Here is a 72089-nt window from a genome sequence, read left to right as displayed (position 1 = left end):
TCATCATTGCCCCCATCAGTGGTGTAACCTCTCATCTGTGACACTCCAGAAGTCACCATCAGACACCTTCTTGCACCAGCATCTTCTCTCACCATGAAAGCCCGACCATGAGTGGGCTTCCTCACTTCCTCGTCCTCCGAATCGGTAGACCAAACTTCAACACCACCAAACTCATCTTCAAGAATATTTCCCCGTACAATGAGAGCATTCATAGTATTGTTAGATTCAGCTTTCTTCTTTTTGATTTCCTCCAGTCTTCATAGGAGGCTCGCTTCCTCGTCCTCATTGTCGTTCTTCTCAGTCATCTTTCTCAGCACACAATCTTTGGCAAAGTGATTTTTGCCTCCACGGTAGTGACAATTGAAACCTGATTCACAACCATGTTTCACCTCCTTCTTTGGTTCTTCATTCTAAGAAACACTCTTCTGTTCCTCCTTCACTTTCTCTAAACTGTAACTTCCTTGCCAGTTTTGGTTCTTAGAAGTAGGAAACTTTCTTCTAATGAACTTCTTTGGGTTTGAGACCATCAAAGCATAATCTTCACTGGTTAGATCGAATTCAGAAATATCAAAATCTTCTTCTTCTTCGACTACATTCTTTCCTTTGGAAATCAGGGCCAAAGAACCCATACTAGAAACCACATTCATTTCTTTAGTCACTGCACTCTCATGTGACTTTAGTATCCCCACTAGCTTCACCAAAGAATAAGCCTTGCATTGTTCATGGGCCTTTACAGTAGACACCACAACCATCCATTAGGTCTAAGGCCATTCATGAATGTGACCTTTTGCTCAATGACTTTCCTTTCAATGCCATGCTTTATCATTTTACTAAGAAGATGATTAAACTGATCAAAGTCTTGAATAAGTTTCTCTTTAGGCTTCTGCTTGAAGTCTCCAAATTATGAAAGCAGTAGAGTTTGGATCGAATGCTCAAGATCCTCGTCGGTAGAATACAACTCTTTCAATCGATCCCATATCTCTTTCGCTGTTGTGCACGAACTAACCAACTGAAACGTGTTTGATTGCAATGCGAACCGAATCATCCTTAGAGCTTTGATGTTGCACTGAAATTTTTCCTTCTCATATTGAGGTATTTCTTTCACATCAGTTAGGAGCTGATTGTACTCCTTTTGTGTTTTGACAATCCTTGATGTGTTTGAGTGAGTGAATGGACCTACAGTGATCGCTTCCCATATTAAATATCCATTGTCTTCTGAACCAATCACGTAGTCTTCAAAGTGATGCGTCCAGACTTCATAATCGTGAGTGTCTAGGATATGAATCCTAGTTGTCGATCCTATATTGTTGGAAATGTTGATCGGGTTTGATTTAGAATCTTCCATTGACATGATGATTTTTGTTTGAAAACTGGCTCAAAATCAGACTTGTAAATAACGTGTCACACCCCCCAACCAGACGGCGGAAACGTCCGGGGCCTTGAGCGTGACTTCATCTTGAAATATCATTACAGTGAACATTATTGAAACATAACATCATCAACATCACACATGTAATATAACAACATTCATTGTTTACATCGAGTATTATATTTGAATATTACATGCCAAAATAGTAAGAGTGTGATGAAACAAAATATAACACAATATCCATTAGTTTTTTTCGTTCATCCTGCTTCAACGGTTTCCTGAGAATACAAGTTATTTTGAAAACGTCAACATATATAATGTTGGTGAGTTCGTAAGCATGTTTGTGAAAATGATTTGTATAACTTTGAAACCACCAGAAAATCCGATATTTTCTGCAAACTGTTTAGTATGTTTGTGTCAGATCTTGTATTAATGCATGTATGTTTTTGTTTATTTGACTAAAAGGGTAAAGAGAGTGTAGAGAGAATGTAAAGAGCATGTAAAGAGAATGTTCACAGACAACCCGATGTTGTATGTAAAAGAGAAAGCAACCATACCAACCCTCGAGGTTGAGTATAAATACGAGAATGTTTCCGAGTAATCCAAATGAAAAGAGAAGGGTCTTCCGTAAACTTCATAACGTTAATTCCTCTAAGTGAGTCGTCATAACCATACTAAATAATGACAATTTCGCCTGTCTTGGCATTGTTGGACGCCAGTTTTGATTTTTGATTTTTGATTATAAGGTTTTCATCACCCTAGAATGAGTTAGTCTAACTGTAGCGAACAGCTCAGGTGTGGGGTGTCATCCCTGTATAGATCTATACACAAATCCCCGTTCTCCCTCCAAGAGACTCTGACTATAACTACATGCTACGATCGTACACTTAATAGGTGTCAACCGACAAAACTCACTAGATCCTTAATCGAATTTACGGGAAGAAAGGTATAATCTCATTCCAGGCCCAATGAACCATGTATGTGAACCACTAAGGCATCGCTAAACATGTAAATCATTTAAAGGCCCAAATTGGAATGAAATTCTATAACATGGGCCCGATATATATATATATATATATATATATATATATATATATATATATATATATATATATATATATATATATGAAAAGACAACTAAGGCCCATTTCACATGTAAGGTATTCACAGTCCCAAATAGTATCCAAGGTTCGTCGTACATGTTAATGGGTCAATGAGGCCAATAAACATATAAATAGTATACAGGACCTATCACACATAAAAATGGGCCATTAAGGCCCAATAACTTAGAAAATGATCAAATGAATTCGTTTGTTGGTTTATCGTTGGTTTTGGTTCAAGTATTCACTAAATTCGCATAAAAGCCCACTTTTTGTAAAAATGACGTTCTTGGCCCAATAAGCCAAAAATTTACAATTAAGGTCCAATTTTATTTAGAATAACACTTTAGTCTCCATTTTGTTCAAAACCTGAGTTGATAACTAGTTTGTGGTAAAAATAACATTTTAAACCCATTTTTGTCAAAAATATCATTTTTGGCTTGATTTTTGTGAAAACACACATTTTCTGGTTTTGGGATTTTCCGACCTAGTTGTTGGAAAATTCGTAGAAAAATCATCGTCAGTCAAAATTTGGATCCGTAAACACTGGAAGTTTGGAAAACGTGTCTGCTTTGTTCACAAATTTTCTCAAAATTTTTAATGGCCTCAAACTAGTGTGAAATTGCTCACCATTACAGGTTGGTCCAAAAGTATATCAAATTTGATAGGCAGTTTTGTAAGATTCACCAAAAATTGTAGAAAATCGTATGAAAACGTGAGACTAGTCATTTTAAAGGTACAAATCTAAATTTTATCCATGTAAAACAGTATTGAAAAATATTTCCATTAAGAGGGTCAAAACAGTCCGAGATTGGACTAAAACTTTCCTTTCAAAAGCTGATTTTTGAGTATAAGTTATAGATCTTTGAGCACAACGCTCATTTTTATTATTTTAAGTGTATAATTCCCATATCTACAAGGTTACATGTATCATATGTGATAAAACATACTTTTCTCAAGGTTCTTATGAAGATCCTAGTGATACACTTCAAGTTTCTTAACATATTTTTAGATTAGTGAAGTAATCAACACATAATCACCAAATGATTCAAGAAAACACACATAATCATGCATCTATACATAGATCTACACATAAGAGTTGTATTCTCCCCCCAAAAACAAGTAAAAATAGAAAACAAGGGGGTATGAACTGACCTTGCTTGTTTATTTCGGTTTTAGTGAAGAAAAGAGGAAGTTTTCAACTAAAACTTACCAAATGCGGTGAACTTTATTGAAGAACCTCTTGAAATCTTGCTCCAACTCATGAAATTTTAGAGAGGAAAGGATGGTTTTTGAGTGAAGTATTGAGAGTGTTTGGAAGTGAGATATTTTTGTGTGTTTATGGAGCTTCTTGGCCGAGATTAATAAAAGAAGAGAGAGAGTTTTGTGAGGTGATGTTGCATGGAAATCCACCATGCAACAATGATGTGTCAAGGTAGGATAATTCATCTCTTTTTTTCTTTTTTTCTTTTTTTGTATAAATGTGAGTTTGGCCGAGATTTGGGCTAGAGTAATAAGAATGAAATGATTTGGACCCAACCTTGGCCTTATTCAAAATTTTGTGAAGCTCCGGGCATTTTTCGGGCCAGTGGGCCCCTAAGAAGGTTCACGGCCCACTAGGGCAAATGGAACCATTTATGGCCCAACAAGACCTATTCGAGATAAAAATGGATTATTTTAGGCCTACATGGCCCAAAATGCTAAAGTTTTATGATTGTGGTCCATTTGGAATCCAATTAGGGTTCCTAGTACCAAAATAGTCAAATTAAAAATTTATTGGTCCATTAGGCCCAATAAGGGGATCCTACTCCATAACAAACTTGAACCGAGATTTTTATGGTTTACAATCGATATGAGATGTATTGTATTAGGTTTTGACTTTAAATCAAGAGTTTTGAATTCAAATGAATGGTTTTGATTAAGCATAGAGTATGATTTTTCTCTTAGTGTACTTGCCTTACAATAGATGATGTTTACATGAGAATAGAATTTCCTAGCTAAAATGCTAGTTGTGACATCATCCCCCCGTTAGAGGGAATTTCGTCCCGAAATTCTTTCAAAAGATAGGATCATGAATGAGAGAATAGGTGAGGGTACTCCTGCTTCGTCTGGTCTTCGCGTTCCCATGTGAATTCCATTCCGTGCGTAGCATTTCATCGAACCTTCTCAATTGGAATGCAACTATGTTTTGCAAGCTTTACTTTTCTATTCAATACTTCGACTACTTCTTCGACGAACAGAAGATTCTCGTTTATTTCGATCTCTTCTAAAGGAATGATAAGAGTTTCATCAGATAAGTACTTCATCAAGTTCAAGGCGTGGAACACGGGGTGTACCTTGCTGAGCTTAGCAGGTAGCTGCAGCCTATAAGCCATCGGACCAATCCGGGCAAGAATCTTGAACGGTTTAATGTATCGCGAGTTCAGTTTTCTCGTTTCCTAAAGCGAATCATTCCTTTCTAGAGAAAGATTTTTTGATAGCACCCAGCCTCTGATTTGGAATTCCAGAGGTTTTCGTCATTTGTCAGCATAACTCTTCTGTCTGTCTCGTGATGCTTGAAGTCGAGTTCTGATTTGGATTATCTTCTCTTTCATTTCGCGAATGGTTTTCTGGTCCCGTGAGAGTACTGACGAGTGATCTGCATTTACGACCATAAAGACCCTCAAAAGGAGCAACCTTGATGCTCATGCGATAGCCGTTATGGTATGAGAATTCAATCAAAGGCAACTGGGTATCCTATGACTTTTTGGATTCAAACTCCCAGACTTGGAGCATGACTTCGAGTAGTTGAACGGTCCGTTCGCTTTGGCTGTTGGGTTGAGGGTGGTAAGCAATGCTCATGACTAGCTATATTCCTATAGCCTTCCGAAGTAACTGTCAAAATCTTGGAGTAATTTCATTATCTCGATCCACACAGTGCTTCTTTCGCGATATTCTCAGGCTTTGATGTCTCCAAAGTCGGTCGTTAGTGTTGACAGTGTTTTGTTCTTGCTTGGTAAGCAGATGAGTATGTTATCGATTTACTGAAAAGGCTGACAAGGAATGGTTGGGAAAACTCGGTTCGAAGGGTCCATGAATACTGTGGGGGCATTCGTTAGACCGAAGGGTATCACAACGAATTTGAAATGGTCGCGACGAGTTCAGAAAGCAGTTTTTGGAATGTTTTCTTCTCGGACTTGAAGTTGATGATAACCGGTTCTTAGATCTATTTTAGAGAAGTAAATAGCTCCTTGGAGTTGGTCAAATAGGTCGCCAGTCCGAGGAAGTGGGTATCTTTTTTTGATAGTGAGCTTATTCAATTTCCTAAAATCGATGCGCATTCTGAAGGATTCGTCTTCTTGAAGAACAAGACCGGAGCTCCCCGCGGTGAGAAGCTTGGTCTGATGAATCCTTTGCTCAACAAATTTTCTTAATTGACTGGATAACTCCTGAGTTTCTGCGGAAGCCAACCTGTAGGGCGAATTGGAAATTTATGTGGCTCCTGGTATGAGGTCGATTCGGAATCCAACCTGTCTTTTTGGGGGTATTCCCGGAGGGTCTTTAGGAATTACATCCGAAAATTCGCATGCCACTGGGATGTCTTTAATGTTTATTTCTTCTTTGGCTTTGTCAACAACATGAGCGAGGAACGCATAATTCTTCTAGCACAGGCACTTCTGTGCATTGATGTACGAGATAAGACGAAGATTGGCGCCAGGTTTATCATCATAGATTATTAGGGTTTCGTGCCTTGCGAGGTGAAGGCAAAAGGCCGTCTTGCGACACATAGTATCAGCACGGTGGGGGCTTAACCCAACCATGCCAATTATCACATCAAAACTCCTAATATTTACTGGAATTAAATCTATTTGAAATGAATGGTTGTTTAGTGTTATGGTGTACCCTACATAAATATCTTTGGTTGATTCGGTTTTTCCCATTAGCCATCCCCACCGTGAAGGCTTTTTTTAGCTTCTGGGGTTGTTGTTTTAGTAAGTGCTCAAATTTGTTACTAACGAAGCTTCGCTCAGCTTCACTATTGAATTGGATGTAAGCGAAAGAGTTGTTAAGTGGGAACATACTAGTAACAACTGTCGGGTCTTGGACTGCTTCGCCTTGACCCAAGGTCAGGACCATTTCTGATCCTTCGGCTCCTTGATTGTTATCATTGGGGCAATTACACCTGACGTGACCGGTTCCTCCACACCCATAGCAGGTGTGACTAGTCTCATCATTGGTGTGGTTGTTGCGATTGTTGTTGTTTTCGTTTGGCTGACGATTCTGTCATGGATAAGTTCTACAGTATTTGGTGGTGTGATTCTTTCGGTTGCATTTCATACAATGCAGCTCCCGCCAGGCTCCCTTATAATGGAAATTGCACTGGTTGCATTTTGGAAGGCTTCCAACATATGGTCTTGTGGCTGTTGGTGTAATAGGGGTCATGGTCGCATGAACAGGAACAACATGTTGCTTCTTTGAGAACCCTTGAGTGGGTTGTCCCTTTCTCTTACTTTCAGACTTCCACTTCCTGCTCTTAAGCTTGGCATTTGGAGTTCCTTGATCAGCTGTCACTTGTTGGTTTCCATACTCGTTCCCTCGCTGGATTTGTTGATGCTATTTCCGCCTCCATTGGTGTTGTTTGCGTTGATTTGTGTCATAGCAGCGGTTACTGCCGCTGTTACAGCAACTTGGAATGTAGCAGAGTCCATCTGCAGGAGCGGTGTCTCGTGGGTGTGCTTGTTATTCCTGCGGGATGGCCTTTTCCTACTGCATGGTGATAAGCCAGATCGTAAGTATTGATTGTCATTCCTAGTTATACTCTATAAATTTGGCATCTCGTCGTATGATTCTCATTGTTTCCATCTACATCCCTATGATGTATTTACGGTAGTAGGTAATCACAGATTTGACACGATCGTTACATCTATCCTTAGAGTATATAGGTTGTTTTGGTTTCGAGATCCTTAAGTATCTACCGGTTTCGAGGGTTCGGTTGTGCATATAATTGAATGTATGAAATAACATGAAATAAAGGTAGCACATAATCATTTCATTAGTACACAAAAGAGGGTCATATCGGATAGTAGGGGGACAAAAGAAAAGGTTGATCCTAATTGTGGCGGAAAGTGTCTGGTGGTGGTGCTGATGAGGTGGATGCACCTCGGAGACGAGCTACTTGTTGCTTGGTATCTCGTAGTCATACCTCCCAAACTAACTGTCTTGCTCGGGAGTCTTCGTTCACTTCCTGTGTTTGTCTCTCATTTCTCTCAATAGCAAACCGCATTTGTTCTGTTCGATTTGAGGTGTCCTGAGCTTGGTGATCAATACCTCGGTGCGTCGGACCATAACTAGGAGGGCCCGGTCAGATGGTCTTCTATGAATAAGATCGAAGAGACCTCAGTTCCTACCTTAGTGTGGTCGTATCCCCCTGCTGGTGACTCTATCTCCAAATATCATGTGCCCAAGGGGGCATGGGGCCACCGAGGCCCACATGATAAGTCGGTACTCTGGGCCTACATGGAGGATTGATGACATCGGATTCTGCATCCGAGTCATCATCATCATTGCACTCGGGCTCTTCCTCTTCGAGGTCCACTATTGACTCAGCGGGTCCATCTGCAAGTTCTACTTCATGTTCCTCCTCTGAGTCTCCTTCTGGGTCTTTCTCTGGGTCGAGCCACCCTGCTGTTTCCTGACTAGGGAGATAGGGGTTTCCTAGCTAATAATTCTCTTCTTTAGTGTATTGCACGTAGGGGTATAAATACTAGAAACAAATAGCATTCCAATTACTCCTATAGTAATTTAATTTTGTTTAGGCTTGGTTCTATAAGCTCTTTGGATAATTAAATGGTATGTTTTTGATTCATTGTCCATCACAATTACTCCCGAACACATGTTGGTCATATTTTGAATGAATGTAGTTGATCTGGCTACATTCACCCCCAATACAACTACATAACTGCCCCAGTTTAATAGCGATGTTCAAATCCTCCAAAGACTTTTACTGTTCTTGTTGTGTTATTATTCTATAATGCACACATAGGTATGTATTTTAATTATTATGTTCAGAGTTGTTTAGTCCCATTGTATTTATACTTGCATATCTTGTATGATTAGATATGCTGGTTCACTATAAACAAAGCTCTGATACCAATCTGTCACACCCCCGAACCAGACGGCGGAAACGTCCGGGGGCTTGTGCGTGACTTCATCTTGAAATATCATTACAGTGAATATAATTGAAACATAACATCATCATTATCACACATGTAATATAACAACATTCATTGTTTACATCGAGTATTGTATTTGAATATTACATGCCAAAATAGTAAGAGTATGATGAAACAAAATATAACACAATATCCATTAGTTTGTTTTGTTCATCCTGCTTCAACGGTTTCCTGAGAATACAAGTTATTTTGAAAACGTCAACATATATAATGTAGGTGAGTTCATAAGCATGTTTGTGAAAATGATTTGTATAACTTTGAAACCACCAGAAAATCCGATATTTTCTGCAAACTGTTTAGTATGTTTGTGTCAGATCTTGTATTAATGCATGTATGTTTTTGTTTATTTGACTAAAAGGGTAAAGAGAATGTAGAGAGAATGTAAAGAGCATGTAAAGAGAATGTTCCCAGACAACACGATGTTGTCTGTAAAAGAGAAAGCTGCCATACCAACCCTCGAGGTTGAGTACCAATACGAGAATGTTTCCGAGTAATCCAAAAGAAAAGAGAAGGGTCTTCCGTAAACTTCATAATGTTAATTCCTCTAAGTGAGTCGTCATAATCATACTAAATAATGACAATTTCGCCTGTCTTGGCGTTGTTGGACGCCGGTTTTGATTTTTTATTTTTGATTATAAGGTTTTCGTCACCCTAGAATGAGTTAGTCTAACTGTAGCAAACAGCTCAGGTGTGGGGTTTCATCCCCGTATAGATCTATACACAAATCCCCGTTCTCCATCCAAGAGACTCTGGTTATAACTACAGGCTACGATCGTACACTTAATAGGTACCAACCGACAAAACTCACTAGATCCTTAGTAGAATTTACGCGAAGAAAGGTATAATCTCATTCCAGGCCCAATGAACCATGTAAATGAACCACTAAGGCATCGCTAAACATGTAAATCATTTAAAGGCCCAAATTGGAATGAAATTATATAACATGGGCCCGACATATATATATATATATATATATATATATATATATATATATATATATATATATATATATATATATATGAAAAGACAACTAAGGCCCATTTCACATGTAAGGAATTCACAGGCCCAAATAGCACACAAATAGTATCCAAGGTCCGTCGCATGTTAATGGGTCAATGAGGCCAATAAACATATAAATAATATACAGGACCTATCACACATAAAAATGAGCCACTAAGGCCCAATAACTTAGAAAATAATCAAATGAATTTGTTTGTTGGTTTCTCGTTGGTTTTGGTTCAAGTATTCACTAAATTCACATAAAAACCCACTTTTTGTAAAAAATGACGTTCTTGTCCCAATAAGCCAAAACTTTACAATTAAGGCCGAATTTTATTTAGAATAACACTTTAGTCTCCATTTTGTTCAAAACTTGAGTTGATAACTAGCTTGTGGTAAAAATAACATTTTAAACCCATTTTTGTCAAAAATATCATTTTTGGCTTGATTTTTGTGAAAACACACATTTTCTGGTTTTGGAATTTTCCGACCTAGTTGTTGAAAAATTCGTAGAAAAATCATCGTCAGTCGAAATTTGGATCCGTAAACAATGGAAGTTTGGAAAACGTGTCTACTTTGTTCACAAATTTTCTCAAAATTTTTAATGGCCTCAAACTAGTGTGAAATTGCTCACCTTCACAGGTTGGTCCGAAAGTATATCAAATTTGATAGGCAGTTTTGTAAGATTCACCAAAAATTGTAGAAAATCGTATGAAAACGTGAGAGTAGTCATTTTAAAGGTACAAATCTGAACTTTATCCATGTAAAACAGTTTTGAAAAATATTTCCATGAAGAGGGTCAAAACAGTCCGAGATTGGACTAAAACTTTCCTGTCAAAAGCTGATTTTTGAGTATAAGTTATAGATCTTTGAGCACAACACTCATTTTTGTTATTTTAAGTGTATAATTCCCATATCTACATGGTTACATGTATCATATGTGATAAAAACATACTTTTCTCAAGGTTCTTATGAAGATCCTAGTGATACACTTCAAGTTTCTTAACATATTTTTAGATTAGTGAAGTAATCAACACATAATCACCAAATGATTCAAGAAAACACGCATAATCATGGATCTATACATAGATCTACAAATAAGACTTGTATTCTCCCCCCAAAAACAAGTAAAAACAGAAAACAAGGGGGTATGAACTGACCTTGCTTGTTGATTTTGGTTTTAGTGAAGAAAAGAGGAATTTTCAGCTCTTGCAAGCTTCCCTTGAGTGGATCTCGAGTTCTATGGTGTTCAAGGGTATGGATCATGAAATGATGTAGGTTAAGGAGAGATTTAAGGTATAACTTGGAGTTAAAACTATGAAGTCTAACTAAAACTTACCAAATGCGGTGAACTTTATTGAAGAACCTCTTGAAATCTTGCTCCAACTCACGAAATTTTAGAGAGGAAAGGATGGTTTTTGAGTGAAGTATTGAGAGTGTTTGGAACTGAGATATTTTTGTGTGTTTGTGGAGCTTCTTGGCCGAGATTAATAAGAGAATAGAGAGTCTTTTGTGAGGTGATGTTGCATGGAAATCCACCATGCAACAATGATGTGTCAAGGTAGGATAATTCATCTCTCTTTTTTTTGTATAAATGTGAGTTGGGCCGAGATTTGGGCTAGAGTAATAAGAACGAAATGATTTGCGCCCAACCTTGGCGTTGTTCGAAATTTTGTGAAGCTCCAAGCATTTTTCAGCCCATTGGGCCCTTAAGAAGGTTCACGGGCCACTAGGGCAAATGGAACCATTTATGGCCCAACAAGACCTATTAGAGATAAAAATGGATTATTTTAGGCCTACATGGCCCAAAATGCTAAAGTTTTAAGAATGTGACCTATTTAGAATCCAATTAGGGTTTCGAGTACCAAAATAGTCAAATTGAAAATTTATTGGTCCATTAGGCCTAATAAGGGGATCCTAGTCCATAACAAACTTGAACCGGGATTTTTATGGTTTACAATCCAAATGAGATGTATTGTATTAGGTTTTGACTTTAAATCAAGAGTTTTGAATTCAAACGAATGGTTTTGATTAAGCATAGAGTATGATTTTTCGTTTAGAGTACTTTCCTTACAATAGATAATGTTCACATGAGAATAGAATTTCCTAGCTAAAATGCTAGTTGTGACATAACGTTAGGTAAGATTGAATATCAAAGAACTACGTCAATAGCAAGATGACGGCTCTAACAGAAGAAGAGATGTGTATGGATTACACAGTCTCCTGCTCTGATACCAATTGATGAGTCAAAAACTCTTAGATCGATTAGATCTTAACAGGTAAATCAATGAAGTAAAAAGACAAGGACACAATGTTAATCAAACTGGTGTCGAATGATAAGAATATAGTCACACCTCAGCAGATCTCGGTGAAGAACTTCTACTGTGGAGGTGCGCTAGTGTTTACAGTACAATCAATGAGAATAATAATAAAAGCGATGAAAACAAGAGTGTGTGCATGCACCTTAAATACTAAACCCTAGAATAATAAACACGGTTGGACAGGCCCAATACCATGAAAAAACTTGACTTATAACCGAGCCCAAGACACAACACTTCTAGTCCCAAAATTGTTGTTGTAGGAGAACTCTGCCAGTGGAAGATAAGTATCCCAACTCCCTCCAAAATCTTGCACACAAGCCCGGAGCATATCTTCGAGCGTCTGAATCGTCTACTCACTTTTCCTATCACTCTAGGGATGGTATGTTGTACTAAAATGCATATAAGTACGCAACTCCTCATGAAACGTCCTCCAAAATCTGGAGGTGGGACGAACATCCTGGTCCGAAAACAATAAAACTGGCACCATGTGCCTCACTACCACCTCCCGAATGTAGATGTCGGTTAACTTCTCAGTGGATATGCTCTCGACAATCGATATGAAATGCACACTCTTGGTCAATCTATCAACAATTACCTAGATAGAATCAACACCACGTGCCTTCCTTGGCAATTTTGTGATGAAGGCCATGGTGCTCTCTTCCCATTTCCATATGGGAATGGGTAAGGGTTGCATCTTGTCATGGGGTCTCTGATGCTCGACCTTGACTTTCCGACAAGTTAAGCACCACTCAACAAACCAAGCTATCTCCCTTTTCATACAGGGCCACCAATAAGTCAACCACAGATCCCTATACATCTTTGTGGCTACCGGATGGATAGAAAACTTTGACTTATGCGCCTCCTCTAAAATTGTCTGTCTCACCCCACCTGATGTCGGAACCCGAACCCTACCACACTGAGTCAACAACCCTCAACTGTCTCTGAAAAATAAGGGAATCTACCCCCGGATCCGCTCTGCCTTCCAATTATCCTTTTTCAATCCATGTGATGAGATTAAAACTTAATCTTGAAGATCGATTAGATCTCAAACAGGTAAAATAAAGATTAAACAGCAAGAACACGAAAACAATAAACAACTCAAGAATGAATCAAACGTGTCGAATGATTATAAAACAACCCTCAGAAGAGCTCGATGAAGAACATCAACTGTAGAGGGTTAAAAGGTTTAGAGGAACGATGAAGAAAATCAAAGCTCTCGTAATTCTCTATCTTGTATTCTAGATCGTTAACCTAATATGCATGCAAGCATATTGTTATATAGTAAACCTAACAGGCTCACGGTTGGACAGGCCCAAACCGGAGTACAAAATAATTGAACAATTAACCGAGCCCAATGATGCAATATTAAACAAATCTGCAACCCAACAATCTCCCCCTTTGCGTCAATTGGAGCGAGATCTTCACTTCTTACTTGGGCCAGCAGCAGCAGCCGGTACCTTCTTCTTTACAGTCTGAAACAGACGAGAGATAAGAGCAAGTATCGTTTGTCTGAATCTGATGTACCATTGAATCATATCGTTGAAGTATTTGAGATCATCCGCTGCATTCTCTTTACACCGATGGATGATCCCCAGCACATGCTCAAGACAAGCAGTGGTATAAAGATGTTTATCCGCTAAGGCAAAGAGACATTTCTGTCCTTCAACTCTAGTGAACATGACCGAATTACGCCTCGGGTCAATCTTTCCCATCTTCATCTGGTTCAGATCACTGGCTGAGCCAACAGGAGATATCTTCGGTTTCTTCTTGAAGACAGTGGCTACCTCCTGATCCATCAATGCGACCTCCATGATATAGCATACTAACATCCTTTTGAGATGGTCTATAATCGGACCATATTCAGCTTTATTCGTCAAGAGGATGTTATGCAAAACAATCCAGTCATGGGGGTTGAGGTTCGGTAGATCTGCTAAGGATATAAGATGTTCGGTTCTTGCAGACCCTCGGATCACCCTGAACCGAACGTTGATGAATCTACCTTCGGTATATGGCTTCAAAACCCGAACGTTGACTATCTTCTGAGCGCTCCATGTTTGATACTGTGGTTGAGCGGCCTTCAGATAGAAATCGATTAACTCCCGATCGACCTCAGGATTAGGATGAGGGACTTCAAAAATGTTGGAGAAGGCATGGAAGATAAACGCCTTTCGGGTTAAGGGCATGTCGAACTGCGAGTCGACAGAGTTGTAGCAGTCGAAGGAGATCACCGGTTCGAGCCATAGGATGCTCGGAGTATCGATAGCCTCCTTAATCATTCTCTCTCGAGTCCAAGAAGGGAAAAGAGTCTTCCTGCTCTCGAGGAGATCGTGGGCTTCTTTTTGTCTGCGTTCAGCTTCTTCAGCTTCTCGCGCCACACGAATGTTGTCATTATCAACATTGCGACTATTTTTGTGTTTCAGCAAGTCAGCAATGGTTTCTTGATCATCTTCATCTTCTTCCTCAGCTATCTTCTTTCCTTTATCCTTCACACCCGAACCCGAAGTTTGACCAGTAGGAGGAGGTTCGGTTGTGTGAGCAGCTTTTGAGGAAGGAGGTGGTTTCGATCCGGACTTCACTTCTCCCCCTTGTTTCGGAGTGGACACGAAACTAGGTAGCCCTTCTATTTTACTGAGCAGGTCCAGGGCAGGAGCAAGTTTTTCTGCAAGGGTTCGCCTCACAGAGTGGTTGAGAATCGGATCGTGTGCTTCCAGGATGTTGGATATGGCAGAGTGTACATCCGAAACACATGTCTTGATGACCTCCCGTTCGGATCGAAGAGCGTCAAGTTGTTGCTGAGAGTTGGAAAGCTAAGCGCTTTTGACCTTGAGGGCGGTGGTTTTGCTTGCAAGGGTGTCCATCAACGAGTTTTCTGCAGCGAGATCCTCTTGGAGTTTAGAGAGGCGCTCGTCAATGGAGGCACGAAGGGCCGAGTTGTCGTCACTAATTGATTGGCGAAGGGTAGCGAACGACTTCAACTCCGTGGAGACGAACGTGGCCAATTGTTGAACGATTGGTTCCAACGTTGTCTTTGTGGCATCGGCGCTCTCCTGTAAGGAGTTTAACAGGGAAGAGGCATCAGAGAATAGTTTATTGACTTTTTCGGTCGCAGCCTCACATGCTTTCGTCGAGGCGTCAATGGCGGCAGTGGCTGAAGCGACTGAAGCTTGCGAAGCCCGGGAAAAGGCATCAACGATCTTCTGAAGAGCAGCTTCAGAGAGAGAGGATTGAGAATTGGAGGATGAAGCAATAAGCAGGTCAACCTTCTCATGCAGCTCCTTAAGATGTTTCTTTGTTACTGGAGCTTCCTCATCGTCGTCGCTTTGGACCTGAAACGGACTGTAGTATACCGAATCGAAGGTCATATTTTCCCCTCCAAGGAAAGGGTTATCTCCGTCAGAGGCATGACCAGGAGATGGGGGTAATGGTGAAGCTGGAGGTGTAGTGGTGTGAGTAGGTTCAAGTTGAGTGTGAGTTGGGGTAGGTTCGGGTGGTTGTTGAGTATGGGTAGTTTCGGTTACTGGTGTGTGGTTCGGTTGCATCGGTATGAACCCCCGTATCAGATACGTTGGTTGTAACCTTTGTAGTAGTTGTTGTAGTTGTATCAGTGAAAATGGGTGGTGGTATAGGGAAAGAGGTTTTAGGAATGGTGTTAGAGGGGTTTATGGTGGGAATGGAAGTAGGGATTGTTTGAGTGGGTGAAGGAATGGGTGAGATATGGATTTCCATGTCTGGGGTAGGTGATCGGGGTGGGGTGTTGCCTCTTGGAGGGGTTTCGCCTCGTTGAGAGCCGTCCGAATCCGAACTCTCGCCTTCTGAGTCACTCGAAGAAGAAGCGATTATGAGTTTGCGCTTCGGTTGAGTCTTTCGCCTCTTCGGCTGCGGGGATTGTGCAGCTGTGGTTGGTTTCCGCTTCCTGGGAGAAGGACCTTTAGCCCCTTTGGTCACTCGCTTCCCTTTATCTGCCTTTTTGCCTCTATGAACAGGCTTGTCTGCATCATGGATGGACTTGAGCATTTCCTGTGTGAGTTCCCTTGGTCCCGACTATTTGAACTCCTTAATAGTCCGGATGATCCGGCTGTCAGATGGAACATCGCCGTACATGGTCTCCGGAATAGAGCCAATGAATGAGAACTTGATGCATCGGAGACGATAATCTTCGTGGTATGAAAAGTACCGATCGAAGACATCGATGCACCGGCAGCAGTGGGGACATCAAATTTATCCATCGCCCATTTTGTGATGAGAGCCCAAAACCTTGCATACGACACCTCAGAATGTCGTGAAGAAGAAGAGAGGCTTTGGATGAGTTGTTGCCAGAGAACCAACCCATAATCGACGTTGATCCCGTTGTAGACACCGTACATGATCGACATGAAGAGTCGACTAGAGCCATCGGATCCTGAGCTCCGTTCAGATAAACCTTTAAAAAGAACAGTGAACATACCGTTCCACTGTGGCGGCAAGCAAGACTTTTTAAATTTCACGACGGAGGTGAGCACCTCCATGTACCCCATGTTGTAAAACATACTGTAGATATGGCCAATCGGAATCGTCTCCGGATTAACCCTGGAAGGGTCAGCAGCAAACCCTAGCAATGCGCCATATCGTTGCTTTGAAATCGAGGTCTTGTGATCAGAAACCTCGAAGAAAACCCTATCAACTGCTTTATCATAATGTGCAGTCGCATACACCTGCGAGAGGAGCTCCATAGGCACAGATTCAACCTTAGAAAGTGCAGGAGCGATCGGCGAGTACTTCAGGCACTCAATAATCGGGAACATGTAGGAATCGTACGCCTGACGGGTTAAATCGATCACCAAACACTGTTGAGGGCGAATGGGAAGGATGTGGGAAGTAGCGTGAACTGACGATGATTCTGCCATTGTTGAAGTTGGAAAGAAGAAGATGAACAGTAAGGGTTTAAGGGAATTTTTGCTCTCTTGAGAATTCGGATGCAGTAAAGAGGTAAATGGGAGAGGAGACTGCCTTTTATAGTGGGTGTAAGGAGAGAGAAAAATATGTTCAAATCTTCTATCGAAATACGAAAGGTTTTCTCCGGAATTTGACTGATTCGTGAAAGTTAAGGAATTCGATGATCACCATGAGAGAGAATGTCAGATTCCTTGTAACACGCCGCCCAACAAGCGCCGTTTCTGAAGAAACCGTTTCAAATCCACACGCGCCTTTATGTGCCAGATTGGAATCGCTTCAAATTCGCACACACGTCCACAATGTCAGTTAAAGAATGGACGTTTCAATTTGGCATGCGTCCCCGATTTACCGCCGTTTGAAATTCAATCCATTAGACTCCCGCCTGAGTCAGCAACCCTTCATCTTATCCTTGTAACGGCATCTTTTGAATGATACGCCCACGTGGATTAATTTTGACCACGTCTTTTAATTAACCACCAATTCAGTAAAACAGCCTGTAATTATTAGTACCAGAATTTGGAAAATCATAGATTTTCGTGCTAAGGGTGTAAAAAGAAAAGAAATAAAGCAAATCTTTTTAGGAATAAATGTGATGTCAATAATGACACGAAACAAATGATCTCGGGCACGAATCTCTTCCTTCAAAGTCAAGAGAGATCTTAAAGTGTTAGTGTGGTTTCCCGTTGAATAACGATCAAACACTTATTAAGAAGTGTTGAAAGGCTTCTTTTAATTAGGCTCCTTAGGGTGGCTTTAGCTTTGATTCAACAGTTCTAATCTTGAAATAAGATAGAAAGTGAACAAAGTACTTGTGAGACCGGTGTAGTCTATTGAACAAGTAGGCATGAAATAATGTTAAAGTGACTTGTAAATAGAAATCTCAACAAAAAAATGAAAATTGGATCCCATGGGAAGAAATGTTATGGTGTGTAACAATTTCATAGGAATCACACAAAAGAAAAAATTGAGATTTCATGAGGATACGACCGTCAATTCATTAGTGAAAACTTGATCAAATTAATTGTTCATCGTCAATTCAGATTTGGTATTGAATTTTGGGTTTCACTCAGCTCGTAGTGCCACGAAACTTAGATCATAAACACAGATTTTGAGTAACCATAAACCTCAGTGGTAATTTCTAAGAGTCTCAAGGGTTACATTGATGAAACGAATGTAATGGAGAAAGTAATGGAGATGGTGTGAGAAATCAAATTACCTCTGCTATAAACGAAGGACCAAGCAGAAAACTCTTATCTCATGTGAGAAGAGAGTTAGGTAGCTCTTGATTAGAATAAATGTGATAGCCTAATTGGGAAGACAAGGTTTGTGTATACCAAGTCATTAAGGCTGTTATTCAAAATCTGATGAGACTTTGGTCGCATACAGCAGCATGCTTCTAGGGACACTTAAGTAATTTATTAAAAAAAATTTCCCATAATCGAACGAACACTCATATAAGATGAAAGACTAAAAAGTAAATAAAGAACAAAATATTTTTGGAATTTTGGATATATAAAAAAAATTAAAAATAACAAAGTAAAAAAAATAAGATTCAGAAAGAAATTAAAAGGAGTTAAAAAAAAACTTTGGAAAAATTAGGAACCGAACCCGAGCGTTCGGTTGGTTTCGGTTCAGAAAAAATTTTGAAAAACCGAACCCGAGCATTCGGTTGGTTTCGGTTTTGAAAAATTTTGGAAAACCGAACCCGAGCGTTCGGTTGGTTTCGGTTTTGAAAATTTTTGAAAAACCGAACCCGAGCGTTCGGTTGGTTTCGGTTTTGAAAAATTTTGGAAAACCGAACCCGAGCGTTCGGTTGGTTTCGGTTTTGAAAAATTTTGGAAAACCGAACCCGAGCGTTCGGTTGGTTTCGGTTTTGAAAAATTTTGGAAAACCGAACCCGAGCGTTCGGTAGGTTTCGGTTTTGAAAAATTTTGGAAAACCGAACCCGAACCTTCGGTAGGTTTCGGTTTTGAAAAATTTTGAAAAACCGAACCCGAACCTTCGGTAGGTTTCGGTTTTGAAAAATTTTTAGAAACCAAGGAATTTTGACATTCAAGTAGGTAATACTTTAGACGAATAGATAAACAACTTTGTACAAGAAATTTACAACCAAGAAAACTACCTTTGAAATGATGAGCGAGTGCAGATGATGCAACCAAACCCGAACGTTCGGTCAATTTCGCTTCTTACGTTTGAGATCGAGAGGTAGTTTGTGGTACTAATTCTGATTCCATCATACCTAGCCCTTGTAGAATTTTGTTGAATGAGGCTTCGGGAAGAGCTTTGGTAAAGACATCAGCCAGTTGATCAGTGGTTCTAACAAAGTTTACTTCAACATTTCCATCTTCCACATGATCTTTGATGAAGTGATACCTTAGTGCTATGTGTTTGGTTTTGGAGTGTTGCACTGGGTTATGACAGATCCTAATTGCACTTTCAGAGTCGCAATATAGTGGGGGCTTTTTCATATTGAGTCCATAGTCTCTGAGTTGACTCTGGATCCAAATCACTTGAGAGGTGCAGGATGCAGCAGCAATGTATTCAGCTTCTGCAGTGGACAAAGACACACATGTTTGTTTCTTTGACTGCCAGCTAACCAACTTCCCGTCAAGGAATTGGCAGCCACCAGGTGTGCTTTTTCTTTCGAGTCCACAACCTCCAAGGTCCGCATCTGAATAGACTTGAACGAAGAAGCCTGAGTTGGAAGGATACCATAGACCTAGAGAGGTGGTTCGCTTGAGATAGCGTAGAATGTTCTTCACTGCAAGCATGTGAGGTTCGCGTGGATTTGCCTGAAATCGAGCACAGTAACAAACAGAAAACATTATGTCAGGCCTGCTAGCAGTGAGATACATTAGTGAGCCTATCATCTGTCGATAAAGCGTAATATCAACAGCCGGTTTGTCCAGGGATGGGGTGAGCTTGGTGCCGAATGCCATTGGAACTTTGACTTTGGAATCTCCCATCATGCCAAACTTTGCTAGGAGAGTCTTCGTGTAAGCTTCTTGATTGATAAAGATGCCTTCGGGTCCCTGTCTAATATTTAAACCAAGGAAAAAGTTAATAGGACCCATTGACCTCATTTCAAATTTAGTCTCCATCAGCTTTCTGAATTCAGCTGTTAGGCTAGGATTCGTGGAGCCAAAGATGATATCATCGACATAAATTTGAACGATCATAAGGTGGTTACCTTCCTTTTTGCGAAAGAAGGTTGGGTCAACCGAACCTTGTTTGAATTTAGACATCTTTAAGAATTTAGTTAGCGTTTCATACCAGGCTCTCGGAGCTTGTTTCAATCCGTATACAGCTTTATCCAGAATGTAGCAATGATTTGGATATTTTTCGTTCACGAACCCAGGAGGTTGCTCCACATACACTGTTTCTTCGAGTTCTCCATTAAGAAATGCACACTTTACGTCTATTTGGAAAACTTCAACGTTTTTTTGGGTAGCATAGGCAAGGAATATTCTGACGGATTCAAGCCTAGTTACAGGAGCGAAAGTCTCTTCATAATCAATCCCTTCCTCTTGACAATATCCTTTGACTACTAGACGAGCTTTGTTCCTTATGACGTTTCCTTCCTTGTCCATTTTGTTCCTAAAGACCCATTTGAGACCAACAACCAAGGCTCCTGGAGGAGTTGGAATGAGGCGCCAGACTTTGTTCCTTTCAAATTCGTTCAGTTCGTCTTGCATTGCTTGAACCCAATCGGAGTGATCAAGAGCAGTGTTAACTGTCTTTGGTTCAACTTTTGATACGAATGAGTTAAACATGCAAAATTCAACTTTGGAAAATAAGGATGTTTGTTTTGCCTTGAGTTGTGATCGGGTTAGAACCTTTTCAGATACATCACCAACAACTTGAGAAATAGGATGATCCCTGGTCCATTTGGTGAGAGGAGGGTAGTTTGGATCAAAGGTTGGATCTAATTCAGAGTTTATCATTTCTTCTGGTTCGGACTGGCTTTCATAGTCGTAAGACATGTCAGCATGCTCCCCCTCGATAGATGAGCTTTCAGGAATGTTTTGAGCTTCAGAGGTTTCTTAAGGTGTGGAGCTTTCAGGCGTTGATGCACCTTCGGATGGTGTGGCACTTTCAGTTGGTGAAGTGCTTTCGGTTGGCAAAGTGCTTGGCTCCCCCTCAACTTGTGAGGTCGGCTGAGTTGACGATGGTTGATCCTCCCCCTCGACTGAAGTATTATGTGACGGAGGTTCGTCAGAACTTGATTCTCCTTCATTCATTCTTCTTGCAGCGTCTTCAACAACTTGCTTCATGTGATCTACCTTGTTGTCTGATGCGCCTGCTTTTGATAGAGTGGCTTTCTCTGGTTCATCAAAGAGCTCCATGAACTTCTCGAATAGATTAGCGATCGAGACTGTGACTTGGCCAGTTTGAGGAAAGATTTCCCCAGCTGTGTCTTCATTGGCCTTTAGCTTTTTGACATAGCTATCATCAAAAGTCACGTAGTAAGTTTCTTCGATTTTCCTCGAACGCTTGTTTAATACCCTGTACGCCTTAGAAGAGAGAGAATATCCCAGAAATATCCCTTCGTCGGATTTGACATCGAACTTGTTTCGGTGTTCTTTGGAATTGAAAATGAAACACCTAGAACCGAACACATGGAAAAACTTCACATTGGGCTTCCTGTTGTTGAGAATCTCATAAGGAGTGAGCGAGAATCGCTTGTTGAGATATGACCTGTTCTGTGTAAAACAAGCAGCAGAAATAGCATCAGCCCAAAAATAAAGAGGTAAGGAAGCGAAACTTAGCATGGTTCGTGCAGCTTCACACAAAGATCGGTTTCGTCTTTCAACAATTCCGTTCTGTTGAGGTGTGTAGGGAGCTGAGAAGTTATGACTTATTCCCTTTTCTGTCAGGAATTCTTCAAATTCTCTATTTTTGAATTACAGACCATTGTCGCTCCTGATGTTGCGAACAACCTTCTTCAGCTGCACTTCAATCTGCTTGATAAACACCTTTAGCTTGTGAGTCGCTTCAGATTTAAGCTTTAGAAAGAACACCCATGTAAAACGCGAAAAGTCATCAACAATAACAAGTATATACTTGCTACCACCAATGCTTTCGATAGATGATGGACCACACAAATCAACATGAAGTAATTCAAGTGGTTCAACAACTTTAGTGTTTATTATAGATGGATGACTTTGACGACTCTGCTTTCCCATTTCGCATGTAGCACACAAATGATCTCTATCATACTTGAGTAGTGGGAGACCTCGAACATGACCTCCAGTGACAAGTTTGTTGATGTCTTTAAAGTTAAGATGAGAGAGCCTTCGGTGCCACAGCCAGCTTTCGTCAGATTGCGCTTTTGATAACAAGCAGATAGCTGGGTTTCCTTTGATGGGTTTGATGTTTAGAGGAAACATTTCACCTTTGCGTTCAGATTTCAGAATGACTCTTTTCGTCTTCTTCTCAATTATTTCAGAACCCTCATCATCGAATGAGACTTTGAGACCGGTACCTCCAACAAGCTGAGATACACTGATGAGGTTGTGTTGTAGCCCGTCCACGTATGCAACCTTCCTTATCGTGAAATCACCGTTACTAATCATTCCATATCCTTTTATGGTGCCGAAGGAGTTATTCCCGAACTTGACGTTTCCACCATTTGAAAGAGACCTGTATTCCCTTAGTTCTTCTTTCCTCCCTGTCATGTGACGCGAGCAGCCACTATCAATGTACCATTCTTCGTCAAACTGCTCGTCACTAATAACCTGCAAAATTAAGCAGATTTAGGAACCCAAAGTTTCTTGGGTCCCCGTGAGCCTTTCACAGGAACAGGAATAGTAAGAGAGATGTCAACAAGATATGTTCGTTTTATTAGAGTTGTTTCATCTTTCTTTTTGATGGTAAAAACTTTAATTTTATTAGGATTTGGTTCTTTTGGTTTTGACTCTGGTTCAGACGCTGAAACCTTCTGTTTTCCCTTTTGTTCTGCTGATGATTGAGATTTTTGAGAAAGAGCAGAATGGGATTTAGAATGAGGTGAAGAAGAGTTGGAAGAATTAGCAGAATTAGATGAGATAGAATGAGAGAGCTTAGATTGAGATGACTTCTTGGCTGGAGACTCTAGGTGACCTTTTTGCTTTTGATCATTGGTGGGACTTACCTTAGAGCTTTGATCTCTTTTGATTTCTGAACCGAACCTTTGCTTTCAGTTGGTGTAGTTCTCTGAACCGAACTTCTGCTTTCGGTTGAAATCATTTTCTGAACCGAACCTCTGCTTTTGGTTGATGTTTTTCTCCAAACCGAACCTCTGCTTTCGGTTGTCGTGTCTCTCTTGCGATTCGATAGGATTTTTCTCAGACTTTAGGTTCTTGTCTTGATGAGAGAAATAAGCATTTTGGGATTGCCAGAACTGTTTTCTTTCAGAGAGATTCTTCCTGTATCTCTGATTCCTTTGACGTTTCTGATTTCTCATCTGCTTCGGTTGATGATGGATATTAGCATTCGGTTTCGGTTTTTCTATGGTTGGTTCACTCTGAACTGAGGAAGTTTCACTTGAAGTTGTGACTTCTTTTGCTGGAATTCCTTTTTCTTGAGGAATGTCTTTCGTACCGCTTGTGCTTGGCACATCGAAGTTATCAGGTTTATTCAAGGGTTCTGGTACGTATCTCCCTTTGCTTTTCCATGAGGTCCTTTCAGACAAACCTACTGTTTCATCAGCATTATCGATTGGAGCTGACCAGAAGAACTCATTGCAGCCATCAGCATTGTCTTCGTTTACAATAGCTGTGAGTTCAGCAGTCTGATGTTCGGTTACGCCTGTGACCTTGTATACCTGATTTGGAGTGGTTCTAACCTTTTGATATACTACGGCCTTCTCTGCAAGAATCGGGGACTTTTGTTGGGACAAACGAGCGAACTCTACTGAATTTTCTGAAATTAGATTCTTGTGGTTTTCAGGTTCGCTTTTTACAAATTCTGAGCAGTCAACCGTGTCCTCTACAGAAATTTCACTCATATTATCGTCCTCATTAAGCTCAGATGCATTTTCAACATCAATTTTGTTTTCTGAGCTCAAGTTGGCGTTTAAAGAATCAAATTTTTGTATGGTTTCGGTTCTCAGTTTCAGTTTATCATTTTCATCCAAAAGGTTTTTAAGCATGTCCTTATGGTCCTTGGATTTAATGAAAGATTCTATTTTGTCCAGTCCATACATGTACGTCGGATTAACATCCTCAGATGAAATAACACTCTCACAATTATACGCTTCAGCATCAATTTCATCCTCCTTAAATTCAAGGAAGGGTAAAATCATGCGATGAATCTTTTGTCCTATTTCACAATCCAAATGAAGCTGAGTAATATTAGTGTAAAGACGTTTGGCAATTAAACAAAAAACATTTCGCTGTTTCAACAACTTTAAATTGTCTCTCTATAAATAAATGTTTTCATCTTTTGTTTTGATTAATTCCGACTCCTTTAGTTCAATCCACATGCGCCGTTCCTCACTCTTCGAAGACACGCTGCTTAATTGGTCAGTTAGGTTAGAATTGGTGACTCGAGTTTGAGTTAAACTACTATCTAGATGAGAGATTCTTGAATTAACACTTTTTAGTTCTTTTTCATATGAGCTTTGTGGGACTTTAAATGAGACAAAGATGGATTGTACCTTCTTGATCAGTTCGTCGAGCTCGTTGAACTGCACGCTGAGCGGCTTTGCTGTAAAGCACATATCCTGTTGCTCCTTCGGTTCATTACTCCCACCATCAGTGTTGTATCCCCTCATCTGAGATACGTCGGACACCATCAAACACCTTCCTCCACTGCTTTCTTCTTTAGCCACACAGGCCTTTCCATGAGAAGGCTTCCTCACTTCATCGTCTTCAGAGTCGGTTGACCAAACTTCCACGCTACCGAACTCGTCATCAGCAACCGAACCCTGCATGATTAGAGCGTTCATAGAAGGGTTAGCGGTAGATTTCTTCTTCCTTATCTCATCAAGCTTTTTCTGCAACAAAGCTTCTTCATCCTTTTCCTCATCCTTTTCAGCCATCTTTTTGAGGACACAATCCTTTGCATAGTGGTTCTTTCCCCCACAATAGTAGCAGCTTACTCCAGAATCACCTTCTGCCTTCGGTTCCTTCTTAGACTCTTCAACCTTTGGTTCGTCTTTAACCTTTTCTGAGCTATAACTCCCCTGCCAGTTTCGGTTTTTGTTGTTGGGGAATCTCTTCTTGATGAACCTCTTGGGGTTAGATACCATCATAGCATAATCTTCAGACGTGAGATCATAATCCTCCAAGTTGAGGTCTTCGTCCTCCATTACAGCTTTACTTTTGGACAAGAGGGCTAACAAACCTAGGCTTGAAACCACATTCTTTTCCTGCAACACAATCTTCTCCTGAGATTTAAGAATACCCACCAGTTTCGCCAAGGAATATGATTTAAATTGCTCATGGGCTTTAACTGTAGACACCACTGCTCTCCACTCTGATCTTAGACCATTTAAAAACGTAACCTTCTGCTCAATAAGTTTCCTTTCGATGTCATGTTTGATCATCTTGCTGAGAAGATGATTGAAGCGATTGAACGTTTGGGTCACAGTTTCTTCGGCTCCTTGCCTGAATTCTCCAAACTCAGACAAGAGTAAGGTTTGGATAGAGTGTTCAAGATCCTCGTCTATAGAGTACAATTCACGTAACCTGTCCCAAATCTCCTTTGCCATCGTGCATGAACTCACCAGTCTAAAAGTGTCGGACTGAAGTGCGAATCTGATCAATCTTAACGCCTTGATATTGCACTGAAATTTATCTTTTTCATCTTGTGCAATATCTTTAACATCTTTCAGAAGATCATTATACTCTTTTTGAGTTTTAATAATCCTTGAAGTTGCAGAATGAGAAAACGGTCCAGAAATAATTGCTTCCCAGATGAGGTATCCATTATCCTCAGATCCTATAACGTAATCTTCAAAGTGATGCGCCCAGACTTCATAATCATGGGTGTACAGGATGGGAATTTCCCTGGTAGATCCAATGTTGTTCGAAATATTGATAGGATTCGATTGCGACTCGTCCATAATGATCGAATAACCTGTTTAAAGATCAGACTTGTAATAAATCAGATTAGGGCAAAACAATAAATATCGAGATATGTCAATAATGAGATGATGGCTCAATAAATATCAGTAATTGCGAAACAACCCTAATCGAAAACCTTTTTCAGAAAAGAAGTGTATCGATTACACAGCCTCCTGCTCTGATACCAATTGATGAGATTAAAACTTAATCTTGAAGATCGATTAGATCTCAAACAGGTAAAATAAAGATTAAACATCAAGAACACGAAAACAATAAACAACTCAAGAATGAATCAAACGTGTCGAATGATTATAAAACAACCCTCAGAAGAGCTCGATGAAGAACATCAACTGTAGAGGGTTAAAAGGTTTACAGGAACGATGAAGAAAATCAAAGCTATCGTAATTCTCTATCTTGTATTCTAGATCGTTAACCTAATATGCATGCAAGCATATTGTTATATAGTAAACCTAACAGGCTCACGGTTGGACAGGCCTAAACCGGAGTACAAAATAATTGAACAATTAACCGAGCCCAATGACGCAATATTAAACAAATCTGCAACCCAACACCATGCACCTGAGCTTTCTTGATCAAATCCAACAAAGTCGATGTGATAACCATCCTTAAGAAAATATCTCCGATAAAAGAACTCATTGCCTTTCGAATCAAAGCATCGACCACCATATTGGCCTTCCCAGGGTGGTACAGGAGCTCGCATTCATAGTACTTAACCACATCCAACCATCTCAGCTGCCGCATATTCAGATTTGGCGCATCCATCAAGCACCTCAAACTCTTGTGGTCAGTGTAGATAGTACACCAAACCCCATACAAATAGTGCCTCCAAACCTTGAGTAAAAAACCACGACCCCCAGTTCCAGATCATGTGTTGGATAATTTGTCTCATGAGGCTTCACTTGCCTCGAAGCGTAAGAAATCATGTGACCCTCTGCATACGAACAACTCCCAATCCTAAAATAGAGGCGTCAAAATAAACCACAAAATCATCCAAGCCCTCAGGAATCTCAAGAATTGTGGCCTCGCACAACTTCTGCCTTAGAGTCTCAAAAGCCAACTGTTGTTCAGGCCCCTACCGAAAAGACACATTCTTCTTTGTCAAACGGGTCAGAGGCACTGCAATCTTCAAGAAATCCTAGATAAATCTCCGATAATACCCTACAATACCTAGGAAACTTCAAATCTCAGATGTGGTCCTCGGAAACTCCCATCCCATCACGACCTTGATCCTGGCTGATTTGACCAAGATACCCTTTTGGTTGACAATGTGCCCCAGGAACTGCACCTTGCGCAACGAGAACTCACATCTGGAGAATTTGCATAAAGCCTCTCCCTCCTCGGGGTCTCCAAAACCTCTCGCAAGTGCTCTTCGTGTTGCTCCTTGGTTTTGGAGTAGAAAAGGATATCATCAATGAATACATTCACAAACTGATCCAACATTGGCCTGCAGGCTCAGCTCATGAGATCCATGAACGCTGCTAGTGCATTAATGAGCCCAAAGGGCTTCACCACAAACTCATAATAACCATAACGAGTCTAGAAGGAGGTCTTCTATACATCATCATCCCTAACACTCATCGGATGATACGTCAATCGCAAATAAATCTTGGAAAACCAAGATGCGTCATGAAGTTGATCAAGAATTCGTTAATCCTCGGAAGTGGGAAATGGTTCTTCACTGTTAGCTTATTGAACTCCCTATAATCAATACACATTGTGTTTGAACCGCCCTTCATTACATACAAAATTGGTGCTCCCCAATGAGAGCTGCTGGGATGAATAAAACCCTTGTCTCGTAGTTCCTGAAGTTGCGTAGACATATCGTCCATCTTTGGTGGTGCTTGGCGATACGACACCTTGGCTATCGGGGCCGCACCAGGGACTAGATCAATCCAAAATTCCACTTGTCTATCAGAAGGCACTCCTAGTAAGTCCTTAGGAAACACATTGGGAAATCCTGAACAATGGGAACTCTACTCAACTCTGTCGTACCCTCAACTCTAGTGTCTGAAAATAAGCTAGGAACCAAAAACAACCCTATTGTAGATATCTCTTGGCTCTCACAGCTAAACAAAGAGCCAGTCCATGTGAAGCTCTCTCTCCAGGTATAACTAGTTACCCCCTACTTGGGGTTTGAACTCTCATTGACTACTGCTCGTAATCAATCAATTATGGCCCCATTGGGGCCCAACCAATCCATCCCGATAATAAAATTCAACCCTCTCAAGGGAATCGGCACCAAGTCAATGGAGTATCTCTCATTAAACAGATTCAGGACATACCCGTGATAAACCCTTGAAGCACTCATAGTATGGTCATCCACAATCTCAACCTCTATGTGTGAAATCCAAAGTTCCGGGAGCATTGCAAAACATCTTGTTAAGTGCAAGAGATGCAAAGAATCTGGTAGCACCTGAATTAAATAGAACATGAGCGATCATACCATTAACCAAAAAGGTCCCTAAACAAGATCAAAAGAATCATAATCATAAATAAGGAAAGCGACAAAATATAGAGATAAGTCACATACCAGTAACCACATCTGGCACTACACGGGCCTTATCAGTGGTTAGTTGAAATGCCCTACTCTTCACCACAGGGGCCTCTACCTTAGCCTAGCGTTCGTCAATAATCCTCAATGTGGTTGGCGTAGGCGCCGCCACTGATCCCCCTAACAATTTGGGAAATTGGCCTTTTTATAGCCACTCTAATTACAATGAAAGCAAATCAGATCACTCCTGGGATACTCCCTACTCATGTGTCCCGAATGTCCAAAACTATAACAACTTGAACCTGCCCCTTGGTATGCCCCACTGTGCGGCTTGCCGCAACGAACTCAGCGCTGCTGGTGTCTAGTTCGAGCATTAGAAGTCTTGGGCCTCTTATCCTGCCCCACACCTGTATGCACCTTCTCCGGCTTCCGCTTCATCCGAAGCTCCAACTCAATCTCCCGCCCACAGGCCTTCTGGATCATATCATTCAGGGTCTTGCACCCCAAAAATCTCATGAACTCTCCGATATCCTCTCTCAACATGTCATGGTATCTCATCTTCCTCATATGTTCATCCGCAGCATAATGTGGGAACAAAAAACCCCTCTCTCTGAATTTTGCGGTAATCTCCGCCACAGTCACCGTAGTCTGGCGAGGGTCCTAGAACTCCCTCGCCAGCTTTTTCACCCCAATAGCTGGTGCAAACTCCCTCTGGACCCTCTGAACAAAATCATCCCAAGTCATGGTTGCCACTGTCGTTGATCCTATAGCTCGACTAACCTCCTCCCACCAATCTTGTGCTCGGTCCCTCAGTAGGCAGGATGAAAATCCCACCTTTTCCCCCTCAAGGAAAAAACTTGTCCACTAAGTATTCTCTAGGTTAGCGATTCCGCATCGACTAGCGATGGGTTCCTTAGCTCTAAAGAACTCAGGAGCTCCATAGGCCTTAAACTCCCGAAATGAGGGAACTCGAGCTCCTATCTGACCCATAGCAATCGCAACTTGAAAGGTCCTAAACCTCTCATCCATCAGCTCCATAATCCCTTCCTTGATGGTATCAAATAACACCAGAGTAGCATCCAAGATGCGACGAGTGACCTCAGACGAAATAAACTCGCGTAGACGCTCATCATTCGGTTTTACGCTGGAGCCAGAACCTGAGCCACAACCTCCTCGATTAGTCATCACCATCCTCCAAATTGAAACACCACATATACACAATCAGCATGTGACTCGAGGGAATTCCACTATATAGTCCTCCTAAGAGTTTCCAGGTATGCTCTTGTCTCAGGTACAGGTCATGTGCTTCCAGTAGTACTGGCCCAATCCTACCTTTCACACCTACCTGTACCTTCCTTAACGTCATTATTGATTCCTCTAAGTCACCACACTAAAACCATATACCAATCCTATGCTATATGGCATACATATCCTAGGTTCTCCTAGGAATTCTCAACTCCCACCACTCATAATGCCAAAAATCCTCAATCAACATCGTTGGTTGCCTTATGTATGCAAGTTATACACAAAATAGGATCACGTAGACTGTAAAATGATGATTCTACTTTAATTCCACAACCAAATAAGGAACATAAACTGAGGCCAAATTGACCATTCTAGGGCTATACGATCTTAACTGTATACAACTTTGAAAGCATACACTTAGAAATTAACTGAGTCGATATAAATTCCAAGTAATATATATAGCATTAAGTTCCACTAGGCTATAAGGCATCACGTAAATCAGGCAATTTCTCATATCAAGTGTACTACTCATAATACTTAAGCTATACATAGGTATGGATAACTTGGGAACCACTTACTTAAGCTCGATTGATTGCACGCATCGCACCCCTTCTTCCAAATAAAAATCTTTTTAAAATTTTAACTTTGTTTTTATTAAGAAAAGTTATCATTTCCATAGTTTGAGTTTTGACACACCCGAAAGTATGCCCGAATCCATAAAACCAAGGCTCTAATACCAATTTTTAACGGCCCGAAAACAGTAATAATTTTTTTATTTTAAAGTCTATCAGATCATCCATTAATTATTCAAAATCAACACCAATTAAGTCATAATATTCAAAACATCATAGTATAATTATTTCAAATACGGAAATCATGAGGGGAGAATGTTGCGCTATCACACAGGGACCTTCCCTTTCGAACTGGAAGTACCTGAAACCATAAACATAAACTGTAAGCACAAAGCTTAGTGAATTCCTCAAAATAACACATACCCAGAACATAAAAATGTCATGGGCTACCCCCATGGTCTTTCCTTTCACTGCTGAGGGCCAAATCCCGGTCTTAAATACAAGTGCCATGGGCTACCCCCATGGTCTCTCCTTGCAATGTCAAGGGCCAAATCTTGGTCTTACATACAAGTGCCAGGGGCCAGATCCTGGTCATTCATAAAACTGTTTGGCACTAGATCTTGGTCATTCATGAAAGCATCACAGAGACAACTAGCATTCCACACAACAAGTAATGTGCCGACATTGGTGCCTTCGACAGATGGATATAGTGAGAAAACTCACCTCATAGGCAGATAAGCAACATGAATAGCACGCCGCTCTGAGATCAATTCTACCAGACACCTTAATAAATTCGTTGACACAATCTCAGAATATAGGTCAAAATACCTTAAACATCCCTAGGTCAAACCCTAGTCAAATCCAAGTCAAAGTCAACGGAGTCAACCAACTTGACTCAGTGAGTACACTGGGCATACAAAAAATGGACACAGGGCGTAATACTTGGCTGACCAGAATCGAGGAGTTATCCACATACATGCAACGTACCCCTTGGTACGCCCATCATATGCAGCTGCCCACAACTTTATCCATTAAGTCCTTAATCCTTAAGCACTTACATCCAAAATCCATATCTAGACCCTAAAAGGTGATTTTAACCATAAAGTTTCCAAATTTATGGTTTTGCATGGCTATTAAGACATTTATAGAAAAAACCTTAACTTCTTGACCCATTAAAACAACTTAGATTAGAAGAAACCGATGTCCAAGATCTCTCTCTCTCTCTCTCTCTCACACACACACACACACACATATATATATATATATATATATATATATATATATATATATATATATATATATGACATAACACACCCAAAAGCATCTGGAAGGACAACTCAAATGTCTTGGAGTATTTGTAACACCGTAAATTTTCGAACAAAATTTTCATTTTAAAATCATATAATTCTCATAACACATTTCACAAAAATATCATTTATTTAATTTATAAAACACAACTCCATAATTGTTTGATTAATAATCCAGGATCCTCAAAACATAACTCTTTCTCTGTTGTGTACAATCAAGTCGGTGCCTTCCCGCGATCCTGAGAAAACCTGAAACACATATCACATAACACGGTAAGCACAAAGCTTAGTGAGTTCCCCAAAAAACCACGCACAAATAATTAGCCACTCGAGGCTATAGCTCTGTAAGACCCTCCGGTCAATGTGTCTCAGTGGAACCCTCCAGTCCCACAGCTCGTTGGACCCACTAGTCCAGTCTCAGTGAGGATCCTCCTGTCTCACTACTCGTTGGACCCTCCGATCCGGTCTAAGTGAGGACCCTCCGGTCCGGTCTAAGTATCATATAATATAGCACACAACACATATCACCTAGAAAATGAATAACTCAAGCAAGTATATAAGACCCTCTGGTCACACATAATTACCACTCTAGGTAAAGTATAATGAGAAGACTCACCTTGCAAGTAAGAAAGTAACAGTCACGTACTCGAAATTATCGAACTAGCCTCCGCCTAGCACATAAGATAAACATCTCTAATTAATACTCAATTATACCAAAGGCTATTCTCTCTCTCACTGCTTAACTCTTGAAGTGGATAAAAGACCATTTTACCCCTCCATGATCTCCATTACTCATGTTGTCCAAACCCTAAAGTCAACAGAAGTCAAACTCGAGTCAATGGTCCATATTTGAGCTGACTCACCGAGTGCACCCTTGTGACTCGTCGAGTCTACTCATTTCCTCAGAAGTTTCACGAAGGTCCAACTCAGCTCGTCGAGTTGACCCCCAACTCGCCGAGTTAACACGTGATCCAGCCCATCGGTTCAAACCCTAATCAATTCGTCGAGTCGGCTCATCGACTCAGCGAGTTCATTCAGACACATTGGTCAAACAGATGATTTAAAACAGATCTATCACTCCAAACACTAGATTTGTCATCTCAAGACTCAATAGTCACGTAAAGCTTCGATCGTTACGTTCATGCATGATGTTATCACTCCAAAATGCTATTACATGCCCTTCATGAATGATTAAGACCAAAATCCATCATATGGAATAATAAAGTTGGGACACCTAGACCCTAAGGACCTCACAAGGTCCAGATCTGAGGTCTAGACTTCTTGATAACTCATGCTACTCAAAAACCCAAACAAAAGATGGCAAGAAACCCTAGAACTCCATATATATGAGATCTAACCAAAATAAGAAGAAAAGTGAAGACTTCATACCTTCCTCAGAAGTTCTGGACCAGAAATCTCTGGATCCAACAGCCTCACCTCCAGCTCCTTGCTTGATAACCTCTTCCTCTTTCTCAAATGATGCACAAGAACCTCAATATGATCTTCTTTCTCACTCTCTAGCTCAAATAGCAATTAAGGTTTGGTCTCAGGGGTGTAGGGTAGCTGATGAGGCGGAAATGGGAGCATAAGTTCCCTTATATAGGCCCCTACCTTGGGAAATTAGGGTTTCTCTGCCCAGCAGCTACTCGGCAATTCAGTTTCCCGACTCATCGAGTCCATTCATTAAAACCCCTCAAACATCTTGACTCAACTCGGCGAGTTGGACCGTCAACTCGTCGAGTCTCTTCCACAAAACCCCAAATTACAATACACAATAATATATCTGAAAATATGGATGTTACAGTATTCCACACTCACAAACATAAAGATTGGGACAAAAGGTGCCAAATTTAAGCTAAAACTAGATCCAAATGAAATACTCATCCAGGTTGGAGCTTTATACCTCCAAAGGATGCACAAAGGGAAGTAGATGTTGGATCCAAGGCCTTGAGTGAAACACCAAAACCTCAAGGTTCTTCATTCTTCTCCAAAAGCTCCAAAATGACACCAAAAAGGCTCTTCAAGCTTCATAAGCCACTCACATGCTTTAGGGTTTCGAAAATGAGGAAAGGGACTGAAGATAAAAGGGTGCATCAGGCCATAAAGTTGTTGAAATAGAGTCCAAACCCTAAAAAATTAGGGTTTGCACCCTGGCTACGTACGCCCATCATACTAAGAGTACGCCCAACATACGTACACGAGGTCAAGAAATTACAGAAAGGCCATTGGGGACCAATCTTGAAAACAACTCATAACTCAAGGGTTAAAAACAAATACCTGAAAAATTAGATGTTACACATCATTTCCAAGGTACAACTCATATAACAATCTAGGGTTTGAATAACATAATATTGCCATTAATTGATGGATTGTAATAATTTAATGATGATTTAACAATCTAATGATGTTTTAAAAGGTAATCCAACAATCTACAATTCATTTGAACTTCTTGATTGATAATTCCACCATTAATGTAGTTTGAAGCTTAATCACTTAACTAAAGCTTCATCAAAACCAAATGAAAATCGATTTAATGAAGAATGGGAGTAATAACTTGAAGTCATTCATGAAATTGAATCTAATCAACATAATGATCACCATTTTCAGATTTGGGGTTTCAACCCAAAACCTAGCTCAAAAATTAGGAAGAAATAGAGGAGTTATACCTTTCACATTCTTATATGAGATCTCTAGCTTCAAGCTCTTGTTTCTTATTCAACAATTAACTCTAGTTCTTCCCTCCAAGCTTCAAAATTGCCAATGGAAGCTTCCTCATCCATCCATTTTATCCATCCGTCTTTTATTTTTTATAAAAATGACAACATTTAAACAACTAAATTATGGAACTTCTATTTCTATCATGTTAGCCCGAAGATACTTCTTTTTAAGTATTTAGTCAATTAAATAAGTCAACACTTGTCACAAAGTTTGCTATTTTTCGAAACTATTCCTTTAGCATTTAGAATTTTAATTAAAGGTTTAGTAAAATCTCATTTTAAATTCTTATTTTAAATATGAACTTTCTCATAAAATTATTATTTTGTTTTATTTTTCTTTTTGAATCTATTTATCATTTATTTAAATTAGATTATTTTTATTTCCAAAATTTTATTTTCTCGCCAAAGAGGGAAAAACTCTTAGTTCCAAATTCAGAATGTTACACAAAAAATGACAAAATTATAGTTTCAAATCATGTACAACTATAAACTACACTATGGAAAAAACCTAATGCCAAACCGACTTCAAACGAATGAGATATGTATGTTTTAATCTTTTCACAAAAACCGATTTTGGCCCTAAAATCGGTTCAGGTTTCCAACATCGGTTCCGGTTCTTAAACTTGGTTTACCTAGACCCGAAGGAGCCGAAACTTGAATTATCCGAAACCCAGATAAAGTCATCCTTTAAACCTGGAACCCGAATTGGTTCTACATATTCTGGTTTTAACGGTTCTGGTTCGGTTCGATTTTTCGGTTTTAAATCTCATCCCTAATCTTGATATCTTTTCGTCTCGTCATCAATCTGTGCATACCCTAATGCCGACTAATTTGTTGATACCAAAAGAATATTTCTTGTGAAGAAAGACCATGTCGTTGTTTTATGAAACACTTTGATACCCTATCACATTTTCAAAATCCAATAATATGGCCAAAGAAATGCCTATTTCTTTGGTGAAATAAGGAAAAAGAAAAAAGAGCAAAGAAAGCTCAAAGAATATATATATATATATATATATATATATATATATATATATATACTTCTTTATGACATCACACACATCAATATTTCTTAACAGTTCTCGAAGTACAGTCAACTCCAAGTTACAACAAGTGATGCTACCAATCTCATGTTAAAACAAAGGGAAAATGTCACTGTAGTCCCACGAACTTTTCCATTTTGGTTTAAAAGGTCCCTATTGTTATTTTTGGGCTTTGTAAGGGCATGTATTCTCTTTTTACTGGCTTTTAAGGCCATTTTCTAAAAAGTGAAGGGGTCACCCGGTCACCCCTTTCCCAATCAGCTGGTTATCCATCGCCATTATCATCACTTCCCCTCAAAATAGCATTCATCATCTCTTTCTCTCTCACTGCTTCTTCTTCCTCTTACTCTCATCTAACCCCCAACCCCCGTTATCATTCCATCTCAATTCCGAAAGTCAACTCCAAGAAACCCTCAACGACCACGGTCACCGCTGGAGACGTACCGAAAGCCAACTCCGTTGTGACACTGAGATTTATTAGAATGAGCTTATCTGGTCACCTCTAGCACCTGTGTCGGAGATTACTCAACTTGCTTTTGATTATGGTGGTCTTTCTATTCCTTCCCTAATTCTTCACCCACCCTTCTTCTTCTTCTTCCCAATTTCTTTATATGAAATAACCAGTGTGTGTATGTGTTTGTGAGAGAAATTGACCACAAGATGGGGTTCCTCTTCCTCCTACTGCTGTTACAGTGCATTCCCAACTCACTCGCTGCCAAATCAGGCCAATTTCCGGAATACCAAGCACTTATTTCCCTTAAATCCGCCAGCTTCGACGACCATCTGTCCTTCCTTTCCACCTGGGACCTTTCTACCAGCCACTGTACTTGGTCCAGTGTCACCTGTGAATGAACTCACAGGCTCTATCCCTCCCGAAATCGGAAACTTAACAAACCTCCAACATCTCTACCTTGGGTACTACAATGGTTACACCGGTGGTATTCCTCCAGAAATTGGTAATTTATCAAGCCTCATTCGCCTCGATGCTGCCAACTGTGGTCTCTCCGGTGAAGTTCCTCTAGAAATCAGGAAGCTTCAAAACCTAGACACGTTGTGGTGATTAGAGGCCACCATTGTTAATGGAATTAAGTTTTTTCCATTTCCCAATATTGGAAAGATAGAAGAAAAATGGTGAAATCTTTTTTTAGGTAAGAAAAAGTGTGTGCTTAGATAAATCCCCAAAGTTGCTGACGAGGCAGAAGTCTACTAGGCTCCAAGTGTTGCTGACGAGGCTACATATCATCATTTTCTAACCTATTTGACAGATCTGACCGGTTATAATGGGCTGTTTACCCAAATTAGCAGGTAATACACAAGTTGATGCCCTTAGAAAGCAAAAAAATAAGATGAGGGACCTTTTAAACCAAAACACATAAGTTTGTTGGACTACAGTGACATTTACCCTAAAACAAATAGGTGATTTATGTATATTGGTTTTGATAAAAAAAATGAAAAAGAAAAAGAAAAAGAAAAAGAGGTCATAGAAGAACCTCAACAGCTTGTGCTATTTGCTGATCTTCCTGTTATTCACATCCCTACCAAGTTTTTGTGTCCGGTTACTATGCTCCTATTTACTAAATAGTGTTGCTTGGCCCTAACTCATTCAACTCGATACATGACGATCTAAATCGCAATAAGGTACAACCAAACGAGACACAAACGTGTAAACACAAGCCAATGGATCGTAAAGTCACAACTACACTTCATTTACCACGACACACATGCTAGTGTCTACCACCATAAAAAGTAGAGGTGTGTATGAGACGGTTTGGTTTCTACTTTTAACTAAAACCGAACCATAACCATTTTAAGTGGTTAATGCATTTTGATAGTCATTGGGTACCGGTTAATATTGATTTTGCTGAATAATTTTTTGCGGTTAATTGTTATGGTTAATGGTTAATATTGGCTAATCATAATGGGCGAAATGAGATAAAAATAAAAAATACTTTGCTATAAAAACTAAAAATCATAAAGTACATTATTATTTAAAAAAAAAAAAGTCAACGTTTCAATGTTGATAATCTTATTAATATGATAGAAGATTACGTGTTTCATTTAATTCCAAATAATTACCTTTTAAATTTTCAATTCCAAATATAATTACATTTAATATATTTAATATTGTATTATATTATCCCACTTGGTTAATATGGAGGTTCTAATCTAACTACTAACTAGGAGGTCCGGGGTTCAATCCAAGGCAAAGGAGATATATATTTATTTGCCGTTAAAAAAAATATTATGGGTTCGGTTCGGTTTTGGATAAAACCATAACCGAACCATATGTATTTTTTTAATTAAAAATAGAAATCGCACCATCTTTTTTTAGTAATGGTTTGGTTAAAATGATTCGATTATTTCGGTTAATTTGTCTTTTGTTTTGTTTTCGTCTTTTTTGTTAATACACTCACCCTAAAAAGAAGTACCAACAAAAATCAAGCGGACCATTCTTGCAACAAAACCGCAAAAACATTGTCCGGTTACCACAAATCACAAGAGAAATTATTTTTCTACTTTTTATGCCTACAAATGTTCCTACCAATAAAATTATGACAAGTGTCATAATTCCATATTTTCTTAACTAACTCATTAAGGATATATTATAAATATATGAAATAAAATTAAATTGATGTGAAAAACCTTTGCGTATAGCATTAACCGATTGTTGGAATTTTTTACTGGTCTATTATGTGCAACGTGAGTTTGTGGCTCGGGTCCTTTGCATCTTCCCATCTTCCATGCCTTCGGCCTCAGTGCGTAGAGGCCTAAAACCTGATTGGACCAATTCAATAAAATTGTATGTTTTGGGCTCGAGGCATACCTATTATGTTGGTACTTTTAATATTAGCAACATCTTTTTAATACTATGTCTATAAATTAAACGTAATTCCTCGAAAATATTTGAAAATTGAAATGTAAATCATGTTAAGGAAAAATGAGCTTTCATTAATAAGTGTTCTCAGTTGTTCGTATATAATGAAAAATCATTAATATGTTCTCTATATTACACTTGTAATTATTCCTAATTATTTAGATTATTACTGGCATCGCTTTTAAATTGGGTTTACTCTAATTTGATTGGATTTAAATTTATTATTTAAATTAATTATCTTAAGTAAAGGAGAACGGAGTTATTCATGGCATGTGTTGCATGTGGGATGTGGCCTCGCTTGGATGCCAAAACACATGTTATTCTATCATCATAATTTTTCCCTAATCATAAAAAAATTACCGAATTATTATCATTTTTATTGAAATTATCATTAAAATATATTTAAACAGTTATAAGTAACAGCGTTACCTGATGTTAGGGTTTTGTACATCTATCATATAAAATTTATATTTCCATTAAATGTTTTTTTAATACTATAAAAAATTCGAAAGTTTTTATGTTTTGTTTATATACATCTTCCAAACTTTTGGTTGCTATATATACTTATCATTTTGCCGTCAAATAAAAGCACAATTTTTTTAGGGATAATAACTTTGTAAGCATAACCAACTTTTGTTTAAATTATTCAAAAATATCAATATGATCAGGTGTAAAAACGTTGTCGCAGGCGTCTTAAGCAACTTGTCATCTGATGGGTACATCGTGCTCCTGTTTTTTCAACTGCTTTGCTCTTTGGTTGTCTTTTCCTTTTCTGTGTGCCTGTCATCTCCTCGTGTAGTCTTTCTTCCGTAATACGTATGTAGCTTGTTGTTTTGTCGCGTATTCTTGTCATTTCTTGTTGCTTTCTTTTTTCAACCCTTACTGTGCTTCTTGTATAATGACTAGCATAGTGCTTATTGTCCATTTAAATTGGTTAATAATTATTGATGCACTATCTTCGATTGTGCACCACAATGATTTTTCTGCCAGTAATTGTAATGCTTCCATTAATCGCTCATTTTCTTCCGTTACTTCTTCATATAGTTTTTGTTCATTTTCAATTTGTTTGATTGTAATTCTTTCCATCTTTTCCTGAGGCCCTCTTGCTGCCTTCATGGACCTTGAATCTGCTCAAGTTGTTCTCTATGTCCCGTTCATCCTCTAGTTTTCCTTTCAGACCCGATCTCATTTTGGTGTATACCGTGACGACGCCTAACATTGTTTGGAACTTAACCACTCTATGTATTGTTGATGCTATAGCCTTGAATTTTTGTATTGTCGTTCGTACAAAGATGACGTCATATAGTGATGATGCTTTTATGGTAATGAAGCGTACGAGTTTTGTATTATTTTTCCCATTGTAATAATCGATGAGGGTTAATGGTAATGTGATTGCTTCTTCTGGCCATACATTGTGAAACGAAGCTTATTAAGTGATTCTTCAGTGGTTCCACTTTTGCATGCACGTGTCTAGGTAGTAATTTTTTAAGAAGTGCTTGTACATGAAATTCATGGAGCTTCCTCCATCGACATAAATATCGTCGGCGTAGTTCCTTCATATTAAATCGCCGATGACAATTGGTTCGTCTCCTCTGTGGTGGTCATGATTATAATCTCACTCGCCGACTGTGAAAGTCTGCCCCGCGTACCCCCACTTTACGCCTAGCACATTGTGTCCATGAAGAAAGGAGCAACGAGTTGGAACCCGCTATGCGTACCATGTGACAACCCGAAATTTCTATCTTGTACACTTATTCAATTCAATCAAAGTTAGACTCGCTTTTGCTTTCTTTTAGCACTGTTTAGCGTCTAATTGAGTGTTCTAAACCTATTATGATCAAGGTAGGAGCCTAAGAATGGGTTAACGCGAGTCGTAGAAAGCAAAATCGGGCCAAACACTCCAACATATGGAGTGTGCAGCTGCACACCCATTCCAGCCACACACTCTCCCCTATATATTCCACCCTTGGCCATTTTGAACCCTTTTCCCACTCCTTCAAAGCTGGAACTCGAAATCCTCTCAAGTATCATCCAAGTTTTCACTCCAATCTTTAATCAAGTAAGTGATTCATCCTTGGAATAGCTAATACATGACCTTAACTAGCCTTCTCCTTTGAGTTAATCCATGAAAACACCTATTTGGTGTTAGATCTTCAAAAACACCAAGAACACCAAGAACACCTACTAAACTTTTGGACTTTAACTACACTTCTAAGCCTCTAAATCGGGTATACACTTGCAATAGCTTGATATAAGCTAAGGGCCCAAGAATTTATGCATGAAAAACGCCATTTCATATGATCTTCAAGTGTGTACGGCCGCACACACCAAGTACAGCCATAAACATCCCTTTTTAGGTCCAAAAATGGCAATGAACTCCATATAAGCCTACAACATGAAGTAAGAAACCTTCCTAGATGAGTCCTAAGGCCTTAAAATACGTTTTGGCACACTTCATGGGGAGTTTGCAGCCGCACACACATCCTGGCCGCACACACTCAAATATGGTGTTTTTTGACCATACACTCCCTTGTATAGCCATACACCCTTATATACAATCATATATGGTTGTAACACTTCACTATAAGTGCTTACTAGTCCCTAAGGTGTTTCTAATTCGATAATTAGTTGTTACAAACACTAATTGTATACATACATACATACATATATATATATATATATATATATATATATATATATATATATGTCATTATATGGTTAATAGGATTCGTTTGTGCTCAAGTTCGCAATTGACACTCAACTTCCTAAACCGATCTTACACTCGCATCATTCACTGCAGGTGAGTTCATACCCCTTAATCAACCTTTTAAATGTTTTTAAATGCTTTTATGGGGGGATACAAGTTTAATCATTATAGTTATTATATCAATCACGTGTGATTAATAACTATCAAACAAATGGATTTGCTATACTTTTAACTGTTTCGTCAACAAAACTACTTCAAATGTTTATCAAACTCTTTTACATGCTAAACTCTTTATCAAACTTTTTTTATATGCTAAACCTTTCCTTTCAAACTCTTTTACAACTTATATATTGTTAAAATCATGTCTATACACATATAGTTATATAAATAAGGCTTGAAGGACTTAGGACTGATAACACACTTTATGTCCTGTTCCGTGTATGGTTGTGGACTTAGAGTATCCTGTTGTTTGTCCGAGTGTCGTTTGATCCTTAATTATATATTATGTATATATGTATAGATATAAAAGCTTTTACTTCAATTCCAACACCTTTGAGTAGCAAGGGTGTACAATTATGCTTAGACATTCAAACAACATTACTAGTAAACTATAATAGGTATAGTTTAGGAGATTCTATTCACTAATTCTAGTACAATGAAACATACATGAGTTAGTTCATTCATGAGTCCATACAAACATACTATGATGGGAAACTAAGAGAACATACTATTATGAGAAACTAAGTACATACTATGATAAACAACTAAGAGAACATACTATTATGAGAAACAAAGAGAACATACTATATACTATACTGTCAGAACATACTATACATATACTAGAATGCTATTTCGTAATGTGGAATGGTACTTCATGGCATAGTCATCATCGGTTGTGTCGCGTTTTGGAACCAGAGTCTCTTGGAGGGAGAGAGTGAATTGTGTATAGATCTATACTGGATTGACCATCCTACTCCTTGCTGCTAGCTACAATGGGACCTGCAGGTCTTCAGGTCACAAATTTCATTACTGTTCGACGTATTACTGTGTCGTGATTATACTAGTCAATTAGTATGGTTACACTCATATCACATTTTACCTTAATAATTAATGGATTTAAGGTACTACATTAGTTACTACATATACAATACTACGATACTATATTATTTTCCTTATTACATTTACTTTGTGGTCTTCTCACATAAATAATAACGAAAACTATATTATGATAATGATAGTTATACTTGGGAAAACTCATACTTTTACAAAGAACAAACCTACTAAATAATCGGGTCTTGGTAGAAGAATGCATTTTAGTAGAAAATATAGGATTTTCTAGGAAGTACAAACATTTACAACTATTACAAACTTTTACATTACACTATTACAAACATTTACATCACGCTTACACAAACAAATCACACTAAAATGCTTATGAACTCACCAGCTTTAAAGCTGATGAACTCTTTCAAAATAACTTGTATTATCAGGTCATCAGTAGACAGGTACCGAGGCCAACTTTTTAGAAGATGGAGCACATTCAAGACTCATCTTTTATTTTGATTCACATTTTTGGTGTCTTATAAATTATACAGAAAACACTTTTATTAAAATACATTATTAAGGCAATGGATGATGTTGTTGCTTGTTTACTATTATGCTTTGTTGTGATACTATATATGATGTCTTCCTCCCCAGAACGTTTCTGCCGTTCCGGTTTTGGGGTGTGACAGATTAGTATCAGAACATTGTTTATAGTGAATTGAGTATATCAACCCATAAAAGATATACAAACTATAAACACAATGGGATTAAAATACTCTGACCAAGAGTTTATACTTTTAAATAATAAAAGGTTTAACTAAGTATACATACCTGCATTCATACTAAAATCAGTGTCACTAGGACAAAACAAAAGTATTATGATTGTTGAATATCACATGTAACATCCCAAAGTCAGAATCAAGAGTTCAGGGGGTAAAAGTGTAAGTTTGGAAGAGAGGAACTCGGTGAGTAGGAGCTGCAACTCGTCAAGCCTAAGTGTGTATCGGGCACATGTTAAGTGACCAGACTCGCCGAGTCGGAGGCTGGACTCGACGGGTCCGTGCTGGAAGAAGAAACCCTAAATCCTGGGGTTTACACCCTATTTAAAGAATGATATGCCTTCATTTCAGCCTCTATCTTCCCTGAGTGTTCCAGAGAAACCCTAAATCGTGAGAGACTCCATTGTTGAGAAGATCGAAGCTTAAAAGAAGGAATTGGTGAAGAGAAGTTGGAGGAATTTGAGTATAGCATCAAGAGAGCTTGTGGATTTGAAGTCTACATCAGTTTAGGCTCATCTTTGGGGTAAGAAGCCACTGCCTTAAGTCTTTTTCCTTATTGTCATCCATGGTGGTTGTTTTGGGGACTCTTTAGCTTGGTGTGGATCCATTTCGGGTTTAGAGGTTAGATCTAAAGTTGCAACTTCAGATCTAGCTCATATTGGAGTCATAAGGGCAGAAAGCATCAGTCTTTAGGCTTGACTGAGAGTGTCCTTGCCTTAAAACTTCATTTTAGCTTGATTAGAGCTTGTTGAGACTTGCATGCACATAAAGTTGGAAACTTTATGTGTGAATCTGGCCCTAGGAGTCCAAATCTATGTATTGGAAGCAATGCAATGGCCTGTAATCGTCTGAATGAAGATAATACGTATGGACTCGGCGAGTCTGGGAGATGACTCGGCGAGTCGGGATTGATACCAGTCTTTAGTCGCGTAATAACTCGGCGAGTCACATGGGTGGACTCAGCGAGTTGTATGAAGATAGGCAGGAACTCGACGAGTTGGAAGAACAACTCGGCGAATCTGTTGAATATTTCCTTGGACGTTGGAGCAACATGATCTTGATGGGTTTTGGTCATAAGACATCCTATGTGCTCATACAAACCCTAATGCTTGGATCTAGGTTTCTCTATTGTACATGCAAGTTATCCAAGACTATAAACCCTAATTCCAGCATTCAAGTAATCATATTAACATGAGAATAGGTTTATAATGTTACCTTGATTATTATGTAGCAATAACAATCCCAAATCTCCTTGTATTGACTTCAGAAAGCTTAGAGTCACAAATGTCACTCCTCTAATGGTTCACAAACACCATAAGCAAGAGGATGAAGAGGACAGAGGATGGAGGCTGACCAAAAACGTCTACAAACCCTAGAGGAGTCTTAGCCACATTTTTGGTCCTTAAGGGATCTATATATAGTGAGGCTATTAGGGTTATCTAACAAGGAAACCCTAATTTGGATGCTTAAGCCCTAAGCAACCCATAGACTCCTTTAATCAAGCCCTTGGACGATTTCCTTATGGGTTTCCCATTAGAATTCGTCCACCCCTTGATACAAGGCAATCCATGGCCCAAATTGCAATTATCTTATAATTACAATTCCAGTCCCTTAAGTTTAATTAATCTCTTTTAGTTACAAAACTAATTACCAATTAATTCTTGAATAATATTAATTAAAAAATATGATTTCTCCTTTAATATATTATTCCCATATTATATTAATAAATCATATTTAATCCTTTCTCTCCATAATTCATCCTATCAAGTTGCTTTGGTGAAGGCAACCCAAAAGGACCATGCACCATCGGGTCAAGTACATACCAAAATAGTTATGGACTTAGACACTAATCCAACAGTCTCCCACTTGGATAAGTCTAACAACTATTATGCGCATGACTTCAGATCCTGATCTGCAATCATAGCTTTCCAAAGCCGCTGTCAACTCTGATCATATCAGATACGCGTGTCCTTAGATAAGGGATCATATATTCCTCCATTCTAGATATCATATGAGATATGATTTCAAATCATTCTCTTTGTACTATATATCGATTTCCGATTTATGACGACTGACTAATTGAACAAATCAAATTAGCCCTAGCCCGGCCGAGCATTTACGTTTGTCATCACTAAATCATCGAGGGGCCTAAAGATATCGCTTTTATCCTACTTTGGATAAAAGGAACGGATAAACTTTGATACAATGCTTGCTTGCACTCACTCACCGAATTACACACAGCAATATGTTTTATAACACCAAGTTACTAGTGCGTTTACATATTATCAATGTGCAACCGATTAGCAAGATACAACTCACACATCTCGGTTTCAAGATATAAGATGTTATCGTCTCACCAATCACTCGTGATATAATTCTTGGAGTGATCCAAGTGAGCGTGGGTTTAATCCAATGCTCAAATCATATTCATAAGCACTCATGAACGTTGCAGCAAACATTTGCTTATGTCTAATACTCTTTTAGACAATCCACACACCAATTCACGACAGTCTTCATTCACATCTACTTCCAACATATGAACGACTGTGGCCCGTTTGAATAATTCGATTATTCTTAATAAACTCAATTATTTTGGAAGTCAAAACATGCAAAGTGAAACACAAGAATAATACTAATCCCATATGGCCTCAAACCTTTGAGTATAAATAAAACTCCTTTTATTTATCACCATACCGATTACTCATTATTTGTCGTTTCGGGTAATCAACTTCTTACTTGAATTATTACACTTGTCCCATGCTCTCAGCATGCACACAATGTTTACCTATGGTTCTTACTTTTGTGAAATAGACCAAATTGAATACATTTCCAATCATTCTCATTTCACAACTCCAAATCCTTTTTTCATAAGTGTAAGAATATCAAACTCTTGCTACTTATAGAATATGCTAGATTCTAACACTTTATGCAATGATCCTTTCGTAATGTCACTGCACCAAAGACTATTTCCAATGATATTACAAAGTCCTCTAACGGAGATTGTTACAAGACAATTCCTTAGATATGATGTCTCTCACTCAAAGTACATTCCTTTGAATATCCTTTTGCATAAAAGTTTCTACTCTAGACATAGATTTTCAATATTCAATTCCCAATATGGACACGCTTCCATATTTTCCATATGACAACTCATTCTTAATAGAATCTTATCTATTCGTAATGATGTCGATATGTTCCATCCAATATGGAAACATTTCCATAATTTCCATATGACAACTTATTCTTAATAGAATCCTTTCTATTCATAATAAGGTCGATATGGTCCATTCAATACCATGCTTCCAACTACTCACAAGCAACCAATCCTCGTCGAACTTTGGATTGTCCTTTGATAGTTATTTAATTATTTTAGTCAAAACCAATTCTAGTCCCTTTTCCCTCTAAATGCGCTAGAAATTTGGAAAATTTTAGAATGGTCAAACATTAAAGCATTTGCAATCGATCCTATACCCGAAGCGTATGGGACACGACGCATAGTGTTTTATTTGCTATGTTCTCAAAATTCGAATTGTGAAGAGGAATGCCGTAATCATAATCGAAATTTTAAGAACACACTATGTACCCTTGACTAAATTTATTAACATTTCTCAACCTAATCCTTTAGATTCTAAATGAATCATAATATTCTCTCCCTTAATTATAGCAAAACAACTTTACAACCCTTACGACTTTGCAAGGTATAACTCTTGTTTTCTATAATTAATATTGCCAACTTGCAATACGTGCCTTAATAATCATACAATCATAACTTTTATGCTCCCACTATCATGATGATTATTATAAACATAACACTTATGCTCCCACTAGCTTCGACATGTATTCATAAACATCTTAACTTTCAGAAAAACAATGCTTATTGAATTTCTTAAGTTCATGTTTCTAATACTTAGTGCTTTGATAATCTTTTGTCAAGGCTTCTTGAACTTATACACCTTTGCCTTAGATAGTTCATATGTGTGTCTAAACATTTAAGACTAATTGCCAAACCTCACAATTCAAATCATGGAAAGGGATACCGTAACCATAATCGAATTCGAGAATGCAATTTTACAATCACTATCTTCTTAAAATCTTTCTTAGTGAAAGCATTTCCTCCCAATCATTTTCATGAAGGAGGAAATCTTATGACACTTAGATTATAATGGTGTATATGTTCCTATCCATGTGAATATGTCAAAACCAAAGTTTACGACAAATTCAAACTCATATGGACCGAACTCTCTTAATCTTGATTTCTTGCATTATGGTAGCACAGCTGCCCACCATGTCTTCCAAGTAGTTAAGCAGCTCACCCTTTCCTATCAATGTACCTCTCATTGATTAAGGTGTCTTGCCTTTTATGCGTTCAAAATGAGAACTCATAGAACTCATATGCATAATTAACTCAATTGGAACAGCACAGAAACAAAATAATGTCAACACGATAGGTTGTAAACCTCAACTCGTGTGCTAGTGATGATCGATAAGGTTTATTTGATTTGTTCTTGAAACCTTTCAAGACCATTAAGACTCCCACTGACTCCTTGACATATAAGATTCTTTTGTCAATAACCATTTCTTGACAAACAAATATTCAAGAGTTAGTGTAGCTTTTATCAAAACACTTCATAAATTGGTTCTAGTTGGTCTTTGTCTTATCTAAGACATCACAACTTTCCACATTTGATGAATGTTATAAACCTTTAATACTTTTCACTCATTGTCACAATCTTAACTTTAAGACTTGTTATTGGAACGAAGTATGATTGACTTCTTGATTTAACCATTTCTTCAATTCTTGAATCCTCTTCTTAGACATACAATTGTACTAAGACTCACTTAGAGGATCAATTGAGATATGGTTCTTAATCATTAAGACCTATCATAAAGCATAAAATCTACTCTCCCTTCTTCTTAGAATGGAGAAACTTTTATCTTTCTGCCTACTTGATTCTTCTTATTCGTTTTGCTATTGATTTAAACCTTTTAATCAATTCCGAATTACACTTAATCTTATAAGTATAATCATATTTACAAAACCTTTAGTAAATCATGACGAATATCTTTGTTACTCTTTTGGCGAACTTGATCAACACACAACTTTGTGTGCTCGATCTCCTAGTCCTTCACTTGACACTTTGTCAAGGAATTAGTCTAATTTCCAAATATGAAATTTCTCATTCATCATGCAACCAAGTTGCGTGATTCCAAATTTCTGTCCAATTGAAATTTGGACGATGAGAAACTCTCCCTATTTGGTAAATTCTTGACATTTCCATAAATAACATAAACAAGAATCATATCCATTCGTTGTAGAAATATTCAAACATCAATTTTCATAACGATTTCATTGCAAGGAAGTAAACAAATAAATAAATAAGTCAAACAAAATTTATTTTATTTATAAAAGCAGCGGAAAACATTTGTCCTTACAATGCAAAATCCATTGAAAACTATGTATTTCAAAAAAAAAATTCTAAAAACTCTATCATAACTATCTAAGCTCAAAATCTAATCTTCAAATCCATGCGATCGAGATCCATCTCTTTGTGATTAGATTCATCTTGCTCTCTCACCAAGCTTCCTTTCTTTTCACCGATCCTGCAAAACATTCAAATGCAATCTTATCACATCATGTATTAAGAACCAATGAATAGGAACTTAATGGAGTTAGATAGTGGATTTTACCTAAAGTAGATCCATACGTTCTGACTCTCCCATCTCTTAGATCTCTTAGGTAAATATGGCAACTTCGTCTCTAATGCCCCTTCTCTTGGCAATAAAAGCAAATTGACTCTCTTGGAACAGGACATGGAACTACTTCAGACATTGCCTTTCTCTTATGATCAGAATTTTCGATCATAGCATGTTTTTCGTTGCCATTGTCCATATCCATAGAGGTCTTGAAGGCAGATTCACCAATCAACTTTGCTTTTCTATTGCGCCAAACCATTGCTGATTCAGCAGCAATAAGCATATAGGCGAGATCTATAAGGGTCACGTCGTGGTTCATCATATAGTACTCTCTTACAAACTCGCTATACGAGTTAGGAAGTGACTGAAGAACCCAATCAACAGCCATCTCCTCACCGACAACGGATCCCATCATTCTTAACCTATCAAGGTGTGACTTCATCCCTAGGACGTGTGCACACACCGACTTTCCTTCTTTATGTTTACTTGCCAAAAGGGCTTGAGTGATATTGAACCTTTCAATTTTTTGATCTTGTGGGTTAGGGAGAACAATTGGAGGAGGAGGAGGAAGCGAAGCATGATTTCTTGTTCCTCAATCAAATCGTGGAATATCATCTTCATGTGGAATGCTTGTTCCATGGGATTTGGGAAGACCATAGTTGTCGAACTTTGACATCTACAAAACGAGAGAAACAAATTCAAGTTAGTTGATTGATTGAGTCCTTAGAAAATCACCCAAATGAAATTCCAAGGCTAGGACCCAACACAATACGCTACAACCTAGAAAAGGGATGCCGTAATCTAGTTGCAGAATATTTGAAGGTAAGTGAATGATGATTCACTAATTTCCACCATGAAAAACGAAAAAGAAATTTAAGTTTTAAATCTATGAAAACTCCTAGATCCTTTGAGATTCATTGAACATTTTAATGGCATGTTTAAATCTCGATATGCCCCTCTCGTTTGTGACTGGGATGCCGAGGATCACAAAGCGGGTGTGAATAACCATGCAAACTTACATGGTGCCCTCACATGTTACAGTCACCTATTCGATGTGCCGGTAAACCACACACGCTCCACCGAACTATGACAAACATTGAGTCACCCTTTGCTACCTTTGCTTAGAACCATTTAGTGTGCCGGTAAACCACACACGCTCCACTAACGTCTTCGCAAGGGCACAAAGTGTAATTTCATGGAATTGCATCAATTCACTTTTGCCTAAGTAACTAAGATTGGGAATTTGAAAAACATTTAGTTACTTTTGTACTTCATTATACTTATAATGGAAGGTTTCGTCCTATCCTACCCGTTCGGCTAACGACCCTCCACTAGTCAAGAGTGCGGTGGGTAAGAGTGGATACCCATTCAATCGCCATATTATAGGCAATTTCCTTAAACACCCCTTCTAGACCAGCTTCTTGAATGAGGCCTACTAACGGTAAGACTGACTTTTACTCATACATATATATAATGTTATACTTTTAATGTTATATATAGTATAGGGTGTATTTTACACTTTTAAAATACTAGGTGGTTAAATTTAACAATTATACTTTTAATTCAATTAAATTGTAAACCTAAACTTTTATGGATTTATTAAACCTCTTTTAATTATACACTTTAATTAATTAATAAAACCATAAGGGTGTGATTTGAATTTTTCAAAACAATACTAGGGTTTTAGAATTTAACATTCCTAATTAAACTTTTAATCAACTTTTAAATTCCAAAACTTGAGGGCAAGTTTTGAAACATTTCAAAACATTAGGGTTTAGAATTTAAATATGCATCAAAATTAAACTATTAATCCAAATTTAAATTCCAAAACTTGAGGGCAAGTTTTGAAACCTTTTTCAAAACATTAGGGTTTTAACTATTTAAATTTCAAAACAACAAACTTTTGGGTTCAAATTTAAACTATAAAACCTAAAGGGGAAAATATGAAACTTTTCATAACAACAAGGATCAAATAACAATTAATCTAAATTAACATTTAATTACATAATTATCCATATTTGATTTATTTAATGATTTCTTGCAAAACAATTTATCAATTTAGCCAAAATAATTAATCAATTATCACATAAGGAAACAATTATCTTATTAATTGATAAATATCTTCAATTAGATCAAGAATATAGTCAAATATATCATAAAATCGGATTAATATTGATCTAATATGATAAGGCAACTATCCTTAAGCAAAAACAACAAGAAATCCCGGTTTTCCCTCCATCTGACCAGCCGACTTGCCGAGTCAGGCATGGACTCGTCGAGTCACCTTGGACTCGGCGAGTCCAGCCTCCAGAAACACAAAATTCAAAATTTTCAAACATATAATGCATCAATACAATAGAAACCAGTCTAGGCTCTGATACCACTGATGGGTTTTGGTCATAAGACATCCTATGTGCTCATACAAACCCTAATGCTTGGATCTAGGTTTCTCTATTTTACATGCAAGTTATCCAAGACTATAAACCCTAATTCCAGCATTCAAGTAATCATATTAACACGAGAATAGGTTTATAATGTTACCTTGATTATTATGTAGTAATAACAATCCCAAATCTCCTTGTATTGACTTCAGAAAGCTTAGAGTCACAAATGTCACTCCTCTAATGGTTCACAAACACCATAAGAAAGAGGATGAAGAGGAAAGAGGATGGAGGCTGCCCAAAAACGTCTACAAACCCTAGAGGAGTCTTAGCCACGTTTTTGGTCCTTAAGGGATCTATATATAGTGAGGCTATTAGGGTTATCTAACAAGGAAACCCTAATTTGGATGCTTAAGCCCTAAGCAACCCATAGACTCCTTTAATCAAGCCCTTGGACGATTTCCTTATGGGTTTCCCATTAGAATTCGTCCACCCCTTGATACAAGGCAATCCATGGCCCAAATTGCAATTATCTTATAATTACAATTCCAGTCCCTTAAGTTTAATTAATCTCTTTTAGTCATAGAACTAATTACCAATTAATTCTTGACTAATTTTAATTAAACAATATGATTTCTCCTTTAATATATTATTCCCATAATATATTAATAAATCATATTTAATCCTTTCTCTCCATAATTCATCTTATCAAGTTGCTTTGGTGAAGGCAACCCAAAAGGACCATGCACCATCGGGTCAAGTACATACCAAAATAGTTATGGACTTAGACACTAATCCAACAGATCTTATCTCTTCAGTCAGCAATTACGAGGTGAGTTATCCTCACTATATCAACACGGTCTACGACACCAAGCCCGACCCTTTATCGGATGGAAATCTGGGTAGTTATCGGTTATGTTATTGCTTTGCTATGTTTGCATCCTGGTAGTTAGGATGGTATATGTTAGAGACTTGGTTAGGGTCGGTATCCTAGGTTATAGGATGATGCTATGCTAGTGACTGGTTAGGTCGGTATCCTGGTAGGGATGTGCTATGTATGTGAATTGCTATATGATTATATGTTTATGTGCACATGGCTGTTAGATTGGGGTTGGGTTGAGGCGGGTCTTGCTTTGTGCTGTACGCCAACATACCCAGGGCGGATCGGTTATCTCAAAGGCCTAACGAGCAGTTCGGATAGGCTGTAGGCCCCAAGAGGGAGGACCAGACGTGCCGAGGCTCAGAGAGTGGACCAGGCCGGCTGAAGGCCCGGTACAGGCGGACCAGTCACACTGTGGACTCAGAGAGTGGACCAGGTGGATTGAAGGCCCAGTGCGGGCGGACCAATCACACTGTAGACTCGATGTATATGGCTAGAACCGAAGGGTGGACCAGGTGGACTGTAGGCCCAGTGCGGCGGACCTGTCACACAGTAGACCCGAAGTGCATGGCTGTTTTGTTCTGTGTTTATGATATGATATGTGTATGGTATTGTGGTTGGTATTTTGGGGTTAACTCACTAAGCTTTCGGGCTTACAGTTTTCAGTGTATTGTTTCAGGTACTTCAGGAGATCGTGGCAAGGCGAAGGCGTGATCGTACCACTCCTCATGTTTTATGTACTTATGATGTGATTTTGGGAAATACTCTGATAATAAATGAATTGAAAACCTTTCTGTAATGAATTAATGAAAATCGGTTGTTTTTGAAAAGTTTAAATTGGTTTGAATTTTTAGAGCGTTACAAGCTGGTATCAGAGCCTTGGTTTGAGTGAATTGGAGGAACATTCGTGTGAATCCAGTCTCAAATCAACGAGAGTTTTCAACAGAGAATTTAAAATGGTTTTCAAAAAATGAGTAAAGGAGGACGCGGAGGTACGATCAGTCGGAGCCAGTAAGTAACCCCAAAATACCATACAAGTTATATGTTTATGAGATATGATAGAACAGCATGCTAGTACTAGGCTAGGGATCTTTAGGAATTGCATGATAGAGTTGCCTGATTTATGATGCCTGCTAGCCTAGGATTCCTTTTTGTATGATATTTTTAGTGTTCCTCTAGGGGTGGGGGTTGATTGCTTGTTATGTATGTTCTTCACTAGGGGGTTGTGGTGATACTTGATATAAATATGGGTAGGTGTGGAAGGTAGTATGGGCCCGTACTATTGAAAGCACAAGACCCATACGTGCATCAAGGAAGTCACAACCCCTAGGGTTGGGTTGGGAGTTGGTTCCCGGGTTAGTAAGAAACATCTTATGTTTTGTGGTGTTTTCAGTATGGTGGTTACGAGGCATGCTCGGAGTGGATCCGGGTCAGGATCGGGAGCAGAAGAGGGCGGTCAGGATGGGTCGGTGCCACCCAAGGTCATCAGTCAGATGAGTACGGAAGAGTTGGACACAAAATTCGGGAGATCCTACATGATGAAGTCATTGCGATGTTCTGAGCCGAGTTGTCGGAACTATTTGGGTTGATCAAGACCGCTATGGTTGTGTATTTTGATGAGCGCTATGCGGCTCTCACAGAGACAGCGCCCGCGGTAGCCGCAACGGCAGGGGGAGGAGCTAGTCGGGGTTTTCAGTATCGAGACTTCGATAATACGAAGCCCCCTACTTTTGATGGAGTTCAGGATCCGATTGTTGCTATGAGATGGTTGTCAGATGTGGAGGGATGTTTCTTCATGTGTTCGTGCCCTGCTGATCAGAGGGTGAGGTGCGCTCTGAACCTGTTAAGGCTCGGGGCGAAGGATTAGTGGAGGTCGACTACGGGGTCTTATTCTGATGCGCAGCGGACTGCGGTTACTTGGGATCAGTTCCGAGACATGTTCAGTACTCATTATGTTCCGCGGGTGGAGTGGGATAGATTGGCTCAGGAGTTTTTGGAGCTGGAGCAGGGTTCGAAGTCGGTGATGGAAATCACCAAGATGTTCACAGAGAGGGTGATGTTTTTCCCAGAATTTGCCTCAGAGCTGACTCAGATGACCCGGTATCTGAGTATGCTCAAGAGGGATATTAGACAGTTTGTGTCTACGCAGAGATGTGATACCTTGTTAAAGTTGCAGGAGGCCTCCAGGCGGTGTGAGTTGGAGATTGAGTTGCAGTTGCGAGAGCAGAGGCAGGCCCCGGTGCTGTCGCAGCCGGCGCCGAAACGGTCCAAGACCGTTGATTCTAGGTTGGGAGATCAGGGCAGCCGTACTTGTGGGAAGTGCGGGAAGGGTCACACCGGAGTACGTAGGTCCGGTGGTGCGTGCTGCAAGTGCGGGAGAAAGGGGCATTATGTGAGGGATTGTCGTCAGTCAGCCCCAGTTCAGGATATGAGGATTTGTTATCAGTGCCATCAGGTTGGTTGAATGAGGGCCAACTGTCCACAGCTTACTGCAAGACCGGTGCAGGCTCCAGCACCGTCCACTTTGAGGATTACGGGTGGAGGTCAGGATGGAGCAGAGCCCTCGAGGGCTCAGGGACGTGCTTTTCAGCTTATAGCAGAGGAGGTCAGGGCAGAGTTGGATGCAGCTGCAGGTATGTTTCCTTCTTGATATCTTGTTAGGTTGTGGTTATTATAGAATATGGTATATCCGCTAGTCTCGTTTGCATTATTCATGGTATTGTATTCATTCGTCCTTTCGTCGGTTATCGTATGATCGAGGGTTTTGGTATTGGGAGTGTTAGTAACTAGGAGTGGTAGGCGGATAGCATCCAAGGGATTGATGGTCAGAATTTGGTTGTATGGTCTTGTTTTCGGGTATAGCAAGTGTGTTTTGAGAAGTGTTCAGCAGGGAGTCAAACTCCCTTAGAGTTCATGATGTTCGATGTTGGAACATGATTTTGTGGAGGTTGCTCATTTCAGAATCAGTTCAAGTATAAGATAATTTGTTGAGTAGGATTGTTTAAGTGATGTCGGTTGGGTCACCGGTGGTTGGTAGTCAGTGCTCTAAGTGGGGAGAATTTGAAAATTCTCAGGGGGATCGATAGCATGAGAGGTCAATTAGTTGTTTGGGTTTCAACAGTGTTCAGTCAGCCGAGAGTGTGGGCTAGTATGAGTGAGTGACATGCAAATGGGGCGGGATGCAAACCAAGGTTTACGGAAAAGGTGATTGATTGTTATAAGGCCTAGGATTAGGCTGGGATCTGAGTAGGTGGGATGGAGTTAGAGTTCAGAACCCCTAGAGGGCTAGAACAGTAAGTACGGGAAGGATCCCCTGGAAGGGTAATTGGAATGATGTATGACAGTTAGAGCGGCCCGGGGAGACTGAAGGCCGGAAGGCGTACCAGTCTGGCCGAAGGCTCGGGGAACGGTCCAGACATGCTGAAGGTCCTGAAAGTGGTCCAGATAGACTGAAGGCCTGGTAAGGCGGTCCAGTTATGCTGAAGACTTTGTATGGGTTAGTGGATCGGTATGAGGAGAATGAGATAATATGTCGCCAGGGGGTGATAATTGATATGGTCTGGCCCCAAGTATTGATCATGTTAGTGGAAAGCAGTGCATGGACCCGAGAGTCCTTGCGAGCAGATTCACAGTATATGGGGGTTCGAGAATAGCAGTTGCTCTACATGGATAATGTAGAGTGAAGTGTAGCTTAGTGGCACGTGCTGGTGCGGTAAAGGTTGTTGAGTGGATTTCCTGGAAAGGAAAGGCATGTAGCTCCGGAAGGAGCGTGGGTACTTCAAAGAGGAGGAAGTGGAATAAGTGGATTATCGATGGTGTTTCAGCTATTTGTAGTAAGTACTAGGATTGTACCAGTGGTATGGAAACACATCCGGGTTGGGTGTCTATTGAGGTTGCGGAAGGATTTCCGGTAGTGTAGAACCAGAGGAGTTCGGAAGGAATGCAAGGAGGGAGCCTTGGATTTTCTGTATGGTTATGATCAGGAGGTGATGTATGTAGTCGTAATTCACCCCAGGGATGTCTGGAGGTATCGTCAGTGTGTCGGGTTTTCCACCCCGAGGATCTTAGCGCAGGTTCAGCATGTGTATGTGATTGCTGAGGAGAGCTCATGAGAGTTGCTTAGGAGCTGAAGGATGTGTCATCCTGTCAGCGAGGAAAGAAGAGAGTTGGATTCGGAATGGAAGCGGGATGAGTCCCAGCAGTGAAATTCGATAAAAGTTATGCCAAGCAAGGTAAGGGATAGCAGTTGGTACCGGGTCAGGACCCGGTGGTTCAAGGTGATATCTAGCTTTGCAAGAGTCGAGTGATTGTTGTGATTTGGAGTGAGGAAAGTATCATCGGGTGATCTTTGGTTAATAAGGGTTGTTATCAGAGAAAGAAGTTGGTGGCCGGCTTGAATCAGTTGTCGTAACTCTGTGAGGGAAGAGTTGGACCTTATAGAGGTTTGATAGCAGTGTCCGGGGGAAACTGGGTCTTTTGATGCCAGGAGGTGCATTGCGGGAGTATTATCTGGGAATGTGTTACTACACGCTTCGAGGACGAAGCCTAATTTAAGTGGGGGAGAATTGTAACATCCCAAAGTCAGAATCAAGAGTTCATGGGGTTAAAAGTGTAAGTTTGGAAGAGAGGAACTCGACGAGTAGGAGCTGCAACTCGTCGAGTCTAAGCGTGTGCCTGGCACATGTTAAGTGAGCGGACTCGCCGAGTCAGAGGCTAGACTCGACGGGTCCGTGCTGGAAGAAGAAACCCTAATTCCCGGGGTTTGCACCCTATTTAAAGAATGATATGCCTTCATTTCAGCCTCTATCTTCCCTGAGTGTTCCAGAGAAACCCTAAATCGTGAGAGACTCCATTGTTGAGAAGATTAAAGCTTGGAAGAGGGAATTGGTGAAGAGAAGTTGGAGGAATTTGAAGATACCATCAAGAGAGCTTGTGGATCTGAAGTGTACATCAGTTTAGGCTCATCTTTGGGGTAAGAAGCCACTGCCTTAACCCTTTTTCCTTATTTTCATCCGTGGTGGTTTTTTGGGGATTCTTTAGCTTGGTGTGGATCCATTTCGGGTTTAGAGGCTAGATTTGAAGTTGCAACTTCAGATCTAGGTCGTATTGGAGTCATAAGGGCAGAAAGCATCAGTCTTTGGGCTTGATTGAGAGTTTCCTTGCCTTAAACCTTCATTTTAGCTTGATTAGAGCTTGTTGAGCCTTGCATGCACGTAAAGTTGGAAACTTTATGCGTGAATCTGGCCCTAGGAATCCAGATCTAAGTATTGGAAGCAATGGAATGGCCTGTGATCATCTGAATGAAGATAATACGTATGGACTCGACGAGTCTGGGAGATGACTCGGCGAGTCGGGCTTGATACCAGTCTTGAGTCGGGTAATAACTCGGCGAGTCACATGGGTGGACTCGGCGAGTTGTATGAAGATAGGCAGGAACTCGACGAGTTGGAAGAACAACTCGGCGAGTCTGTTGAATATTGCCTTGGACTCGGCGAGTCTGTTCTTGGATTCGGAGAGTCTGGTCATGGAACCCCAACCTTTTCTAGTTAAGTCGTGAATCGGTGAGTCGAGGGATGACTCGGTGACTTGACATTGAAGGGACTCAGAGTTTGTTGGACTCAGGGAATCTTAGGGCGACTCGGCGAGTTGAGTCGCGATATGGTAGTTTACAGAGCATGGGGACTCGACGAGTCAGCGGGTTGACTCGGCGAGTAGAGTCAGTCAATAAGTTTGACTTTGACTGAGGACTTTGACTTTGACCAAGAGTTGACCGGTTGTCTTCCAGGGGTATTTTGGTAATTTTTGTTTTTTTATTTGCTGTTGACCAGTGGTGGAGTTCGTGTCAGAGGTTGGAGCAGCGTGATCTTATCTCTTCAGTCAGCAATTGCAAGGTGAGTTATCCTCACTATATTGACAGGGTCTACGGCACCAAGGCCGGCCCTTTATCGGATGGAAATCCGGGTAGTTATCGGTTATGTTATTGCTTTGTTATGTTTGCATCCTGGTAGTTAGGATGGTATATGTTAGAGACTTGGTTAGGGTCGGTATCCTAGGTTATAGGATGATGCTATGCTAGTGACCGGTTAGGTCGGTATCCTGGTAGGGATGTGCTATGTATGTGATCTGCTAGATTGATTGATTAATTGTGAATTGCTATATGATTATATGTTTATGTGCACATGGCTATTAGATTTGGGTTGAGTTGAGGCGGGTCCTGCTTTGTGGTGTACGCCAACATACCCAGGGCGGATCAGTTATCTCGAAGGCCCAACGAGCGGTTCGGATAGGCTGTAGGCCCCAAGAGGGAGGACCAGACGTGCCGAGGCTCAGAGAGTGGACCAGGCCGACTGAAGGCCCGATACAGGCGGACTAGTCACACTGTAGACTCAGAGAGTGGACCAGGTGGATTGAAGGCCCGGTGCGGGCGGACCAATCACACTGTAGACTCGATGTATATGGCTAGACCCGGAGGGTGGACCAGGTGGACTATAGGCCCGGTACGGCAGACCAGTCACACAGTAGACCCGAAGCGCATGGCTGTTATGTTCTGTGCTTATGATATGATATGTGTATGGTATTGTGGTTGGTATTTTGGGGGTAACTCACTAAGCTTTCGGGCTTATAGTTTTCAGTGTATTGTTTTAGGTACTTCAGGAGATCGTGGCAAGGCGAAGGCGTGATCATACCGCTCCTCATGTTTTATGTACTTATGATGTGATTCTGGGAAATACTCTGATAATAAATGAATTGAAAACCTTTTTGTAATGAATTAATGAAAATGGGTTGTTTTTGAAAAGTTTAAATTGGTTTGAATTTTTAGAGCGTTACATCACAAGTGGGCTTAGGGATGTATGGTCAGTTCTGGGAGTGACATAGCCTGATCAACTATGTTGGTCCGAGAAGTGATTACATATGCCCGAGAATGGTTGTGATATGGCAACAAGTCGAAAAACTTACCAACACTACTATAATGAAAACATTAGAACATAACATAGACCTAAAATACTATAGGAGTATTTTGTGTCACTATAATTACTTATTTGAGAACTAAAAAGGTCTTTGCTATTAGGTCAATAGTTGCTAAGTGGATACACTAAGGTTATATGGGACTAGGGTGTCATAGACTTAGAAGCTGTGATCTTTTCTTTACTTCCTGTTCCTTGTTTGGTTGTGGATTTGGAGTTAGGGCCACTTCTTCGAAGGTCTATCCTGTTTTGATTTCATATAACGTGTATGCACTATGCAAGTATTGAAGTAACTGGTAAGGATCATATCATAATTATCTTAAGTAGTTCGTCTATCTATATAAGATTCTTATACCCATTTTCTCGCGTAGATATCATGGTTGGATTCCATCCCCACGACGACCCGTACTTCCCAATCATAAGCAATGCTAGATGTCTTGAGGAATAACCAGAAGATGATCATCCAATCCCTTTGGATGATCACCATGATGAAGGCTTCTCTGATGGTTCTGACTCCGAGCCTGAAGTCAATAACCTACCCCCAGTGGCTCCCATCCCAAATCCTAACCCTCGTCCGGATTTTCATGGACCGACGCCTCCTTGGGTGGAAAGCTTGGAAACATGGAGCCTAGAGCAAAATCAACCTATGCCATTCAATGGAGACCGGAGCTTTTACGACCTGAGCGAAGGAGGCTCGGCAGATAGGGTCTTGCCAATCTAAGTCCGCAGGGTTGCCCGAAACGAAATCCAGGGTAGGACATCTCTCCATCGCATCACACAGGTTGATACCAATGCAATAATGCATACTATCCGCACCATTCTCCTTGAAGATACTCGTGAGAGGTATAGGAGAGACCACGAGGCCCTGCTACAAGCACTAGCAGAAACTCGAGCCAAAGTCATAGAGTTCCGAGTACGCCAGAGGGTGTACGAAAGACACCAACTTGATGTGGAGCGTCAGCTGGCTGAACTAAGGGTTCGCGCGAGGAATGCCCGTCGCCGGTAGAAGATGTCTAGCACATCTTTTCTTTTGACTTAAGGAATAGCCTTTCTTATCTGTGCTCTAAGTAGCACTTGTCTGTGAAATATTCCTGTCTTACAAGTACATTAACTAGACTCCTAAGCTGTCAAATTTTTCCCTATATGGTTTGATGTAAGACCTACAGATAGGTCAATTTTCCCGAACTCATTACATCATTAATACCAATGCTATTGACAGATACCTAATCTTCTTTAAATCTTTATTCAAATGCTTTCATTTTTATGTCACTAGAACTCATACTCTCATCTAGTTATTGAACTATGGCTTTACTTCATGGGACTCAATCATTAATTTCACTATTGAATTCTTACCATTATGTTCATCTGTAAACTTATAATTGAAAGATGCCTCCTCACTAATCAACAAGGCATAATCCACCACCTAATCTGCTAATCGATACTGCAACTCTAAATGATGCAGTAGCTGCGGCTGTGGCAAAGGCCATGGCTCAATACCATTCTACTGGTGCCAGCGGAGGTGGAACGCCTGTTCATTCTACCCAAGGTGAAATCCCCGTGCGCTCGAGAGAGTGATCCTACAAGGACTTCACAAATTTCAAACCAAAGTCCTTTAAGGCGACTGGCGGAGTCATTGCCCTCTCGCAATGGTTTGAGAAGACGGATTCGATCTTCGAGATCTGCACTTGCCCAGCAGGGAGCAAAGTCAAATTTGATGCTTGCACCTTTAAGGAAAAAGCCCTGACATGGTGGAATAGCCATGTCAAGTCACTAACTCTAATAGTGGCAAACGACATGGGCTGGGAAACTCTGAAAGATCTCAAGATCGAAGAATACTGCCCACGGGGCGAAATCCAGAAATTAGAACAAGAACTATGGAGCCTAACCATGAAGGGCTCCGACATAGTTTCCTATACCGCCAGATTCAGCGAGCTGGAGGCCCTATGTCCCAAATAGTTCCCATGGAAGGAAAGAAAATAGAGAGGTACATCTGGGGGCTGGTAGCTCCATTTCAAATAAATGTCTTATCTTCAAACCCCGCTACGTTTGATAGTGCCAAGTGATTGGCACAACGGCTCGTCGATCATGGAGTCCGCACCCCGACAACGACAACAACTCTGGCAGTCTCAGAACCACCCAAATCCGCTGACAAAAAGCGAAAGTTTTGGGATAACAAGAAGGGCAAGGCAACACAGAACTCTGCTAAAAAGCAGCAGGTCGTGGTTGTTCATTCTGCGATAGCACCCACTGCTACTGCGCCAGCCAAACAGTATGTGGGAATTTTGCCTAAGTGCAATAAATGCAACTTCCATCACAATGGTCCCTGCCATGAAATGCAGTGCGCTAACTGCAACAGAAGAAGACACACTGTCCAATTCTGCAGGGCTCCGGTAAGACCGATCAATCAAGTCCCAGGCGCTGGTGTGGGCTAAGCTTGCTATGGTTGTGGCGAGGTGGTCACTTCAAAAGAAACTACCCGAAGGCAGCGAATGTTGGAGGAATGGGATGGGTTTTGGCTATAGGCCATGAGGAAGCAGTAGCCGACCCTACTGTGGTTACTAGTACGTTTCTCCTCGACAACTCATTTGCATGCATACCGTTTGATAATGGAGCTGAAAGGAGATTCATTAATCAGAAATTTGCTCTCTTGCTTAAACAAAAACCACATAAACTTAAAGAACCATTCACGGTAGAAATGGATAACGGAAAACCGAGAGCACTAATATTATACACATAGGATGTAGTCTAACTCTAGATAGCTATTCCTTTCCAATCGATCTCATGCCGGTATCCATTAAAAGTTCCAATGTCATAATAGGCATGGATTGGTTGAGTCTTCATCGTGCTGACATCATGTGTTATGAGAAAGTTGTTTGCCTTAATCTTCCGTCTAGTGAAACCCTTATTTTCTATGGCGACAAACCCGGCACGAGCCTTCGCATCATCTCTAGTATTCAAGCTCAGAAATACTTGAGAAAGGAATGTCATGCATTCCTTGCTCATGTTGTGTATACGAGTAAAGAGGCAAGAGACATAAAGAACATTCCAGTGTATGCGACTATCCAGACATCTTTCCAGAAGAACTACCAGGATTACCTCCGTAACGACAAGTCGAGTTTAGTATCGATTTAATTCCAGGAGCTACCCCGGTAGCCAAATCGCCCTATCGTCTAGCACCAGCTGAGATGCAAGAACTATCCAATCAACTTAACGAACAGCTCAGCAAGGGCTTTATTAGACCAAGCTTCTCACCCTGGGGAGCATCGATCTTGTTCGTCAAGAAGAAAGACGGATCGTTTCGTATGTGCATCGACTACAGGGAGCTCAACAAGCTAACGGTTAAAAATCGTTACCCTCTGCCTCGTATAGACGATTTGTTTGACCAAATGCAAGGGGTGAATTACTTTTCAAAATTTGATTTGAGATCTGGGTATCACTAGTTGCGAGTATTAGAGGAGGATGTTTTGAAGACAGCCTTCCGAACTCGTTACGGACACTACGAGTTTGTAGTGATGCCTTTCGGATTGACAAATGCGCCTGCAGTATTTATGGATTTAATGAATAGGGTGTGCCATCCTTACTTGGATTAGTTCGTCATCGTATTCATTGATGACATACTTATCTACTCTCGTAGTGAAGAAGAGCATAGTAAACACATGCGGCTAATCTTAGAAACACTACGGTCAGAGAAGCTCTACGTGAAGTTCTCTAAATGCAAATTTTGGATCCGAAGAGTCGAATTCTTAGGACACGTGGTTAACGAAGAGGGAATCCACGTGGACCCATCCAAAATCAAGGCCATTGAGAACTGGTCAGCACCGAAGACGCCTACAGAAATTCGTCAATTTCTAGGCCTCGCTGGCTACTACCGCAGATTCATACAGAACTTCTCTAGGATCGCGAAACCGCTAACTACACTTCATGACCAAATACCTTAGTTACTTGGATTAAATGAAACTGAAATATCCTCATATTTTCGCTTGGTTACTTGTAAATAGCTTATTTGCTTATACTCAAATTTCGGGACGAAATTCTCTCTAACGGGGGGATGATGTGACAACACGAAATTTCTATCTTGTACACTTATTCAATTCAATCAAAGTTAGACTCGTTTTTGCTATCTTTTAGCACTGTTTAGCGTCTAATTGAGTGTTCTAAACCTAGTATGATCAAGGTAGGAGCCTAGGAATGGGTTAACTCGAGTCGTAGAAAGCAAAATCGGGCCAAACACTCCAACATATGGAGTGTGCGGCCGCACACATGAGCGCGTGGCTACACACCTAAGTGTGCGGCCGCACACTCATACACACCTAAGTGTGCGGCCGCACACCCATTCCAGCCACGCACTCTCCCCTATATATTCCACCCTTGTTCATTTTGAACACTTTTTCCACTCCTTCAAAGCTGGAACTCAAAATCCTCTCAAGTATCATCCAAGTTTTCACTCCAATCTTCAATCAAGTAAGTGATTCATCCTTGGAATAGCTAATACACGACCTTAACTAGCCTTTTCCTTTGAGTTGATCCATGAAAACACCTATTTGGTGTTAGATCTTCAAAAACACCAAGAACACCGAGAACACCTACTAAACGTTTTGGACTTTAACTACACTTCTAAGCCTCTAAATCGGGTATACACTTGCAATAGCTTGATTAAAGTTAAGGGCCCAAGAATTTATGCATGAAAAATGCCATTTCATATGATCTTCAAGTGTGTACGGCCGCACAAACCATGTACAGCCATACACACCCCATTTTAGGTCCAAAAATGGCAATGAACTCCATATAAGCCTACATCATGAAGTAAAAAACCTTCCTAGATGGTCCTAAGGCCTTAAAATACGTTTTGGCACACTTCATGGGGAGTTTGCAGCCGCACACACATCCGGGCCGCACACCCTGGCCGCACACACTCAAATATGGTGTATTTTGAACATACACTCCCTTGTATAACCATACACCCCTTATATACAATCATATATGGTTGTAACACTTCACTATAAGTGTTTACTAGTCCCTAAGGTGTTTCTAATTTGATAATTAGTTGTTACAAGCACTAATTGTATACATATGTATGTCATTATATGGTTAATAGGATTTGTTTGTGCTCAAGTTCGCAATTGACACTCAACTTCCTAAACCGATCTTGCACTCGCATCACTCACTGTAGGTGAGTTCATACCCCTTAATCAACCTTTTAAATGTTTTTAAATGATTTTATGGGGGGATACAAGTTGAATCATTATAGTTATTATATCAATCACGTGTGATTAATAACTATCAAACAAATGGATTTGCTATACTTTTAACTGTTTCATCAACAAAACTACTTTAAATGTTTATCAAACTCTTTTACATGCTAAACTCCTTATCAAACTTTTTTTATATGCTAAACCTTTCCTTTCAAACTCTTTTTACATTTTATATATTGTTAAAATCATGTGTATACACATATATTTATATAAATAAGGCTTGAAGGACTTAGGACTGATAACACACTTTATGTCCTGTTCCTTGTATTGTTGTGGACTTAGAGTATCCTGTTGTTCGTCCGAGTGTCGTTTGATCCTTAATTATATATTATGTATATATGTATAGATATAAAAGCTTTTTCTTCAGTTCCAACACCTTTGAGTAGCAAGGGTGTACAATTATGCTTAGACATTCAAACAACATTACTAGTAAACTATAATAGGTATAGTTTAGGAGATTCTATTCACTAATTCTAGTGCAATGAAACATACATGATTCAGTTCATTCATGAGTCCATACAAACATACTATGATAGGAAACTAAGAGAACATACTAGTATGAGAAACTAAGAACATACTACGATCAGAAACTAAGAGACCACACTATTATGAGAAACAAAGAGAACATACTATATACTATACTGTCAGAACATACTATACATATACTAGAATGCTATTTCATAATGTGGAATGCTACTTCATCTCATATTCATCATCGGTTGTGTCGCGTTTTGTAACCAGAGTCTCCTGGAGGGAGAGAGTGAATTGTGTATAGATCTATACTGGATTGACCATCCTACACCTTGCTGCTAGCTAAAGTGGGACCTGCATGTCTTCGGGTGATAAATTCCATTACTGTTCGACGTATTACAACGTCGTTATTATACTAGTCAATTAGTATGGTTACACTCATATCACATTTTACCTTAATCATTAATGGATTTAAGGTAGTTAGTACAACAATAGTTACTACATATACAATACTACGGTACTATATTATTTTCCTTATTACATTTACTTTGTGATCTTCTCACATAAATAATAATGAAAACTATATTTTGATAATGATAGTTATACTTGGGAAAACTCATACTTTTACAAAGAACAAACCTGCTGAGCAATCGGGTCTTGGTGGAAGACTGCATTTTAGTAGAAAATATAGGATTTTCTAGGAAGTACAAATATTTACAACTATTACAAACTTTTACGTTACACTATTACAAACATTTACATCACGCTTACACAAACAAATGACACTAAAATGCCTATGAACTCACCAACTTTAAAGCTGATAAACTCTTTCAAAATAACTTGTATTCTCAGGTCATCAGTAGACAGGTACCGAGGCCAACTTTTGAGAAGATGGAGCACATTCAAGACTCATCTTTTATTTTGATTCACATTTTTGGTGTCTTATAAATTATATAGAAAACACATGTATTAAAATACATTATTAAGGAAATGGATGATGTTGTTGCTGTATTACTATTATGCTTTGTTGTGATACTGTATATGACGTCCTCCGCCCCAGAACGTTTCCGTGGTTCCGGTTTTGGGGTGTCACAGATACCAAGAAGGTATGCCCAACATACACGACTGATGCCCAAACTCAACTTTAAGATTCTTAATACCTTAAGACCTAAAGGCCAACACCCAAATCTGATCCAATATGAACCAAGAACACTCTAAATCACTCGAAGATCTTAAGAATCTCACAAATGGGGCTAGGGTTTTGAGGGAATTTCTTTATAGGATGGATATTGAAGATAATAAGGGTTTCCAAAAGATTATGGCCTCTAAATAGAGTCCAAGACCAAAAAAATTAGGTTTTGACCCTACCATGCATACGCCCAGCGTATTCCAAGTAAGCCCAGCATACTAGGGTGAATCAATGCGACCAATTAAATAAAGTATGCCCTTCGTATATGCCTTGTACGCCCAACGTACAGGTCAAACTCTCTCCCATTGTAACTTCCAATGGCCATAGCTTATTCATCAAAACTCCATTTTTGGCGATCTTTATATGCACTAAAAAGTAATGAAAAGCCCTACACTCCTATCTAATATTGGCCATTTTCACGGCCAGAAAAGACCGATTTTGTTTATGCTTTGTTTGAAAATCAGAGTAACATTTTACATAAAAGTGTTTGCGGAATTTGTTCCCAAAATAAAAATATGATAAAGATTTATCAAAGCATTTCTGTAGAAATGTATTTCATTAAAAAGACTCGGGATGTCGTGTTCGATACAGATCAAAAGTATAAACAGTACAATACAAGCCTTAATACATTATTTCATATCTACAGGCCTATATCCATAATCCCTCATCCAAAATATAACATCTATGCTCGAGCGCCACTACCTGTAATACATGAAACTGAGTGGGTCAGACTTGGAAGCCTGGTGAGCACATAGGGTTTTCAACCCACAATAAATAAGTTTATTAATTTCATCAATAAACAATAACCTGATTACCCGTTCCCGTTATCCTCACTTTATGTCCCTAAACACCTATCATAAGGGACTTATCCTAAGGATCATCATCGGGATGGACACTACTACTAAGGGGGTACCTCAGCAATAAATGTCCTAAAGGCAACCATGTGGGGGATGGAGTACACAGGTGAACACATCGTTCACAAACACCTACAGGTTGCGAGCTTGCTAGCGTTCCACTGGACTGTCTAGAAGAGTCTGTGGTCGTCATCCATACTCCGCTAGATGACTGAATCAACAACAACAACATCGGGGCCTCTCATCATTTTATCACACATCATCTTATTACATCTACCCATGTTTTACCCCAACATTTTTGTAGATATAAAATACATATACAGTTTAAATAATTTAAAACCTGTATAAAAACATTCATCCAGCATAGACAGCAAGTATTCAAGGATCATCATCAGGATGGACACTACTGCTAACGGGGTTCCTCAGCAATAAATGTCCTAAAGGCAACCATGTGGGGGATGGAGTATACCAGTGAACATATCGTTCACAAACACCTACAGGTTGCGAGTCTGCTAGCATTCCACCGGACTGTCTAGAAGAGTCTGTGGTCGTCATCCATACTCCGCTAGATGACTGAATCAACAACAACAACATCCAGGACGCTCATCATTTTATCACACATCATCTTATTACATCTACCCATGTTTTACCCCAACATTTTTTTAGATATAAAATACATATACAGTTTAAATAAATTAGAACCTGTATAAAAACATACATCCAGAATAGACAACAAGTATTCAGATAATATGCACACATAGCACGTAATTTATAATAAATACTTCATATCTATGTGTAAGATGAAAGTAACTATGCACTCACCTGGAAAGGTGGTAACTCGACACTCGGACAACGCTTCGTTACTCTCAAAACAATTTTTCCTCGACAAAACCTAGTATCAATATCACTAGGGTTTAGTCTAGCGTTAAACGCAACTAATTAATAGTCTAGCTATTATTACTATTATATAAGCGCGGCACAATATTTTTCACCCAGTATGTACAGACAAGGGCCAAACATGAAACACCGGAGGGCATGATCATTTTGGCATATAAGCACTTCTGAATCCAGCAACCCAAGCGGCCGTACAAACAAGATTCCCCGTACCACAAGTGGTTAAAAAAATATTATAACGACATTTATATAACCCATAATAATAGCTCAAATAATTATTCTATGGTCCTAATAACATTACGATAATTAAATAAAAGCTATTTTAAAAATAGCATAGGTGTAGCTCACTTATAGCGTGTTTTATGGAAAATCGGACTTCGCTTGTAGCAGCGTTTCTGAACCGAAAGACCTTTTTTCTCGGGACTCCGGGAGCCTCGGGGTTTCCTTCGGATGCTAGGGGGTTTTCCTAGGCTTGGGGGGGGGGGGGGGGTTGGCCAATAGAGAGAGAAAGAAGTTATAGAGAGAAGGGATTTTTGGTGTGAGAAAGATGGCAGCCTCGGTCTTCTATTTATAGCCCAGGCTTCGGATGTACGTTGGGCGTACCGAAGCCCTACGATGGGCGTAACGTTGGATAAGGGTGCCAGGTGGTGAAGTCTCAGTGGTGCAACGTTGACGTCACGGAACCGGATAAGGCCGAAGTACGCTGGACGTACTCCACCTCGGACGCGAGGCGTAGATGCAAAGGCGACGTGTTATAATCCAAATCAGGTACCGAGATCAGCAATGGATGGCTAGGATGTTGCCACGTCATCGATCTCGCAACATGTCTCGCAATTTTTCTTTCCGACTTCTGAAAATCATAACTCTCGTAGACGAGCTCCGTTTTCGATGTTCTTTATATCCATGCATAGGCGGGAACATACTCTTACAACTTTTGTTTAGACTTAGTCGGCTAATTTTAACTTTATTTTCAAAGTTATATTTTTAACAGGCGGGGACACGGTTGGTCCGTTAAAAATCCATAACTTCTTCATCCGACGTCCATTTTCGTCTGTCTTTTTATCGTTACGCTAATATTAACGAGATCTTCGATTTTCGTTTAGGTTGTGTCGGCTAAAAACTGCTCGATCTAATATTTGAACTTCAGGTTGTACACTACTACGCCGAAACTTCGAAAAATCATAACTTCCTCATACGAAGTCAGATTTGGGCGTTCTTATTATGGACACTCTCGATTTAACATATTATACAGATTTTGTTTAGAATTCTAAGGCTAAAGGTCTCTCTATCGTAAATTCACTATTTACGCTTCCCGGTGTCGTGCCAGTTCCGTCACGAAACTTCGACGGGTCATAACATCTTCATTATAACTCGGATTTCGACGTTCTTTATATCCCCAGAATCCTTGTTTCGACCACTAAAACTTTATGTAAAGATATTGGGCTTATCTAACACTTTAATTTTGGCGCTTATATTCATCATGTATTTATTATATATTTATAAATAAGTAATAAACATATAATTGCACATAATTCTCATAATACTCAAATAATTCATCTTTATTACTTCCAAAAAGAGTTACAATAGTTGACCTAAACTATTACATCATCTAATAATGCTTAGCCCAGGAACACGGGCGTTATTCTCTCCACCTTAGGATGATTCCGTCCCGGAATCATGCATTAGCAAACAGGTGTGGGTAGTGACTCATCATGTCACTCTCTATTTCCCAGGTGAGATTCGGCCCATTCGAATGTTTCTAACGAACTAGCACTAAGTCGACCATCTGGCGTCGTAACTTCTTAGTCTTACGGTCAACAATTTCCACGGGCTCTTTAATCAGCCTCTTATTCTCATCCATTCTTAACTCTAAGATTGGAATTATGTCGGGAACTTCTCCCATGAGCTTCCTCAAATAACACACACAGAAGGTGTTATGAATACTATCTAGTTCTTCGGGTAATTCGAGCTTGTAAGCTTGGTTCCTAATCTTCTGAAGAACTTTAAACGGTTCAATAAACCTTGGACTCAACTTTCCTCATTTCCCAAATCTTATAAGTCCCTTCCACAGTGAGACTTTAAGCAAAACCGAATCCCCAACTTCGAAGGTCATCAGTCGTATTTTCTTGTCAACATAGGTCTTCTGGTGATCCAGAGCTGCTAACATTCTTTCCCTGATCACCTTCAACTTTTCAGCAGTCTCATGGACTATCTCGGGGCCCATAAACGGCTTCTCTCCGGCCTCAAGCCAACAAGACGGCGTAAGAAACTTCTGTCCTTACAAAGCTTGATAGGGTGCCATCTTAATGCTCGAGTGGAAACTGTTGTAGGAAAATTCAACCAAAGGTAAGTGCTCATCCCAGTTACCTTGGAAATCCAGGGTATATGCTCTCAACATATCTTCAAGTGTTTGAATTGTTCTTTCACTCTGACCATCAGTCTGCGGATGGTAAGTTGTACTTAAACACAACTTCGTACTCAATTCTTCTTGTAGACTTCTCCAAAATCTCGACGTGAAATGACTGTTACGATCTGATACAATCGTTAGAGGAACACCGTGAAGTCTTACCACTTCCTTCACGTAAGTATTTGTGAGCTTATCCATAGACCACCTCTCGTTGGCTGCTATGAAGTGTGCACTCTTAGTGAAACGATCCACGACTACCCAAATCATGTCGTGACCGCTCTTCATTCTTGGTAGTTTAGTTACAAAATCCATGGTGATGTCTTCCCATTTACCCATGGGTACAGGTAAAGGTTCTAAACTCCCATACGATTTCTGATGTTGTGCCTTAAATCTTGCACAAGTCACACACTCGACGACATACTTTGCAACATCGAGCTTCATCGTCTGCCACCAGTATTAGGGTTTTAGGTCCCTATACATTTTAGTGCTACCGAGATGAATTGAGTACATGGTCTTGTGAGCTTCTTCCATTAGAAGATCTCTTATTCCTCCCATCTTAGGTACCCAAATCCGATCTTGGAATACCTTTATTCCTTGATTTTTTGTACCGAACTCCAACGTCTTTCCCAAACGTTCTTCTTTTCGGTCATTCTTTTCTGAAGCTTTCTCTTGAGCTTTCCTGATGCTTTCCATAATCATCGAGACAACTTCAATTCTCAATGCACTTGGCCTTTTCCTTTCAAGATTGACTTTCCAACTGAGAGCATCAGCAACAAAATTTGCTTTACCGAGGTGGTAAAGTATCTTACAGTCGTAGTTCTTGAGTAATTCCAGCCAGCGTCGTTGCCTCATATTCAATTCTTTCTAATTAAAGAGATACTGGAGACTCTTATGATCAGTGAAAAGCTTGCACTTCGTGCCATATAGGTAACGCCTCCATATCTTTAGAGGAAAAACTACTGCTGCCAACTCCAAATCGTGAGTGGGGTAGTTCTTTTCATGCTCCTTCAACTGTTGAGATGTGTATGTTATCACCTTCTCTCTTTGGGTCAAAACACAACCCAACCCGACTCCCGACACATCGCTATATACCGCGAAGTCTTCAACTCCATCGGGTAGAGAAAGAATCGGTGCTTCGCATAACTTCTTTTTTAGCTTCTCTAATGCTTTTTCGTGTTTCTCACTCCATGTATACGTAGTTCCTTTGTGAGTTAAAGCTGTCAATGGAGCAATTATCGAAGAAAAGCCTTGGATAAATCTCCGATAATATCCAACTAATCCTAGAAAGCTTCGAATATCCATGGGACTTTTTGGTCATTCCCACTTCATCACAACTTTGATTTTTGTTGGGTCAACCATTATTCCCTCCTGGTTAACCACATGACCCAAGAATTGGACTTCTCGGATCCAAAAATCACACTTGGAGAACTTTGCATATAGCTTCTCCATAGTACTTCTAAGACTTCTCGCAAGTGTCTGTCATGCTCCTCCTGGCTTTTTGAGTAGATCAAAATGTCGTCTATGAACACTATCACGGATTTATCAAGGAATGGTTTACAAACCCTTTTCATCAAATCCATGAACGCTGCTGGAGCATTGGTTAGTCCAAACGACATAACCAAGAACTCGTAGTGTCCATATCTTGTTCTGAATGCAATCTTCTCAATATCCTACTCTCTCACCTTCAACTGATGATATCCTAACCTAAGATTGATCTTCGAGAAATATCTTGAACCTTGCAGTTGATCGAATAGGTCATCAATCATTGGCAAAGGGTACTTGTTCTTTACCGTTGCCTTGTTCAGCTCTATGTAGTTTATACACATCCTCATGCTTCTGTCTTTCTTCTTCGCGAATAGCACTGGAGCTCCCCAGGGTGATGAAGTAGGTCGAATGAAACCATTGTCCAACAACTCCTGAAGTTGCATCATAAGCTCCTTCGTCTCTGTCGGTGCTAATCGGTATGGTGCTTTTGCTATCGGTGTTGTTCCTGGTAACAAGTCTATCCGAAACTCCACTTGTCTATCAGGTGGTAATCTGGGAAGATCTTTGGGAAAGACTGGTATATTCTGCACCTCTTCTTTTCCTTCTTAGCATCGATCACAAACGCCAAATATGACGCACATCCCTTGGACAAACATTTCCTGGCTTTCATCAGGGAGATGATTCTAGAATTTACTCTGCGTTTGTCCCCGTAGACCATAAAGACTCTTTTTGGGGTGGGTTTACCCTTACTATCTTCTTCCTGCAAAGAATCTCGGCATCGTTGGCGCTAAGCCAATCCATTCCCAAAACGATATCGAAATCGTTCAACTCTA

The sequence above is a fragment of the Lactuca serriola genome, chromosome 2, assembly GCF_051521515.1.
Source record: "Lactuca serriola cultivar US96UC23 chromosome 2, Lser_US96UC23_V15, whole genome shotgun sequence".
In the NCBI taxonomy this organism is placed as follows: Eukaryota; Viridiplantae; Streptophyta; class Magnoliopsida; order Asterales; family Asteraceae; genus Lactuca; species Lactuca serriola.
Note: the sequence above shows the minus strand (reverse complement) of the source record.